Source organism: Electrona antarctica, assembly GCF_951216825.1.
Source record: "Electrona antarctica genome assembly, chromosome: 9".
NCBI classification, from domain to species: domain Eukaryota; kingdom Metazoa; phylum Chordata; class Actinopteri; order Myctophiformes; family Myctophidae; genus Electrona; species Electrona antarctica.
This window is the reverse complement of record NC_136790.1, coordinates 30,113,968-30,184,807: the sequence shown is the minus strand read 5'-3', so window position 1 is coordinate 30,184,807 and position 70,840 is coordinate 30,113,968. Positions and strand designations below refer to the sequence as shown.

Genomic DNA, 70,840 nt, shown 5'->3' with positions numbered 1-70,840 from the left:
TCTTCACCTCCTGAGGGAGTTCACGTAGCACAACCTTCGACCGCCATGGTCGTTATTATCACTCCCTTTTGGACGAATGCATGCAGACAAAGCAGTCTTAACAGCGTTCCTTTATAAAGGGAAAGCGTTGGTAATCTGTTAATGCCTCAGTCATTTGAGTATCAGAAGCGGGGGGGTAAAAATATATAGGAAATGCAAATCAAACAAATCTTTCAACCAAGGCAGGGAACAGGTCAAATACCCATGAGGTCTTGCATACACACAGAGATGATTGTATACATGAAGATGCAGATGAACAACAATAATGCTGCCGTCCCTATTTTAGGCCTGTCATTATAGATGAAAATCGTCAGAATATTTTACAATTTTTCAAGATAAAATAAAAATCTATTATAGGCCTATTGTTTTAATAGCAGCTCTACAGGCTCACAATGTGCACATTGCAATGCAGTGTGAGCTTGTAGATGAGCTATTTTTGAATAGCCAAAGTAAGAAATAGGGCTTAGGCACCATGATGCCTAACCACATACACAGTGTGTAACAGCACCACACATAGATGATTGTATAAATGAAGGTGCAGATTACGCATTCCACATCAACTTGGACATGAGGAACTACTCTTTAGTGAGGATGGTTCTCTGACTTGGAAATGGAATCAGAACAGCGACTCTGAGTAAGAACAGCTTTATCTCTTGGTCTTCTGACATTCACAGAGACAAACAAGTGCACTTAACAGATACCCTCAGGTAAGAGAGGGTTGTATTTTAGATAAATGACCTGTGTCTTAAATTCTTATTTTGATAATGTTAGGTTAGTTGGACCAGTGTTTCCACCTGTGGATTAGCATTCCTGCTGTATTTTATAAAATAATGATATGTAATTATACACACACGTACGCACGCAACAAGTGATAATTAATCTTGTGCCTTACTATTTCTACAGTCAACATCAGGGATGTTTTTTTCCTTCCCTGGACCAAACAGTGACTTTTTAACATGGAGTAATAACATTGAGGTAGTTGCATATGCGTACAGTGCAATTGGACACAGGTTGAGAGCAACCAAAGCTTATGAGAACAATATGCTAGCCATGGACTGGCATGGCTTAAATAACTTCAAAGACTTTCTAAAGATTGTGATTGTTTTTTCAATGCTAACAGTTGAATATCACCAAAGGCACAGAAGGATGTACATGTATAAACAACTTCACTTTTCACTAACATTCTCTAAATCTAAATTGATCCCTGTTCAAAAATGTTGTCTTTGAAGTGCTGGCTGTTTGCATGTTTTACACAAAACTGACGGTGCTACGAAAACCTTTAAAATAATTTTGGTATTTCTTAATTCCTGTGCATTGTGGTGCTTTGAAGACAGACAAAAAAAACAACGTACAAAATGTCAATGCAATGGCTGCATATTGCCATTGACCAATAGTGAGTTATTGTATTTCCACACCTCATGTGACAGTCTGTCGCTGTTGTTTAGTTGAACATTAATTTCTTATTAATGAGTTTTATCAGAGGAACATTCATGACGAGTTGACCTTATGTCTTTTTATCTTAAATCATTTTGTATACTTTCTGTATTTTGTTCTCGACAATTAACCCTGTAAATGCTGTAGTTAAAGACCAACCCATGTGCCTTAAATGATTATGCTGACCAACCTGTGTGAAGGTAGCCTTAGTAAACTGGATCTTAATGAAAACTACTAACAGGCCAAGTCAAGTTACAAAGACACGTACACATCTCATTCTCCATGACTGGTCTGTTAGTCTTTCTGTACAGTGTACATAACTTTGTTTCATGTCATCCTTTTGTCTTTTCTACTATTTTTGTCTTAAAACAAATTTTCCTTAATAAAGGGAAATTATATTCACCTAATTGGTGTACAGTACTACATTCGTTACGTTCATTTCATAAGTGAGAATTACATTTGTGTGTATTAATTTCTCTGTGTGTATCGCGCACTTCATAATTGCTACTGAATGCAAAGTCTGACATTATCGAGATATCGCACTCAAAAAAAAATCATCAAAACATTTTATTATCCACAGGAGCTGACATAATGAAAATAATGAAAAGCAGATGTCACAATACAAAAGAAACGCGATCAACCAGCAATTAGACTATTTATGGATAAGATGTTTTTTTCCCTATGCTGTAGCGGTAACCACTTCATGAGAATTTTGGCTCAATTTACAAAGAATGTTCTACGGTTTTAAATGCATTTTCCATTCACTGAGAACATGTCACAGCATAAACTTTGCAAAGGTCAAAACAATGCTGGATGAAATAGGCCTACTCAACATAGATTATTAATCAGCCTTTCTTGAATTCTAAAGTACCATTTTCTATATTCACTAACAGCAGAACTGAACTCGATTCACTTACCGCAATACAATGTTTGATGTCTTAGAAATCTATAATCTATAACTTCATTCAATGGTATCCTAGGAATAAAAACACAAAGTGGAATAGTGGGTGGTCTGACATCAGTGGCTTATCATTCACACAGAAATCTCCCCTTGAATATTTTCCATGATGTAAAGCCGAATGTGATGCATAATGCAAATTCACACCACACAGAGTCACGTTAAATAGAAAATACAGAGGAAGCTGTACTACAGTACAAAAGCAGAAACTTTTTCATCATGTTTCTCACGCTCTTCCCTTTTACCCACAAAATGGGGATGGGGTGGGGTTAAGAGCCGGGAGCGATTAGCTTATTAGCATCTTAGCTGTAAACATTCATTGGCTGTGACCACCCATCAATCGCTGTGCCATTATCATTATTCATCATAATGTTCCTCTGGCAGGGAGTCATCGTCCCATTTGAAATGGTTGCTATCACGGTATTAATTATCCGAGGAATCCCAACCAACAGATATTTGGTTTCATTGTCTCCTCAGACCGGCTGTTGGCTCTTCTTGTGTTTTTTTCATACTTGGAAATGTTCATACTTGGGAATATTCAAAAGACTGAAAATTGTTGCAGTTGAGCTGCGAAGATGCACCTCGACGTCTGTCCTTTAAAAAGCACATTTAGTCCAGTCCACTTGGAGACAAAAGAGAAGACGAGACATTCTTAGATGAAAAGGGGATCTCTGTTGAGGCATTTTGGGTCAGTCAGGAACATATTTCTGTATCAGGGAGACACAGAATGGTTCTTTTGTCAGTTTTCTAGGAAAAGGAGAAGCATAGAGACAAAACGGTTAACAGCAAATCCTGGCTCTCTCAATGAAGACACATTTCACATTTAATACAAATATTTTAATGTGTATGTTTAAAAATACAGTATTTCAAGTCAAGTTTTTACCCCATATATAATATAGTAGGCCTACTACATGAAGAACATAAAAGTGTTTGTGTCACTGGCACAGCAGTCTTTTGTGTAATGCAAGTAGAAAAACACACACAACTCCTTAACTTCTGCTTCCTCTCTTGTTTTAACAAGTAAACATTTCATCTGGAGCATTCTGAATTGTCCCTAATTACAGTTTGCCTTTCCATGCTGACAGAGAGAGAGAGAGAGAGGGAGAGAGACACTTCTATATAGAAGTGAAGTGTCTATTTGTACGTCTCTAAATGTTTTGATGAATTGAACAAGGTGGAACCTCTTGTAAACAAGTGTAATGCTTAATTGGGTTGTCCACTCACAGTTAACAGTCTTTGTATTGAGTTTGTGCTTGAAATGTGCTGTAATTCTGCAAACTGTTAATAAATATTTCAATCAATCAATCAAAAGAGAGAGAGAGAGAGAGAGAGAGAGACATTTCTAGTAGACGGGAGTCAAGAAAGTCTTGGACAGTGTCATACCATCTAACGAATGCCCTCACATCTTGCTCAAGTAAAGAATGACAAATCTTTCCACCCTCCTGATAACACAAAATGATTTGAACTGTGAGTTGTAAACCCTAACATTGCTTTAACGTGATAATACGCATAATAATCTCTCGAATGCATTCATTTTGTGCTCATTTGACCTTTCGTATGGCCTGTTACTTATTTGACATGGTGTAACTAGTGATCGATTGAACACTGATGACATTAAGCTAGGGGATTGTGAAAGATAAGGACATCATTATTTGCACCATATTTTATACAGGGACGCATCCGAGTCCAAACGCTGTTTTAATCATCCAGCGCTTCCTGTTTCAATTCTCCTGCCTACGTGTCAAACCAGAAATTATTCTTCCGTGGCTCTCTATCACTCCAGCTGTGTAACACACACACACACATGCGCGGCCGTGCACACACACACACACACACACACACACACGCACGCACGCATGCACGCACACACGCAGTGCCACGCACGCATGCACGCGGCTCGCACACACACACACACACACACACACACACGCACGCACGCACACCACCTGCATTTGCTGCAGATTAAAGTTTGACCGTCTAAAAATAAAGATGAGTTTCAGAAGCCCACTACTTCTGGAAAGGGCCTATTTCATGCAAGGCGTTTAAACTATAGATTGGCCACAAAGGACCTTACATCTGGTCCTAGATCAGGCCAAAATTAAAGCTGGAAGTTTAATATGCAGAGCAGAGCATCCAACAGCTGGTCGGTCAAAACTACCACACACACACACACACAAACACACGCGCACACACGCACGCACGCTCACACACACACACACACACACACACACACACACACACACACACACACACACACACACACACACACACACACACGCGTGCGCGCACACACACGCACACACACACACACACACGCACACACACACACACACACACACACACACACACACACGCGCGTGCGCGCACACACACACACGCACACACACACACACACACACACACACACACACACACACACACACACACACACACACACACATCAGAGCCTTAGGTTTGCAGCAGAGAAAAGAGCGGCAGTGACAGGCATTTTGATTGGAGGATAAACAGAATAGAGTGTATTGTTATTGCCAGCTAAAACAGAGCAGCAGCCTCTCTCACGCTATAAATTGAAGTGCACACTGAGCCAAACACCCACACACCCTAAATACTGGCTGAACTAAACACACGTGTGCATTTGTGTTCTATCCATACATACTGTACATATACATGTACATATACTTGATTGTGCTCTATAGCTATCTTTCCACAAACAGCATCAAATCAGAAATCACAAGCACAAGCGCAAACACACACACACACACACACACGCGTGCACACAAACGCAAACATACCCGCACATGCATGCACACACACACACCCGTACACACACACACGCACACACACACACACACACACACACACACACACACGCACACACACACACACACACACACACACGCACACACACACACACACACACACACACACACACACACACACACACACACACACACACACACACACACACACGCAAGGATGCTTCCCCTCCACATGTAAAGGGAGAGCGAGGGCCTTGGGTTTCTATTCACAGCACTGGAATCTTCAAAGTCTACAGCAAAAGGCGGCGTGGCTTTAATAGTACTGTAACACCTGGACGGTGCACATGGCAGGCTGCTGCTGCATGTGTGTGTCTGGAGACTGCAGTAAATATCAGCGCTGGACCAAGTGGTGGACTTTGACTCACTACTTGAGTCAAAGTATCGATAATCCTGGTCAAATTTGACTCGACAACAAGTGGAAGATGCTCTGTCAAATGTGTACTTGAGTTAAAGAACTGGAGTATATTTGCTGGGGTATTCAAAGGTACATGCATTTAAAAAGTAAAGATTCTAACGTACATTTTCTACTTAATATCAATGCATTGCTGTATTGACATTTAGAAATGTTCACAAGAACATTTAAAAGATTTTCCAGGAATAAAAAAACAATATCAAAAATAGTGAAAATAGCATATCTACTAGCTCACAATGCAAAGCACCGTTACACGTTGTGAGCTTATAGATCTGCTATTTTCACAACTTTTGAAATAGAGCTTAAAGGACAACTTTAGTTTTTTTCAACCAAGGTTGTTATTAGAGAAACAAAAAGATGAGTGTTAATTTTCTTTCATTTGATGCTTTCTTTCGTTTTAGGGATTTTAGCAGTTTTTGACAGGGGGCGGGGCATTCGAGCATGGGGCTAAATATGTATTGTTTTACAAAATGTTATGGCGATTTCTTTTTTTATTACTTACTATAGTCCTACTTGATCCCAAGAAATTACATCTGGCCACAAAAGATCACAGGATCTATTGAATGTGACAAACTGACATATTGAGCCTATACACATATAAGCCTTCCCCCAGTAGGCTACCTTCACATTCAGTAGATCCTGTGATCTTCTGTCGCCAGATGTAATTTCCTGGGGTTTATTAGGACTATGGTAAATAATAAAAAAAAAATCACCATCAAATTTTGTAAAAAAGTACATATTTAGCCACATGCTCGAATGCCCCCGCCCCCCTGTCAAAAAGAGCTAAAATCCCTAAAACGAAAGAAAGCAGCAAATAAAAAAAAATCTCATCTTTTACTTTCTCTAATAACAACCTAAAACATGAACCTTGGTTGAAAAAAACTAAAGTTGTCCTTTAAGGGGTTCATTCATAAGGTACTTTTTCCGTTCCTTGAAATGTAGTGGAGTGAAAATAGTACAATATGTCTTTGAAATAGTGAAATGCAAGTCATAACTAACAAAAACTACAAATACTCAAAGTACAACTATCCAAAAAAACGTTCTTAAGTACAGTACTCAAGTAAATGTGTCCACATGCACGTACTTTATGTGTGAATGTGTAGTTGACTAGTTGTGAATGTGTAGTTGACTAGTTGTGAATGTGTAGTTGACTAGTTGTGAATGTGTAGTTGACTAGTTGTGAATGTGTAGTTGACTAGTTGTGAATGTGTAGTTGACTAGTTATGAATGTGTAGTTGACTAATTCTGAATGTGTAGTTGATTATAATCTTATGTTACATACTCTACCTGCACATGCTTCTGTAATCTTTGATTCATCTTGGTTCACAGCTGCACACACAGTGTGTAGTTATGTGTGCACAAGCATATGGCATTTGCCCTCAAGTCTATGTGTATGTATATGCTTACAGTCGTGTGTGCGTGCGTGCATGCGTGTGCGTGCATGCGTGCATGCGTGCATGCGTGCGTGCGTGCGTGCATGCGTGTGTGTGTGTGTGGTGCTGTGTGCGCGCGTGCATGTGTGTGTGTGCTTACTAGTTTGCAGATGTCTGAATGTGTGTCAGTGTCCATTCATGTTTGCAGGTGTTCGTGGTGATATTTCATCTAAAGCTCTGCATTTCCTCTTCTCCCCAGACATGCAGATTCACCTTAGACCTGAACACTCCTCCTCCACTCTCTGTAGTAACGCTTCATACTTGTCCTTTATATTACTACCTTTTGCTCTCCATCCTATCTACTGTCTTTGACTGGATTTCACCAGTCTTCTTTTTTTAATTGATCTTTCTAAGTTCCAGTTTTATCTGTGCTCCAAGGCGTTACGAGCCACCATGGGCATTCAAGAATGTATGTTTTGAAAAACCGAGTCCAGGATATGAACGCGTGAGATACTATCTTTGAAAACGACATCTGCACGTGCATTCCCTTTTACTTATATGTACACGTGTAAACACACACACATGGACACACATGCATCCACGTGAACATGCCTATGCGCACGCAGGTACACACGAGTACTGGTGTGTGCGCATGTACACTAACACACACACACACACACACACACACACACACACACACACACACACACACAAATATAAACACACTTGCACACACACATATGCTGACATACGTGGTCACAACCCCCATGCCCCCCTGGCACACACACACACACACACACACACACACACACACACACACACGTATGTGCGTGTGCACACACACACACGCGCACACACACACACACACACACACACACACACACACACACACACACACACACACACACACACACACACACACACACACATACACACACACACACACACACACACACACACACACACACACACACACACACACACACACACACACACACACACACACATACACACACACACACCTTCCTAATGCCTCACAACTGTTTCCAATCTAAAGGTTCCTGCTTGTCTGGGCCCTGCCGGGGCCTGATTGCACGACACTGGATACAAGAGATCCTGAGGAGAAAGGGCAAGGCTGCAGGGGAGGGAGAGAGGGAGAGAGGGAGAGAGAGAGAGAGAGAGAGAGAGAGAGAGAGAGAGAGAGAGAGAGATGCTTTTCCTTTTCCCTTGGTTTCCCTCTGCTGTTTTTTATACCTGTCCAAGACACTGTGTGTGTTTATGTGTTTGTTGAGATAATAGGCCCTACCCAACATCCATCACGTTAAAAAACAAGTGGTTGTCTTTTAATGGCATCCAGTCGTACATAATATGTCTGCCAAGCACCGAGGTTAACTTGGCTGGCATAATGTTGAATGTGTTGTTCATTCACTTTAGACAACGATGTGGAACTGCTACTTTATATCGCTATAACGTGTTTAAAAAGCAACCAAATATGCTCTTTAATTAATTTGGTTGATTCAATATTTTAACCAAAATGAATCGTACGACAAATGGGTAGTTTTTGTTGTTGTTGTTGTTTTTCAATGTTTTTTATTGGGGTTCTGACAGTTCACATTTTTTGTTTTATTTGTAACTTTTTAAGTTACGCGTTGAAATTTGCACTAAAAGCACCAAAGTCAAATCAATATACAAAACCACTTTTTAAACTAAAATGTTTCAGAAGAGTTTTTCGTGGATAAAGTATGCCTACTTTGTATAATCTATTAGTTTGTACATAAATGCAAAACTAAAAAGAATGTCCCAATTCGTTGAGGATTGTAACTATAAAACCAATAATTTAGTCGTTGTGGTGCCAACGAACCAGGGGGGACTGTGTTATAATCAAACACTTTATAACATACAGAATACTTATCTCTCGAAGCACACAATGTTTGGATTTAAAAACAAAATTGTATAAACATTAATCATAAATTCCCTGCATATACAAGTTGCCGCATCCTTGCTAACGTTTGAGGCCATTATATTACATTACTACTATTAGCAACAATGCACAAATCTTTATGATATTTGTTATTTACTCTTTTTTAACGTATATTGTATATTGTTTTATTTTCGCTGTGGTTTGTATATTATATTAATACTTTCTTTTGTTTTTACAAGCTGAAATAATAATAATGTGTAACATAACACGCTACTGTACATAGTGACTGTATGCACTGACAAGTGCCTATAGGTAACACACTCACAGTGACAAGTGCATGGGTAAAACAGAGGTGTGTGCACAGTTGCACACGTGTATGAGTGAGTGTGTTTGTCATGTTTATACGGCGTGTTGGTGTGCCCATACCTGAGGGAATGCACAGGACCAGCTTGTTGCATTGGGCTAAATTGTACGGCAAGAAATAAAGAGAATGATGTAGAGATGGAGGGGAACAAGGGTAAAGGGTGAACAGGTATAGCTGCAGAAATAGTTCCACTGATGTTGATAATGAACACTATTATCATAGAATGGAGAATGGGTAGCATATACACAGAGCGAGAGGAGCCATGCATGGCAAGGCTTGAGATGTAAGTGTTAAAGCTGGAAAGCGAGAGGATCTAAATGTGTGTTTACGAGTTGTGAAATAGGTCTATAGGTAGAGACAGTGGGTTTAGAGGAATGAGGACAGCAGGGGGTTAGAGGAGAGAGGTTAACAGGGACCCTAGTGGCTGGCGGACATTGCCCAGGCACCCTCCATCCTCCAGACGGAGAAGGCATAGCTCAGTCTTTCATGGGCTAGGTAGTTGCAGCTGGCCAGCTTGGCATCCATCTCGTCACTCTGCAGCACCTGGTAGAGGAAGTCAATGTAGCGCGATGCCAGTTTGAGGATCTGGATCTTGCTTAGCTTGTCCGAAGGCAGTGTGGGGATGATCTTACGTAGGGAGGCAAACGCGTCATTCAAAGACTGAGTACGTTGACGCTCCCTCACGTTGGCAATGACGCGCTGAGTGTGCAGGTCCTCGAAGGGCTGTTCCGGCCCAGGGCCTAGCGTCGAGACCACTGTCGAGACCACTGTCGTGGGGCTTTTCTTCACCCTCTTTGGCCCAGATGGAAGCAGACTGTTGGGGCTTGCAGCTCCTGTCTCCTCTGGCCGACTGAGGCCGTCCTTCTTGGGATACGGAACCCGCTTTCGATTCCCCCCTTGGCCTTGGAGGTTCTTCTTAGACCCCCTGTCCATTTCTTCTTCACTGGCTCCAAGACCTCCTTCGGGAGAGTTGGTGCAGGACACCTCCTCTCGCATTGCAGCGCCCTACTGAAGTCCTACTGCCTTTCCCTACAAAGACAGTATGCTATTACTCCTTGATTTCGTCCCTTTCGCTTGTGCGCTGACACTTCCAGTGAAGATGGTGTTCACAAGCTAGACTAAAAATTTTTTCTCTTCCTCCTAAGCAAAAAAAAAAAGAACGGTCTTTCTCAAGTTACGGCCGTTGAAACTCCATTAGACTGGATTTCCTTGTTGAAAGGTGTCACCTTCACATTCCCATCTCAATCTGGCAGTCAGAACATCAACAAACCTTCTGACGGGCTGGTCCACCTCCTCCCATTTTATACTAGTCCAGTAACGCAAGGGCCTGCGTGCTGCTTCCATTGGCTGAACGCAGTTCCGTTGGGTGTGACTTGGTCAGAGCCAGACAGGGAAGCAGGAAGTGTGCGCTAGCTAGTGGATGGTGGAGGAAGGGGGTAAGTGGCCCGCTCCGCCAATGAGGAGAGCTGTGTCTAATTCTCCAGGAGATGTCTGAGGCTTTATGGGTTCCAGATTTCTGCTGGAGCTTGCTTGGCGTTAGTCCGCACCCGGTTGCCTGTCCTTTCCCTCATCAAAGTCAGGGGCAATTATTAAACTTTTTTTCCCCTCCCGACATAAACCTTGAATGCTATATTGAAAATTGTTTAATATTCATCTGAGCAAACATATTCATGACAGACTGCGGAATAAAAAGTGTAAAATGAAGCATGTAAAGTATAAATCATGCTGTTATCAAATGACAAAGAATACGTGTGCCATAATAATCCAACATGTTACTATATACATGTTATATAAGGTTATATATTTTATAGTGTAGAAATAAATACATATTTATTATTATTATGATTTGTGTTTATAAAACAAATATTCTCCATCTCCTGTTATCCTCAATTTCAGTCACTGAAATAACTATTAATAGCATGCAGTTGGATTGTCAGGTTATACAATAAACCGATTTTACCATGGTAATTCACAAAGCCAAAGAGATTTAGTTAGTTTAGTAACTTTCAATAGCTTGAACATAGAGTAGATATAAAACCATGTTTATAAAGAATCAGGTGTTGATAATGATATATCAACATTTCAAACTAAATAATAACATTCTTGATACATATTTCAGCGTAGTTATGCCATATAGTCCAAGAACACTTTATAAATAAACAACTCCAGCAGTACTGGTTACATCAGCCCTCCTATTCATCCATTCCTAGAATAGCGGTGGACAGTACCGGTACATTTACTTGAATACTGTAAGTACTTTAGTTTATAGTATCTTTACTTTACTTCAGTATTTTTATTTTATTTTATTTTATGTATTATTATTTCCACTCCAAAACATTATCAAGACAGATATTGTACTTTGGACTCCACTGTCTACATTTCTAGGAAGGGGAAAAGGTACATTATGAATACGTCCTGTTTCAAATATAGTGAAAACAGATCTACATCCTCACAACGCACCATGATGCGATGCGTTGTGAGCTTGTAGATCGACCTTCTTTGTTGTTTTTAGAAATGTCTGAAAAATATTTGAATTTCTTTGGAAAATGTATACATTTTAACAGCAATGCCTTGACAATAAAAATACATGTATTTTACAAAAGAAATGTACTTTTGAATATCAAAGCATGTTCTTTGCACTCCAGTACTAACTCGAGTGCAACTTTGAGTGCTTTCACTTGTAGTAGAGTCATATTTGACCAGAAGTCTAGACTTTGATTGAAGCATTGGGGCCGAGTGCTTTGTCCGCTGCTCGATCTATCTCCACGTTAACAGCCACAAAGGCCAGACAGTACCCAGAATAACCCTTGACCTCAATGCCCTGGTGACCTCAACCCTGATAAGGTGAGAGAGCCCTGCTAATTGTGCCTTCCATGTCCTCTGGGGCAGCCAACACATGTTGTTGCTCTACACTCTGGACCCTGGGGAAGGTGGGAGCATGTGGACCTGCTGAAGCCACGCAGCACCACTAGCACGCACACACTGACATGCTTTCTATCCTTTTCATTTCAAGAACGCCCAGTTTGATATTCATCTGGCTACATCAGTCAGACCTCCATTTGGTATTAGTATTTTTGTAATCTCTGGGAACCCAAACTCCACTGTAAAAACCTTAGTGTCAATTTAACTCTGACAGTGTGTACTGTACATGGAACCAGAATCAGAATAAGCTGTATTGTCACGTCACAGGTTCACAGCTGTAAAACAGTGGGTGAATTCATTTTTTGTGCAAGCTCCATCATTTGATTGTTTCCTGAAAGAGAAAGAAAATGAAGAAGAGGGGGGGGGAAAGAAGGAATCAAAAAAGAGACAAGGTATCTACATATTATTTACACATGGATGGATTACGCATATCCATCCAAACATTATGTGCACGAGGTTTAGAAATAAGATGCATGAGCATAGCAGCATGTATGTATACTGTTCATAGCAGATATTAGTGCAAGAAGAGCATCAGTGCGTTGTACATGAGATTAAGGTGCAGACTAGAGTATCAGTAAGTATCAAGTTCAACCACATAGTCCACAACAGGACGTTGCTTTTCTGGTATAATCCACGGTTATGTCCATGTTCCAAAAGTCCCAGCCGGGTGACAGGCGGTGCCGTGGTCATGCCTTGTTCAACAGTCTGCTGGTAGGCGGTCAGAAGATGTTCATAAATCTAGTCCTTGATACGACGTTAGGCTGTAACCAAACGGACCCGTCGGCATTACAGATCCATAACCAGAGACGTGCAGAGGGAATTTGAGGGGCAGGGGCTGGAATTCCTTTAATTTTCTTTTACATTTCTTTTTTTTTAATAATATTTATTTTATTTGGAAAAAGCAGTACAATAACAGCATTTCTATGTATACATAGGACACAAGTGAAGTTCCCAGGATTTTTTTCACCCCTCTTCCCTCCCTCCCCCTCCAAGTGACTCCATCTCCAGTGTTTCTGTAACATCCTTGCTTTCTTCAGGACTACATATGGCATCAAGTCTTCTTTTACATTTCTACCCATATTTAGAAGAATCTCATTTTAAACACTATGAATCTAGGATTATACTGAGAGAAAAAAAATCCACAAATTGAATACTATTCATACAAAAGTTACAATTGTGTACTGGTCAAGATTACACTGGTCAAGAATACACCGTCTGGACGTCTTCTTGAATGGTATTCAAAACAGAGTAGCCCTGTATAATTAAACTCTGTTCAGTTGTGTTTGGAGGAACATGAGCTATGTAATTCACACCTGAAAACACTTTATTTATATTTATTCATAAGGGCTTGTCTATATCATCATCACGCAGTGTTTTCTTTCCCATTAGGTCTTTTAGGGACACGTGTACTGCACACAACACCTCATGCAAGGAGAACATATTTCACTGCGGTAATGTGTGTGACTAATCGTACGACTTTGACTTGGACCCCCAGATTGATGTATCTGGCCAGACCAGTAGCTGAAAAGACGTAGAATGAAGTAAGATTTGTGTTGATTTCCTTTTCATCAAAGTGTAAGTAATGTGACACATTGCATGTGAGCTTGTAGATCAGCAATTTTTTGTGATTTGTGATTGGCCAGAATGAGATGATGTATGATGACGTATGCTCCTCACTTCACACAGGTGTGATTTTTTTTGAAGTCCAATAACCCCTACTTTGAGAGGTTACCATTGCACTAGAAACTAAAATACGACTGGACAGGACAGAGGACCTTTTAGTTTAAGATCTTCAAAAATACCAACATAGCACCATAGCACGTCTCATAACATGCTAATTAAGAGCTTGTATATCTGCTATTTTCTTAAGTCCAATAACCCCCACTTCGAGAACCAACCACTCCTCTAGAAACTAAAACACCTCTATGACTGGACCTGCCAGAGAACATGCCACATCAACTCAAGGAAAGACGTAAGGTGTTCAAAAGACACACACAACCCAGTTTTATAGTGTCTTGAGCTCGTTAGCCAACCTAGTTCATCTGGTCCTCACAGGTGATAACGCTCAGGCTCATCAAGGCTTCAGGGAGAGGAGAGTGGAGATAAGAGAGGCAGAGCGAGAGAGAGAGGACACAGAATAATAAAGGCCTCGACAGAGTTGACAACTGGAGGGGAATATGTTCAGGGGTCATCAATATGCCTCTACCATAGCAGTGGATTTGGTTCCTAATCCTAACTATCATTTAGCTGGGGACCCCCTGAAAACGGGGTGCGCACGCTTATCCGACACACCAAAGGTCTGACATGCGGGTCTCTCACTATAATCACTGGACCAGGGCTATGGTCTAACTAACACATTGTCATGTCAAGGACCCCTACATTTATATATATTTAGTCGCAGACCCCAATCTGAAAAGGTTTTGTAGAGAAGATTTGTGTAAATAAAATGTAAAAATTACATTATTCAACTTAAAAAAGCAATTGGCTATTCTTTTTAAATAAGTATAAAACAGGGTTAAGTGCTTAAAGGTATATTCAGTGATTTCACTTAATTCAAATATCTTTTTATTTTATTTTATAATCCTCCCTACTATATAGTGTGCTGACCTGTCCCCAGTTAACCCCTGGGGTAAAAAATCCTTAGGTTTCGTTTTTGGCTAGGGTTAGCCAGCCTTCATCCAATCAGGATGAGAGGCGGCCTTCCTCCAATCACGATTGAGGAATAGTTTTACATCTAAAGCACTATTTCAATATGCGATGTGCTGCTATTTTTGCTATTTTATTCTTTATTTTTGTCCATGACATGCACTAAATAGGGACGCCAAGTTGCACGTGATTAATTTCACTATAATTTCACCAGTTAATGTACTTTTTAAGAATGACAATTCTCTCTCTACCAGCAGTAGCTAAAGACAGTTGCAGAATTCTGTACTTAACCTAATCTAACAACTAAGATCTTGTCTTATGGGGGTCCCTGGCACCAAATCTTTTCAAATGGGTGTCCACAGATTAATACGTATCAAGTTAGGGGTCCTTGACATGAAGTGCATGCCCACAAAGTCTTCCTCAAACACCTGTTTGACAATGCTGAGTCCCACTTCCTGTTTGTAAGGCAAAGGCAAAAGGAAGTGACATCACATCGTACCATCACCAACCAATAGACGATTGATGCATTTCATCATCAGAATCATGTCAGGCTGTACAGATTTTGGTTTTGGTTACTCTTTAAGATTAACGGACCAAATATGTGGCTATATGGTGTCAAGTGTCAACACAAAATATGAGAGTGGAACACAAGCATGCAAGTCAAAAGTCCAAAAGCATTCTCTCATAACAACACTGCCATTGTGAAGTGATAAAACATTATAAAACATAAAGGATTGGGTGGCTGGTCGCTCAGCCAGTGCTCAGACCATTATGCTCCGAATGCGAGGACTGGGGTTCAAATCCGACCCCAGCCTTGACTCACATGTCTCCTCTCGCTCTGTCTCTCCACTGGTCTATCTGAGGTAAAGTATAAAAGCCTAAAATAAATCTTGGGGAACAAACAACAACAACACACACGTACACTCAAAACATGAAAAACATTACCTACAGATGTACAGAATCCTGTTAAAGCCAGAAGAGTTGGTTGTGGCCAAAGCTACCTGTCACATAGCTTTTCAACAAAGTTACACTCCAGCCTCACTCTGCATCACGCATCATCACCATGAAGTGATCTGGTTGGGGATTTCCGCTCCGGAGTTTCTGAAAATATGTACTTTTTGATGACATCATAATTAATAATTGCTTCCATATCTAAAAACGGCACCATTACATCCACCACTGTTCAGTAGACTAAATCAAATTTAGTCATGTTTAAGGAAACTCTAAAAACACATAAAAGTCTAGGTTTTATTTTGAAAAAGTGGTAGGCCTGTTCAATAAAAGGTTCATGGAATGTAAGTGAACCGTATGTCATTTATGACACAGTGTTGTGACAGCACTCTAGCCAACAATCTGGGTGTGATTGCCTGTGCGTTCAACGGACATAAAAGTGAGCTCTGTGAAGAGAGCGGCTCAGAAGATTTTGATGAGCCCCATGATTGCACTGGTATAGATTTCATTCAGAGAAGGACGCTCAATGGAAAGTAGCTTGAACCCGGTCAGGTTCAATCAACTCAGAGCTAAAAACTCATCTGGCCATCAAAGTGGTGCTGGGGAAGGAGATACTGAATTATTATATAGATGTCCCTATTTGCATAACAGGCCTTTTTGGAGGGACAGGAAGTTGTAGTCAAATCCAGGATTAACTGAAAGTAGAATGGTGTTTGTTGGCAGTGCACTGCCGGCAGATACAATGGATCTATGCAGGAGGACAGGAAAGCCATTGTTGCTGGGGCGAACCTTGGGGGCTGTTGCTTACCTTAGTGAAGCATGCCTTCATGCCATAATCATGGAAAAAATGAGTAAACTAACCGAGTGGGCTAACAGGAATTGCCAATTGCGTGGTGCACCCTTTTACGCAGAAGAACAGAGGGGGGAGCGGGAGAGAATGGAAGAAGATTAAGAAAGGGAAAAGAAAAGAGAAAGAAGGGAGAGAGAAGGGGAAAAAAGTGAGGCTGACCAAACAGAACCAGATGCAGGAGTGTGGAGGCTCGTTTGATCTCTGTCCTCATAGGCTGATTGATGTTGCACATTTCATTTCCTTGTCAGAGTCTTGACATGATGTTTCACTAAACACTCCGGCCCTGTTCTCTTCTTCTTTGTATTTCTGAGGGGGTCATAATTAACCCTTCCCGGAGCTGAAAACAGACAGCAACAACAGCAAGGGAAATAAATATACAGTAATATATATTATATAGCAAGCGGGGGCTTGGATATCAAAGGAGTTAAGACCATTGTATCGTCCAGCTCTGTCCCTCCGACATATGGTACCGGCTGACGTGATTCGCGCTGAAATGCTTCCATGGAGGAGCGGCCATGTTGACAGAGAAGAGCCGTTTGAAGTTCCCCAGATATAGGAAAACAATTTCTTTAAGTCAGTAATGCAGTCAACTCAATTACAGTCAGGCTCCCAAAGGTTTTCCTTTTTAGACTGCACTGACTGATCAGTGACTCACTGGGTTGGTACGATGATGGAACCAATCAATCGCTGTACCTGACCTGGTGGGAAAGTGATCCTGGCTGGACAAATAAATGTCTCTCCACCTTTACACCCAAGGAGGTTCCTCTGCCCTTCTGGCTGCTGTCATGGGCGTCTGCACCCCTCCCCTACCCATCTCTCTGTGGCTCCATACCTCCTGAGGAGCCTAGTGGGACAAAGGCTGACATCTGGGACCCATTTCCCCCCTGGAGAAACCCTTCCTGTGGGGTATCCACTTATAGGGGTTTGTGGGGGTGGCGGATGGAAGGTGGTGGGGGGTGGGCGAAGGCGTGCGGCTGGAGGAGGGTGGGTGGGAGGTGTTTCAAGGTGCTTTTTTCTTCTTTACGGTGTATGGGGTGGGTGTGGTGTTGGGGTGGGGGGGCAGTAGGATAGAGAGACCAGGGTGGACGTTAGGCTCAGAATACGAGAGGCATCGTGGTCAGTGAGAAGAGCTGGAGAGCACCTTTAGTGACAGAGAAGTATGGAAGGGGAGTTTTTATTGTCTGTCTGGAATCTGACACTTCTCTGGATGAGAGTTAATCACTTAAACCCTTGAATTGCAACCGTAGGCCTACTTGGTACGCTCTTTTTTCACTTTACACCAAATCTCTTGCTGAGGTTCAAGTGGCAAATGGGATCAAGTTAGCTCTTTCTTGTGGCACGTCCGATTGATTGACATTTACAAGGCATCAGACATTGCTACCTTGCTATACTGTATACTGCACATCACACATACTGTAAACACATGTATATGCATTTACACATTAGGCTACTGTACACACGTGTGTGAACACATAAACTTCCCGATCTGTTGTTTGACCCCTAGGTGTTGGTGCTAGAGGGTAGGCTGCACTAAAAACGCAACTAGACATTTTTTATTTTCGTATTCCTTTCGAGGCAGATTGCTTCAAAAGACTTTTGCCTCTCGTCTGCGTGCTAACCTGTGTTATTCTTGTTTGGCTGTGACTTATCTTTCTATATTAGGCTGTAATTTATCATAATATTTAGTGCTCAAGCTTCCCCCAAACGTCCCTGCTTTCATGTGTAATTTAGCCAATATCCTGCACTGGCTCTGATTACTGTGTTTAAGTCCTGGGGTCCATCCATGGCACATTACAAACAGTCCCAGTGGAGTTCACAGCTAAGCAGGGGAGGGGATACATTATGTTGTACTGCCTGAGACAGAGAAAAGTTTATGCAACAGGTTAGGTTGGTCTGTATTCTGTAATAAATCACTCTCTAGTGGTGGACAGTAAGTACAGTAAGTACATTTACTTGAGTACTGTACTTCTGTATCTTTGGATACATTTCAATCAAATATTGTATTTTTGACTCCACTACATTTCTAGGAAGAGACAAAGAACATGAATTAACCACTTAAGCCCTATTTCAAAAAGTGTAAATACTGTAGCTGATCTACAAGCTCACCACTTGTCGTGAAGCAACGAGTAGTGAGCTTGTAGATTGTCAATTTTACATTATGGGCGGGAACAACTTTTTGTAACTATACCTTTCAAGACGGGAACCCATTTTGGTACAGTATAGTATGTACAGTATATCTACATATATTTTATTTTTGAATAAACATTTGAAGGTTTTCAGAAAACGTCAGGATCAGGATTTAGGTGTTTTAGAATCGGCCATAGTCCTAAATGGGTTAATGATAGATTGTGAACATTTATGGAAGATCTTAGAATTGTTTCATGGAAAATATCAAATTTCAATACAGTAATGCATTGATATTAAAAAGAAAATGAATTACAAATGTTTACTTTTTAGTACTTTAGTATTTTCAAAAGCATTACATATTATAAAAGCAAGTAGCCTATTCCAGTACTTTAACTCAAGTACAAATTTGACTGAGTAACATTCACTTGCAGTTGAGTAATATTTGACCATGAGCATCAACAGTACGTATGCTCAAGAAGAGTGTAGTACTTTGTCCACCACTGGGTCACAGCTAAGCAGGGGATACAATATGAGAGAGAAAGAGCCTAGGTTTAGGCAACAGGTTAGGTTGGTCTGTAATAAAGGGGCCGGCCCCACATTCATTATGATAGCTCATTGTGATGTATTCTTATTTTACTATTTATTCTATTGTGCTTACATGATATTTATCCTGTCTTGGTACCATAAATAGAGACTTCTTATTGATACTGTGTAAGATGATAAGGGTTGACACCTGTGTTCAATTACTGTTGATTGTATCTCATACCCATGCATAAATACCACACTTCCTGTTGTCTTGTCACAAACGCTGAGGAAGGCCATACAGGCCGAAACGCGTCCGTTTTTCAGTCTCAGAGGTAAATAAAATCATGTAAAAGGACATACAATGAGTGCTGGCATTTTCTTCATCTGGTCTGTAATAAACCAATCTTGCAGAGAGGTTTTGCATGTTAACTTCAAGTAATCATTCACGCAGTAGAATGTCAAATAGTCAAATCAACACTCTGAATGTTCTCCACAGAAGACAAAGAACATACATACTGATGAAAAACAGCAACACACTAATTTCTGCATTTGTGTCTAAGATCTTTTATTATTATTAATATATTCAAGTAGAGAGTTATAGGAAGTTACAGAGTTACTGTCAGTGACACTTCTTGTTTGTTTTTTTCCATGTCACAAACATACATAGACAGGGCAAACACATGCCCTTCTATTTGGTTAGGCAGAGTAAGTAACCAAGAGTGATCAGTTTGACGACTAGTGGATCAAATGCCCAGCCCACTGTCCCATCCTCCCTCCCATGGGTCCTAGCGGACATAAAACAGTAGGTTCAATCCAAGAAAAGGAAAGGATATATAGAGAAAAAAAAGTTATTCTGCTCATGTGATTTCCACATCCTTATTTTATTTTTTTATTTAATCTTTATTTAACCGGTAAAAAAACATTGAGACTACATCTCTTTTACATCTTTTATTTACATAAATAAAATTGCACTTCAATGCTACATCGACATCGTACATTTAAGATGATCCTTTTTTAAACTTTCAAAGCCAATTTTAGTCTGGACTGCAGGTCGTTCCATGACCAGGGACCAAAGAAGGCCAGACATTTTTTACCCCCCTCGGATTTGAATGCTGGTACTACACACCGTAGCCAAGCATTTGATCTGAGGTTTAGACCATGTTTTACCAAATCGAATTTGCGTACGTCTGTAATCCACATAACTCGAGAACAGTTTGCCCCACCGACTTCTAATTTGACACACACGTTCCACACCACCACAGTGAGTGCAGTGCCCGGTGTCCAGTCCGTTATCTAGAACCAGCACAAAAGCCCCTGCCCGGGCTCTGGACCTGATCACCCCTATATCTCCATATATGGAGCTGGCCTGTTATTCTGACATCACAATGATGTTCTGTCATCACAATGTGTTCTGACATCTGCATAGACTCCATCTTTCGGCATGCCTGACAAAGAACTCCATATATGGGCAGAAAAGGGACACAGTCATAATAACTGAGTGGGGCATGCATTTCCAAATTGCATCGTTCCAAGTAGGCCAGTGCCCAACGGGCACCGCTGTAGTCTTCTATCTTATCTTCTTCTATCTATCTATAAATGCACCACGTCTCTGTGTGTACGTCTGTACGTACGTCTGTAATCCACGTAACGGTCTTCGGTCTAACGACTTCAAATTTGACACAGGCATTCCAAGTCACCACAGGGTGTGCAGTGCCCGGTGTGCAACGGGTATTACATAGCCAGGTGGGGCATGGATCTCCATCTTCCATCGTTACCGACTTGGTGCACTACTACAGACTCAGTGCTCTACAGCCGGGCACCGGTCTAGTAAGCAGAATACGCAGAATCTTTATCAGGTCAGACATGATGAAGACCCACGGTGGTTGAAACTTTGTACTTTTAATCCATTTTCTACATATAGTATTACTTGCCGCGACAATCACTGACATGTATTTCAACACAGTGAACCCTTAGCCAGCATAACTGTTCACATCATCACACAGAACTCTTGGTTTCACAACTGACTCAGCATTCTTAAATGTGCAAGGTTCACTTTCTCCAACAGCACCATTAGCATGCTCAGTGAGTCAGCAGATACATTGACCATGTGCAGGCCACAAGGGTTGGAAAATACTGAATCAGTGTGAACCCCAGAATTAGCAAAGCAAACCACGGGACACCAGGTTTCAGGAATCCCTTTAATTGAATGTATATAGTATATAGTATGTATAAACTGTCAATTCATAAATAAAATAGTTGCACAGTCAAACCTTGATGGGGGATATTATAACTATTGCCAATGTTTCAATATAGTGCATCTCCTCATCAGGACAAATCATAGATATGGATGGATGCATGTCATCCAGTGCTGCTGATTCCTGCTATTTTCACTCATGCGCCTACAGTAGCCTACCTACAGTAGTACCGCAATGTCTGTATATTAAAAAAATCATTCCTCATCAAAGCCAACTTGGCCAATAAGCAGACTCTAATTTCATACAAAAAAAATGAGTTGCTTGTGTTGAACAAAGATCAAAGTGATAACCACCATCATCATCAGTGTTGTAAAAACTAACATTTCCGATCCCAATCTACCATAATCAACCAAATCCTCTCTTGGTAAGTAAAGGTTTCCACTGTCATCTTTATTTATCTATAGTTCACTGTCATCTAATACAGATTCTCCAAAGTCCAGATATTAGGCTAATTACAGAAATCCCAGATGTCTTGGAATAAAGTGAGTTATACGGTCCAATATTTGACCCTCACTGAAAAATCATTTTATAGACATAAACCACACATCAAGGTAGTGATGTAGGCACACTTATGGTGACAATTTCCTTGGATCAACACAGCTATTAAGGTATAGTGAAATTTACCACTCACACACTTCAAACGTTGGTTGTGAGAAGGTATCATAAACCTGGGATCAGTGTGCAATCCACTGTCAGAACCAATGACATGTATCAGTCTCAGGCGTTGGCACACTGTGTCAGGTACTGTCAAAGTACAGTGAAGCGCAGTCTGCAGAGGTAGTGGAATGCCGTGTTCTTAGAACTGAGCTATTGCATTAGAAACATCAACAGAATTCTGCAGCCAGCTTCAAAGTGGTGTGCTTTCACATTGAATCAATCCCTTCTTCCATTAGATTAGATGACCTTACCAAAGCTACATTGCACTAACGTTTCTTTATGGTTTCTCTAATCCTTCGCTCTGGTTTTGGTTCCCCCTGTGAAGCCACTTCAAACAGCTGCTGCCATGGCATATCCCTTTGTGCTCTAAAACGGCAAATATGTGTCTCTCCCTAAAATGTTTCAGATGCGAATGTTCCTGCAGTCCCAGGGGCAGAGCAACACACCAACAACACAGAAGAGAGATAGAGAGAGAGAGAGAGAGAGAGAGAGAGAGCGAGAGAGAGAGAGAGAGTGAGAGAGAGAGACAGAGAGAGAGAGAGAGAGAGAGAGAGAGAGAGAGTGTATCAGGGGGACAAAAGAGTCAATGGAGGTCGGACATCTACTGTACTGCTGTCACCCGAAGGAGTTAACAAGGAGGTCTGATTCGGCCTGCCTGAGGGAGAGAGGACTTCTGGCAGGGCCTGACTTTGAATGAGTGACGAAGGTTGAAGGAGATGACAGTGAGAGAGAGAGAGAGAGAGAGAGAGAGAGAGAGAGATAGAGATAGAGACTGAGTGAGAGATGCTACAGCAGTAAATCAGTGTGGTAATAATGAGAAATTTGAGGGGGAGGGGATCACAAAGGTTTAGAAACATGTGTTTCAGTTTGTAAATAAAACAGTAAATTGCTATGGATATTGCTTGAATATCTGTGGGCTTTGTACTTCTCTTTGCGGAAGTTCCTCCGAAATCATTCCGAAACAGCCTTCTGAAAATGCCAGAGTATCTTTTTAATGTCAGATAGACCATCTGGTTCTCTACTAATTCAAGATGGTAGCTTTTCATTCTTTCTTTTTCTACTTTTTTTTTGCCACTCTAGTCTGAAAGCTTTATATTTGCATAATTAAAGCGAATGCCGATTGTTTATATGTTTTATTCTGAGCCGTCTAATTTCAGAGACATACGGCAAAGTTGTGAATCCAAAGGAGCAATATTGCTCATGTTCACCCATTTTTAACTTATGACAAATATTGTATACAGTAAATATATCTATACTAACACTTCAAAGTAAATGTTCCCATGTGTCATATATATATAGGTAACCTTCAAAGGAAAAGAATAAAAACAGCTATTAATGCTTCTATTTATATGGCATGTAAGTTTGATGAAAGGCAGGTGAACTGTAGAAAAGTACTTGAACATCAGAATGTAATATATTTGAAACATAATATAATCTGCATATAATTGATATTTTGATAGTTCCGACCTCTGTCAATGAACATTTGACAAAACATTTTTTTCACTCTAAAGTGGTTGAATAAATATATATTTATTTCCTTGTAATGTGAAGAAAATGTTGCATTTCAGTGTTTACATCAATTTATTTGTATTCTTTAATATTTGATCCCTCCCTTCCAGTGTCAACCTGTCTGCCAGACTGTCAGTTAGGAGGTAGATTACTTCCTTCCTTGATTTGGGTAGAAAAGAGTCACATAATTCAATAAAACAGGACCCCTCCCCCTCTTTACATACCACACAAAAACACACACGTTTTACAGCCTAGTGTATAAAGTTAATAGGACGCATTTGGTTCCAAAGCCCACAGCTTGCTCAGTGGAAACTAACTTGGATTGTTTTTCAGTTTCTTAATGTTAAGGTTTATAATGGCTTGATAAAAAATGTTACTATGGTGATTTAACCACAACATTGTAATTACCTTGATGCAATGCAACTCCGAGGGCTTGCAAACAAGCCCGTGTAATGTCATTAAGATATAAGTACCACAAAAAATGTCCTTTAAAAAAGAAAAAGGTTATAAGATGAGGGAAAGCAAGAGAGGGAAAAAAATAATGATAGTGGTTTATAAAGGATCAAAGTTAATGTTACCTCTACTAAATAATGAATTCTGGAAGAGTGCCAGCCCTACTTTCCATAGTCTACCAATGTACGTTATAGTTTTCCTTAACATCAGAATGTTTTTTAAAAACTGACGCAATATTGGGGGTATAAAATACCCACAGTGTCTTCTAACGGAATCTCTCAAACGAAAAACGAGTTCTAATGCAACAAATATTCATATATGCGGACATAATTCAGCCACATATTTTTCGCATCAACTTCAAAGTCCTTCCATCAGGCAGCTGCCTTAACAAAATCATACACCAAAACTCCCTGCACCCCCACATTCTCTTTGAGGGACAGAATAAAAATGTGGACGGATTGAATAATTGACAAACTTCAAAGTGCAGGTTATTGCCCAGCATTTACTGTTATGACTGCTATGCTATGGGGTGTTTTTCCTTTAAAAACGTATGCCGGGTGGCTGGGAAAGGGGCTTCTTTCCCTCCCAGTGCAAATCCCTCTCTAATGCCCAACACTGACCCTCTTCACCCAGGCTTAGTAGGAATGAAAATGTATAACACCTTCAAAACACTATCTGTTCCCTTGGTAGTTTCTCATGATATGGCAAAGTAGTAGGCATTAGAATGGAAATAGTCATTTATAGTCTGGGATTGATGTGGGACCATCAGCAACATCATAAATTAGTCCATACATGCATTTAAAGTTTTTAACCAAGGCGATATGGCTCTAAAACAGATAATTTTCTTTCCAGAAAACGTTATCACCCTTTATGTTGTCTGTTTTTAGACTGTGTTACATTACAATAATATGCAACCAATACACAGGCTCGTCATAAAAGATATTTTATTATCATGGCTCTCAGACACATACCTATACAAACACATACATTCATACATTCACTCAAGTATTTATGGGGATATACACAGTGCTGTACGTCATCATTTTATATGATAGATATGGTAGCGCAAAGAAAAACAAACATTTAAAAAGAACACTATTAAATTAATCTCCTTAGGCAACATTGTAATTAACACAAATGGTTTGGATCAGGAGAAAACGACGAGAAAAGGTCATGATTCCTTTAACATGCACATCATTAGAAGCACTGCTGTTGTGTAACCAAGATACACTTGATGGACACAAACAAGGGTTGGTTTTCACATCACATCACATCAATGCCCACCATTTTCTTCAACAACTGATGTAAAAAAAATAATAATACAAGAACATGTACTGGTAAAATGCCCATTCAAAAGAGTATGTACTGTAAAAAGTGCAGGTGGATTTGATTTGGATCTGTAGCTCAAAACTCTTTCAGACTGAGGTTAAACAATCTTGAGTGACCTTCCCTCTTCACATAGTTTACTCAATGATCAAGAAAATGAGTGGTGTTGGAAACATAAGTGTAGGAAACATACATTATTGTAGTAGGGTAATTATCACCTTGTTTCAATTTGTATTGGCATATTTACCTTGGTGAAATATAGCTCAAGTGATTGAAAAAGAAAATTGTATGTGTCATATGAAAGTAAATGAAATAATAGTGTTAGTAGTACTCATGTTAATTGATACAACAGAAACATCAACTCTTTTTAAAGCATCAAGTCATTAGAAATACTGCACCAGATCATTGGTAAAGGGACACCATCTTGTGACCACAGTGTGAAACTGCAGTATCCATCTTGTATACCCTTAAACACTGGAAAATGCCCTCAACACAAAGTGGAATACTATCAAGTATGTAAAGAAATCGTAAGGGTATAGTAGTTATGCCTGAATGACAACACATCAAACTCAAGAATCCCTAAAATGTATATGATTACATGAGACGAAATCCATAAAAGATTAAAAACAGGGCTGAACTTGTCTGTAAATTGTCCTGACAAGCAGAAGATAAACCCTGCACACACTAAAACAAATCCTGGGCAGGAAGGAAGGCAAGTGCATGCCTGAGGTCGGGATACAAACCATTGCACCCTTTCTTTGTGCCTCACCTGCTACTGCCATTTTATTTTGTTCACGTCCACCCACAATTTAGATCATCATTGGCCCTAAAGAACACGCACAGAAACCCTCAGGAACCCTGTTCAATGAGTCGTCTGTAGTAGACCTGGCCCAGTGGAAGAATGGTATACTATCATCATGCCTTTAGAAGTCGCTGAGGATGCTGATGTCGGCAAACTCTTTGCGATAGCGGTGTGAGTAAAGAGCCAGAATGAAGGACCACTTCAGGCTCATGAAGCTCCACACACTGGATAGATATAGGCTCCGAGGGTCTGTCAGGCCTGCGGGGTGGGGCAGACATAAGATTACACCTGTCACTTGTCAGCAAACCATCTTCACTAATGTCGACTATGTAAGACAGATCCCGGACCATAGCCGGGATTTTAGAAGGTACACATTTTGAGAGCAATAGTCCAACACTTGGGACAGTTGTCTTGCCTGGCAGCTCCAGCTTCAGCATCCTTCTCTCCCAATGTTGTAACCCTCATCCCTCCTCTATACGTCAACCTCTATCACCAAACCTTCTAACCTGGGCCTCTAAATTGACGCTAGGTATTAAACCCTTTCATCTCCGCCACCTCTACTCACTACTACTTATTTCACTGTCCTCTCTTTTGTTCAGACACTATTCCGAGTCCTCCTTACTTTCATTCCTAGTCTAAAGCAGGGGTTCTCAACCCGTGGGTCGCGACCCCTCGGGGGGTCGCCAAATTATTTTGGGGGGTCCCCAAATTATTAAAAAAAACAAAAAAAACATATTTTTTTTTGCAACTGAATGGCTGGAAAATGGAAATGAAGAGTTTACATAGTACACATAGTACATGCATACACCTTCCCTAATGATTATACCTGGTTTCAGTATTGTATTGTCTATTGTCTCTATTATTAGGGTCGGGAGGGGGCGGGGCGGGGGTCCCGAGACATTGCCAAAGCATTTCCGGGGGTCCCCGGCCAAAAACGTTGAGAACCTCTGGTCTAAAGCATGCCCCGATGATTTAGAGACCAGACTCTCTTCCAGAGTTAACTTAGCACAGCAAAACAGGTTTGCACCACAACTAAGCCTGTCACAATTATAACATAATCACCTAATCGCAATTATAATTATAATCGTCATAATCTTTTCCAACAGTTTAAAAAAAATAACAGATCTACAAGCTAACAAAGCTTGTATATCAGCTAGTTCCGCTCATTTTACATTTTAGTAAAGTAAGTATAATAGTAAATGTCTGAGTTATTTCTTTGTATATTTACGTTTTTAGCTGCCTTGTGCATTTGTGATTATGAAGCCTAAAAACCAAACAGAAATAAAATTTGTATTCCCATGTTCCAATGCCAAAAACACAATTCAATTGTTAATTGCAATTATTTGTGGGACAATTAATCGTCAACTTAGATTTGTAATCATGACAGCTCTAACCACAAACTTCTTTCTTTCTCAGTCAGTACATGTTGTACTGCTGTGAACTCCACTGGGTTTGTTTATAATGTGCCATGGAAGGACCCCAGGACCTAATCAGAGCCAGTGCAGGATATTGGCTAAATTACACATGAAAGCAGGTACTATGGGGCATTGGGGGGGTACTGCTAACATTTCACTACATACTGTACATTGCTGTTTTTATAGGACAATTCGCCTGGTGGAGATTTGCCTCTACTGCACTCACATTTCTAGTACTCTCTTGTCTGTCACCTTCTCTCTAGTCCATCTTCTCCTACTGAAGGTTCCATTTCTAAAGTGAGCTGTGTTTAAATATAAATTTCCTTATAAATGGCAGCAGCTTCCTTCTAAATGACAGGAGGGTAGAGCAGAGCTGCCATCTTGGAAGCTGGAGGATCCAGGTTTGATCCCCGGCTCCTCCTAGCTAAGTGTCCTTGACTCTGAACCCCAACAGGTTGCGGTTGCAGTTTTCTCCGCCATCAGTGTGAATGTGTGTGAATTTGCAGTACATTGTAAATGGCTTCGGACTAAGGGCATAGCAGTGGCGGCCGTTTTCTGGTTCCATCATTAAAAAAATAATAATAATATTTAATTATGATATACTATATTTAATAAATACCCTTTGTTTTGCGGTTTTCTCAGTCACGGTGTGACGTGCTGCACACCATACTTTTCCAAACAATTCAATTATGCACAATGCACATCTTCAGAGTCAAACAAACTTTGACCCTAGTGAAGATGCACCATGCATCCAACCAAACATATTGCAATACACAAAACTATACAAAAAGTGATTGGTATAATTTACTACATCAGTACTTATGTGCGTATTCATAGAAAAGACAAATACTACAGTCCATGTACTATATTGTTTTACCACTTTCAACATGGCGTACTTATTTTGGGCATGTCATAAGCAGAAGTTTACCCCCCCACACACACCATTTTTAAATAGCAGATCTACAAGCTTGTAGTTGTGAACTTGTAGATTAGCCATTTTAACTGAATGAGGCAAATCTACCCTGTACATACAATGGATAACAAAGTACATGGCCATAAGGCCTGTGATTGGTACTCACTCTCCTTGTTGGAAATGGCAATGGACAGGAAGGTGATGAATGCTACGACCGCCAACAGTGAGAAGGAAATCCCAATGAAGAGGAAGAACTTGAGGCCCTTCAGCCAAGTCCTCCAGTAGTCCTGCAGGTACATGATGTGGGTGATCAAAGTCCAGAGTGCCAAGACACCTGAGGAGCACACACACACACACACACACACACACACACACACACACACACACACACACACACACACACACACACACACACACACACACACACACACACACACACACACACACACACACACACACACACACACACACACACACACACACACACACACACACACACACACACACACACACACACACACACACACAAGATCGATTACAAACCCATGCTGCGTGCAGGATAATTAAATGTTTCATTGCTAGTGCATTTCAAGTGCTTAAGCAGAATTAGGCTTTCTGTCACTTTCAATACACTCACAGTATATATTGGTCTATCCTGCACACAGGCAGACATAATGTGTGTGTGTGTGTGTGTGTGTGTGTGTGTTGCAAGGCTGCACAAAAAGTCTGACAAAGCATGTTGTCAACTTGTCAAGTGCTGAGTCAATGGCTCAAGTTGTTTGCCACAAGTTCTACTTTTGTGGTATGACACGGTGAAAATTAACCGTTCATTTCAACACCTCGTATTCCTTCCTGCCACAGAAGCCACGTACATTGCAGGATGACTGCCCACCGTTCTCAGAACATAAACAAACTTCAATTTAAAAAACTACAAGGGATGTCATAACATATTAAACATAAGGTTAGTCATACAGCAAGATGTCAGGGACCAGGGTGTTAAAAAAAAAACAACTGTACTTCCTCCTTATGTCCATTAATCACCTGATGCTGACCTTGCCACAGTAATACCCCCTTCTTTACCAAATCAAATGCAGAGTCATTCCCGCATAGAGGTCATTCTTGAGGAAATAACAATAACCAGCTGTCAGTACTGGAACCCCCAGACATACATGAACATTAGTTCTGGTCCATAGCTCTAATGCCTCTAATGCAAAGGCATTAGATTAGAGCTATGGACCAGAGCTACATGAACATCAGTTTCCTGAACACCCTTAGACACCTGATGAAACTTCAGCCTGGCAACAAACACATTCATCCTGGAGCAATTGTTTAGAAATTATAAGTAATGTTATTTGGCTACATAATAGCCAAATAACATTTAATGATCGACAATACATTGGGCAAAATATGTGCCCCAATGCTCAGTGTATGTAGTTGTAGATCATTCAAATTACTGCTTTCCAGTTTTGAATTCACAGATTGGCTGTTAATTACATGTTAAGGTGTTATAAGCTAACATTATAGTAGAATCTGACCAATATCGTAAAAGAGTAGAGGTTGCAAAATAAAATAAACTCGCTAACCTCAAGTATAGTCAGTGGTTCAAAGTTCACGTACATAAATGAATTAGGCCTACTTTAGAACTATTGCATAACTGCAGGGTAGGTACACTGAAGTCACACAAGGACAATTAACATCTGGATGATTTTCAGTACCCGTTATATTCCACCTAGTTTCGGTCCCAGCCTTAGTATTCCACCATATTCATAGTCATAGATCATAGTGTTAAATTCACCGCAGCTAGGTAGTCTAGGAGGGTTCATCTGCGGTAACCTTTTGTGCAATGAAAATCAGTCCTCTGAATATGCAAGTTACAACTAAAAGTTTCGGTTTGCATTATATCATGACCTGGGTTGCCACCTCGTGAATTGATATGTTGATCTCGTCAGATCAATACGAATGTATTTCTTTAAAGGACACTGTGTTACTAGTGTTGCATTGTTTACTTCACCTGATAGTCCTCCCATCGCTGCGGTCCATGGCTGGTTGTAGGCGACGTTCCAGACCAAAAAGGCAGAGAACCCCATGAGGATGCCGAACGACGCATAACCGATACTAATGTAGGTTTTATTCACCCCCATTGTCACACCTGGAACAAGTGTTGACTAGACAAGACGATGTAGCTTATACCGTTATTATAGCGGTTCTATCAGCAGCGCAACCCAACCACTGTTGTTGTTGAACTCAAATGGCCCTCGACGGGCGACCACGGAGGCTGGAGCTTATTGTTCTTCGAGGCGAGATAGATGTTGAAAAACGGAAAATATATTTACAGCGGTTATGTGCTGCTGTACATGACAGAGCATTCCTAACGTCTCAAACAAACAAAAAATAACATTGCTCCACCACCACCAAGAGTCTTGGTCTTATCGAATGACAGCCAAAGAAATCGTCCTGATTAGCGTACACGCTGTGACCACAGCGACTACTACAGGGGAGGGGTGTATATAGCCCCAGTGGTGGACATGATTGATTGATTGATTGATTTTGATTGATTGAAATATTTATTAACAGTTTGCAGAATTACTGTACATTTCAAGCACAAACTCAATACAAAGGCTGTTAACTGTGAGTGGACGACCCAATTAAGCATTACACTTGTTTACAAGAGGGTCCACCATGCAAGGCTACAGTATATTATCAGTCAGTATGGTATCAGTATTTTAATTGAGTTACGGTTGGTATTTGTAATCCCAAATTTTGGGATACTTCTTGCTTTCTCTCTACTACATTTACAAGACAAATATTGTATTTTGACTCACAATTCTAGGAAAGCCTACATCATTTATGCATTATCAGTACACACACAGTATTTCAAGTGACACGTTCTCACGTGTCATGGTGCTTTTGCAAGTTGTGAAAAAGAAAACCAGAACAAATATGTTTGGATATTTTTGGGGAAATCTTTGAATTCTTTGGAGAAATGTTAATAAAGCAATGCTTTAATATTAAAAAGAAAGGGCTCTGTAATTTGAACACTGTACTTTTAAAAGCATATGCTTTTGTTTTGAATATTTTTAAAGCAAATGGCCTACTCCAGTACTTTAACTCAAGTCCAAGAGAAACCTTAATTCACTTGAGCTGTTGAGTGTTGAGTAATTTGACCAAGTAGGCCTACTGAATAGCCTCCTTTCCTTTTTCCACCACTGGTTATTCCCAAGCTTTAATTTCAAGGACCCTCACCAATTTGAATGATCCCCATTTGATATGATTTGTATGAAATTAAATTAAATTAAATGATTACTTTATTTACCCAGGGTATCTGGGCTAAGCTCAAGAACTTGTTTCCAGCCAGGCCCTGCTCATAGAACATTTCATCGTAGTGGTTCAATGCCTTGTTCAAGGGACCGCTGATTCGAACTGGCGACCTTCCGGTATCAAGACCGCTCCGCAATCCGTTCGGCCACCGCTGCCACTATCCCTGGGACCAAATCTATACCATAAAAAAATCAAGGGTCCATACATGGCAGGTTAAGATATGGTCGAGAACCAGCGAGTGTGGTACAGGTACAGGACCCTTTCACAATTCTAAAACTCGGCAGACCCGTTCAAAAATATAATTTAATATTTTATCATGACACACAGAGTAACATTTGGGTTTATTTTAAAAGCTTTCTTTCAACATCATTGGCTGACTATTCACGATTATAAATACTCCATAAAAATGTATCTGAAAGGCTCACTGGCAGACGGCAGTACTGTTGCTTTGGCTTGGGTCAATGTTTTTTTATAATTAAAATGTGATCTTCTTACCACTCTTCTCTTACCTGTCCTTGTTTCATGCTTACTGCTGTTGATATGACATACAGGGATCAATAAAGGTCCGTCTGTGTGTCTAGTTTAGAGCATAATAGCACACAGAATTATAAATCTTATGTACAAGAAATAAAGGAAATCTTTATTAAATTATTATTACATTTGTCCTCTATTAAAACATGCACCTCAAGGCACGGAATACCTTACTCAAGTCAATCAAATAAATGTATTAAAGTTGCACTCAAGTTGCCAATTGAAAAAACAAAAAAGTAAACTCCTAATGGAGAACTACATACTAGTACTAGCAGACTCAAAAGTCACTAACATTTTGACATGAGACAGAATTAAAACTTGGCAAGTAATGATGAAAAAAGAAGTCGTCTAATTTTAGTTTCATGATCTTGAAAACTGACTTGTTTCGGTAGATACGCTGGACCAGGATGTCATCCTCTGCGTACACAACCATATCACACCACTCAGTGCCTGTCACCATCATCTCCCCCTGCATCTGATAGTAGTGAGCATGGTTCTTCTTCAACTCCAAGATGCCATACTGGAAGTCCAGGAAATTGCATTCCACAAAACTTCGGACTTTGGGGCATTTGATAAACACAAGGCCGTAACTTGGGGTCTCGGTGGGGTCGTAGATCATCCCATCTGGGATCGCCGCCAGCCACGGAGCGTCTGGGTGGACGACCAAACCACAGGGAGACCAGTTGACAAACATTTGTCTGCAGTATTCCCGGAGAGCTTCAGGCCTGACTTTCGCATCTCTCTTCAACACTGTTGACTCGCGAGCTCCTTTCTGTATCTTAGAAGCCAAGTGTCTTGCATGACTCTTTCCCCCTTTCAATTGGCAGATCTCCATGAAACGGCTAGTCAAACGAAACTTCCTCAGCTCCTCCACTGTCCCCGTCAGTCCCCGAGTGGAAAGCTCCAAATTGTGTGCCCCATCCCAGGTGGTTTCCAGGGACTTCATGTGCTCTTGGCTCTGGTTACTGAGGACAGGGGGGGACAATGCTGGCCCCAGTTTGTGCAACGCCAATGGAAGAGATGGTGGAGGGGGGGCATTATCATGAGGACTGTAATCTCTGCTTGATGGCAGAGGATAATGGTAGGATAGAGGGCAGCCTCGAGGGACTTTTCCAAAAGCACTGTCCACTAATGGCACATCATCCCTCAACCCCATTTTGGCTATAAGAGGTTTATTCTCATCAGGGATGTCCTTGAAGGCTTCAACGAGCCTTGAAAAAAAAGTCTTGTCGTGAAACACTACACCATCAGGAGGTTTCAATGTGGTCCTGTAGGAAAGCAATACACATTACAAATTAAAATATATATTTATTTAGCTTTTTGCCTTCATTGATAGTTTAATTCGAATCCACCACCATTTAAATGTCAAATGTTGGTTTTCTAGTCCTACCTTGGAAGCTGTAGGATGGTTTTCTGCACAGGTTTCCTTTCTTTTTTCTTTGTTCTTGGTTTCAACCTTCCACCCTATGAAGAAAAACAAATTTGAATACTTATACATGTGTAGCACAGGCTGATTGTATAAATAAAACATCCCATTCCAAGGTTGTACAGATCACTGGCCAACTGCTTGTCCGCCTGTCACGATAGTCAATATGTACCAAAAACAAACTACCACATAAATCATAACTCGTGGCCGTAGGTTGCGCTCAATATCGAGCTAGACAAGATAAAGATTTAATCAGAGTTCTAGAACCACGTTACAAAGTGCCAAGCAAATCGTATTGGAGCACAAGTGTGTTACCTGCGGTATGCATAAGAAATAAAGGCAAGAGAAGTTAGTGAAGGGCTGTACTCTGGCAAGCCGTTTTAACATTTAATCGAACCACCCTATCATAGCAGAGGCAAGACTAGATAAAGTGCCCCTCGGGGCACAGGTCTCCACCAGGCCAGGTCAGGTTGTGGCCTCCTGGTGGCGCTATAATAGCCGGCCAATGTGAAAAGGGTGCAATTTCTTCTTACGCCTTGGATGGCAATTGGATGATTTGAGGCATTTTGTTCCAAAAATGTGTTTGAAAAAATCCACCTGTTGGTGGCGCTATAACAGGCCAATGTGAAAAGGGTGGGATATACTCCTCAGCCTAGTAGGAAAGTCAGTGAAAGATTTCACAAATTGCACGCTGCGTTCATGATTTGAGGCTTTTTGTTCAAAACGGGCCAATCCTACAGACTTTGAAAGCCAATGTTAGCCAATTAGGATGGAATATGAAATATCGGACAGATCCGTCTTGAACACATGACTATAGAGATACTGTGTACGCTGTGTATACGATTTGCGGGATTTTTGGACAGAATCTGGAGGAGTAATATTAAAAAATGTGTCGGTATCCAGGGAGTGTGCGTGCAAAATTTGGTATCGACCGGGTTAACGGTGCCGGAGATTAGCTGGTAACAGACAGACGGACAGATGGACGCACGGAGTGCAAAACATACTCTCTCCCCATGCCTTCGGCCTGGTGGAGACAATAACAACCAGGTGCTCAATGGAGACGTGCAGGTAGATAAAAGATGTAAAAATAGTAAAAATGTGCTCCTGGATCAATCGGCATAAGACATCAATTGAAAAAAATATTTAAAAGAGAAGAATCTTTATTAAACCAACCAATGTTTCGACTTTCGACCTATACCGGTCTTCATCAGGGCTAGAACCTCCTATCATATCTGGAATAGGCTACATATCTAGTCTATTAAATATTAAAACGGCTTGTCAACGTTGCCATACTGTCCCATGTAGAATTGATTTCCTTAACTGTTGAATGGTAATGCCAATTTAGCCAAACTGGTCTGACTGAGTATTTCAGAAACTGCTCTATGGGATTCACAACCATCTCTAGGTTTTACAGAGGATGCATCAGATTAGGCAATGTTTTTCCAATCTTTTTATTGTCCAATTTTGGTGAGCCTGTGCAAATTGTACCCTCAGTTTCCTGTTCGTAGCAGAGTGGCCTTCTGCTGCTGTCCGTTTCAAGGTTCGACATGTTGTGCATTCAGAGATGCTCTTCTGCATTCCTTGGTTGTAACGAGTAGTTATTCAGGTTACTTTCTGTTGTCTTTCTGACAGGTCGAACCAGTCAGGCCATTATCCTCTGACCTCTGGCCATCATATTTTCTCTTTTTGTGGACAATTCTCTGTAAACCCTAGAGCTGGTTGTGTGAAAATCCCAGTAAATCAGCAATTTCTGAAACACTGTTTGGCATCGCCAGCCATACCAGATTCAGTTCCCCATTCTGATGCTCAAGTTTGAACTGCAGAAGATCGTCTTGAGACTCTTGACCATGTCTACATGCATAAATGCACCAAGTTGCTTCCATGTGATTTGCTGATTATAAATGTGCGTTAAGGTATATTCAGTGATTTCACTTAATTCAAATATCACTTTTTTTTAATAATCCTCCCTACTATAGAGTGTGCTGACCCTGGGGTAAAAAAACGTAGGTTTGATTTTTTGGCTAGGTGGCCCAGCCGGCCAGCCGTCATCCAATCAGGATAGAGGGGCCTTCCGCCAATCATGATCGAGCGGGGGAGGGCCTTGGTGTGCGTGCTGTTGGCCTGTTGCGTGCCCCCCCCCCCCCCCCCCCCCCCCCCACTGTAGTGCGTGCATGTGCACGTCTTGTTACCAGGCGGTCCTTTAAGGAGCAGTTGGACAAATTCACCTAATAAAGTGGCCAGTGTGGTACAATATTGCCAAAGCATTAAATTAGGTAATAAAAGAGAAAGGTTACACTGCCTGTTCATAAATCAATCATTTCTCTGGCACTTTCACATTGATGTCTCCACCAGGCCGAAGGCATGGGGAGAGTATGTTTTGTACTCCGTCCGTATGTGCGCGCATGCATGCATGCGTGCGTGCGTCCGTCTGTTACCAGCTAATCTCCGGCTCTGTTAACCCGGTCGATGCCAAATTTTGCACACACTCCCTGGATGCCAACGATGAACCTCTGCCCCCGTTTTCCAGAACGGCCTGTTATAGCACCACCAGGAGGCCGACTTTTGTAAAACATTTTTTGATATTACTCCTCCAGGTTCTGTCCAAAAATCCCGCAAATCGTTACACAGTATCTCTAGTCATGTGTTCAAGACGGATCTGTCCGATATTTCATATATTCCATCCTAATTGGCTAACATTGGCTTTCAAAGTTTGCAGGATTGGCCCGTTTTGAACAAAAAGCCTCAAATCATGAACGCAGCATGAAATTTACGTGAAATCGTTCACTGACTTTCCTACTAGGCTGAGGAATATATCCCACCCTTTTCACATTGGCCTGTTATAGCGGCACCAACAGGTGGATTTTTGCAAAACACATTTTTGGAACAAAATGCCTCAAATCATCCAATTGCCATCCAAGGCGTAAGAAGAAATGGCACCCTTTTCATTGGCCTATTATAGCGCCACCAGGAGGCCACAACCTGACCTGGCCTGGTGGAGACCTGGGCCCAGAGGGGCACTTTATCTAGTTTTCAATATACTTTGCTCAGTCAATCAAATCATCGCTATGGGGTCATCAGCCAATGTTCTGTTTATAGAAACCCTCAAAGCTGGTAATAGGAGGGGCTAAACGATTGTATACTTGGCAAGTAAATAGGCTAAATCAACAGCCAAGATTTAACTGAACTTGAACTTAAATTAACTTTGCAAATTTGTCAAACTAACAAGATTATACTACGAACATACCTTTTTCTTCAAGCTCTGTCCACATTCCTTACACTGAGAACATTTTTTTATTCCGTGCTGTGGGTGATCATCGGCGTCACCATCATCACACTCCATGTCTGACATTGTGGATATGGACCCATCATTCTTACACAACTCCACCTTTAGAACAGGTAAGGAATCACCATCCTCCACCTTTGGTGGATCTATGAGGGAGGTTGTGGCAGCTTCATCCTCAATCTTTAGTATGATGGAGGTTGTGGCAGAGTCATCCTCAACCTTCGGTGGCTGTATGATGGAGGTTGCAGCAGTGTCACCTTCAACCTTTAGTATGATAGGTGTTGTGGCTTCTCTATCACTGATCTCATGTGTTTCCGGTTCCTCTTTTACATGACAAGTCTCTGGTAGCACCTGGCCCACACTGGCACGCTCAAGGGTGGGTGTGGTTGATGCCCCCGAATCTTGGTCTATTGATAAACACAGAAGTATTAGACAGAATACTCATACATAAAAAAGAATAATAATAATAATATATATAAAAGTCAAGAGTCTGAATTTAGACTTTGCCTGACAAATTGTGACAATGTTATCATCACAATGTAATTATGATCAACATAGCTGATGCTGTTCCTTCACTGGTCTGTGATCCAGGTGCAGATTCTACCTTGTTCAGAGCTGAGGGCCTTTTCAACCTGCAGTTTGTTCCTGTCTGAGACCAGCAGTGCAGAGTCATCTGCGAACAGGAACACAGTGTTTAGCAAGAGAGTGAAAGATAGAGTGGTTGAAGACTGAGACAGCTATTTATTCAACATTATTGTTACACTATAGCTGAATATTGGACGTTAAAAAAAAGAATAAAACGTTTATTTTGACATTTTAATAATATTGATCTGTGACCATTTAGTCTCTCTAGAAACTAAAGAGACACGACAGTAAACAATACAGTATATTTCTCCATTTCCATTGGGAAATGTGTTGGAGAATAGTTAGTATAGAAAAGAATAGAACATTTACATTTCAAATCTATAACGGTGATCTCAGCCTCAGGATCCCACATGGGAACGGGCCACGGCTATGTGGATCTCAGACTTCTTTTAAACAACATTTTTTATACAACTTGTGAATGAGTTTCAGCAAGCCCCATAACTTCCATCCACTATCAAAGTACCAAGTATAAAACATTGAAAATTAGTAGCAGGAGTACGTATATCCATATGCCATGCCAATGCGTACACCCACACCACACCACACCACACACACACACACACACACACACACACACCTGAAACATGACTGTCAGTCATGGCGCAACTGCAGCCTGTTTTACGCAATCGCTACATTTACAGTCCAAACGTGTATATAAACATTCCGATTTCAAATATAAAGTCCTCGCCATATGTGCCACGGGTGTTAGAAATGTGATGGTACAGCGATTAGCTGTATTCCGCTGTATTCTGCATTCCGCGTTGTTTAATAAAAAGCATTTTTATCCGAGTTACTTCTCTCAAACGGTGTTCGTTTGGGAAATTCAGTTGCACACCGGGAGCGCACTCGCCTGGCAGTGACGTCAGCGTGCCTATATCGAACACACGTAGTGCCACACTCCTCCCGACCAATAGGGGCGCGTAGTTGAACGCCAATGGCAAAAAAAACAGCTCGGATAAAAATGCTTTTTATTAAACAACGCGGGATGCAGCAATGCTAATCGATGTCCCAGCAAATTTCTAACACCCGTGGCACATGTGCCGAGTACTTTATATTTGGAATCTGAATGTTTATGTACACGTTTACAATGTAAATGTAGCGATCGCGTAAAACAGGCGGAAGTGTGAACCATGGCTAACACTAGTGTAGTGTAGAGACTAGCCTTTGATTGATTGATATATTTATTAACAGTTTGCAGAATGACAGTACATTTCAAGCACAAACTCAATACAAAGACTGTTAACTGTGAGTGGACGACCCAATTAAGCATTACACTTGTTTACAAGAGGGTCCACCAGCCTCCTGCTAGCTCTGGTTCTGAATACATAATGCGCGAGGATGTCACTTTTTGTTGGTAAAAAAGGACACCATCGTACTGCGGAGGTTAGGTTTTTACGGTACAGGTACAAACCTATGCGACATAGTCTGATCTCGGGATTTGGATGCATGAACACAGCGCGCAGCGTCTCCTTCAAACGTTTGTTTTCTTCGCGGTACTCTTCAACAATGTTTTCAACTTGTGCAAACAGCTCTATTGCAGTTGCTGTCATTCGTTCTGTAAAAAGGCTCTTAAGCGTTTCAAGGTTGCTGTTCTCCATTTTGATGTTTGTTAATTTGCTTAGTTTGCTTGCGTTGCAAGATGCTTTGAGTTTGAGGGTCTTCTCTTCTTGCGTAAAGCGTAAAAGCGCGCGGTCTCTACTGTAGAATGAAAAAGAACCTGCGTAAACATCACGTGACGTTGGTAAACTTCGTCTTCCTGGTGTGATTTCCGGAAAACTGGATACATTGCTGCCTCCTACAGGTCTGGAGTGTTAGTTTGTGACTGACATGTATCAACCATACTAATTGGTATCAACATAATGAATTAAAGCACTGCTTTCACTGTCCTTGGCTGGTTTTCAGTGGGATGACTCCTTTAAAACCACTCTCAAAGGGCACCTACGGACGGCTGCAATTTGAAACTGGCCCCCATGAATTCTGAATCCCCCACCCACCCACCCCCCTTCCCCCTCACTATATGTTTTTTTTTCCTCTTTTTACCTCTTTGATGATTTCCTGTTTTGGCTATATAGAAGTATATATTTGTATGTCTCTAAAATGATTTGATGAATTGAAAACGGTGGACCCTGTTGTAAACAAGTGTAATGCTTAATCATGGATCGTCCACAAAGTAACAGTTTTTGTATTGACTTGTGCTTTCGTTTGAAATGCATGCATACTGTGAAATAAAAAATTGGAGTGCAGCCTGCACTCCACAAGGACATCACAGTTTGGTATTACTGTGTCAGAGTCCATCTGGATGGTTTCCATATTTTTGCCTAGTCCCTTGCCAGTCTGCGGTGCCCCATGCAGTCTAGTCTAGTCAGAGTCACTGTGTGCCACCCTGCTGCTATACTTTTGCACTCATATCATATGCTCCTATGGTTACGACTCACGTTCCCTTCCACCACCACGAGCTGGTTCCCTTCCTGCCTTCTCAATTCTATATGGACCAACAGCTTCACCACCAGATATGACCAGGGACCAGGTTCCCAGCTTTCCTTTCTTCAGGGTCATCAGCACAGATGCAGAGTCTCGGTCTGAGCATACTGTATATCTCCCTGGCTTCACCTCCTCCACCCACTGCTCTGTTGTGAAGACACCCCCACAGATTGTTGGGTCAGTGACATACACCAAAACACATTTTGTTTTTAGATTTTTTTTATTGGAATCAGAGTTTACTCAGCATGTTGTTGTATTTGTGCCTAAAACCATATGGTGACATGAAAATAATTGTTTATAAAATAAGTTACTCACTTTATCAAAGTCCTTTATCATAACTAACCTGTGATCCACTATAGTTTTGTGAAAATTAATTAAATGTGTGTATTCTTTTCAAAATCAACACTCATGTTGTCTGTCTTTCAACATATTTTATATTTATTGTGACAAAACTTTCTATAAAATGACACAAATATTTGTGACTCTTCCTGATACTATTTATGTAATCCATAAACATTTGTGGGTTTCATCATTAATAAAGAATATTAAAGATATGCTTTTTCATTATTTGGAACGTCACACCAAATGATTTAGTGTCACACCGTATGATCATACAGATGTCAAAGCAAACTATGTAAAGATTTTAACCTACCTATTGGTGAGACTGGACTTGGACCTGATACTGGACTTAGATCTGGGGCTGGACCAAGGTCTATCTCTCCATCATATATTGATGGAGTCAAGTTCAGTAATTGTTTTAAATTCCTCCTTTTTGTTCTGTACTTTAGTTGGGCATTTCTCCATGACTCCCTCAGCTTTTCTCTCTGTGATGGCGGAAGACTCTTTATTCTGAATTGTGAGATTTCTCCCTTATGTTTCTTTTCTTGGTATCTGTTCAAAGGCAAAGAGAATAGTGTGAATATTTTAACAGTGGTGAGCCAATCATGCCAGCAAGTGTTCATTGCTGGCCTGAACATAAGCAGAAAATACATTTCATTTCAATTAATGTTTATTAATCAATACATAATTATTCCCCACCCATAGTTTATTCTCTTCATTTCATAACTACCGGTATGTTCCTCTTAGGGTGTAAGCACACTTGGGCGTCAATGCGTGGCAAAAAGCCGCTCGTGGCAGTTTCCTGGTTGTTAGACAGCTGGTGGATGGAAATTGCTCCACCTACGTGTCAGAATGCCGCGTCGACCAGATTCCCGGAAACGCTTGCCCCCGCGGCATTCGGTGGAGCTTAATTTCCATCCACCAGCGGTCTAAAAACCCGGAAGAGACGCCTGCCGCTCACGGCTTTTGGCATCTTCTTGACGCTAAAGTGTGCCTGCAGTGTCTGTAGCACTGCCTACAGAGATCGAGTCCAATGACTAGAACTCTCAGTAAATCTGCCCCAAGGCCTTTTGAATCAACAATGAAAAACACTCCCTCAGATTCCTCAGATCGTTTCAGTGAATGGAAACAGATAGTTCTTGTTTACAGTACTTTTCCTTTCTGCGCCTCAGCAACTCCTCTCTCTTTGCTCGATCTGAGTTCAGTCTCTCCCTGTATCTCCTTGTCCTCTCTGCACTTGTCATCTTTCTATGTCTCAAGCTGACAAAAGAAAATGGAATGTATAGTTTAAGACAAAGACAAAAAATGGTTTAGACTGAAACAGTATTCTAAGGTTTCTGTGAAGGGGTTTCCGGTCTGTCCGATGAATTTGAAATATCTATCACTGAATAAAACTAATTTAAACAAAAAATATTTTGGATAATACAGAGTTTATGTGAAAATGTTTAAAACAAATGTTTAAATGGACAAAAGAAACATGGGACTTTGTTATTTATTGTTATATCTGTAGGAAAATACAGTTTGTATCATATGGTGTGACAATCAAGTCATATGGCACCATATTATGTTTTCTGCACTTAGCATAACCTTGAGGCTACTAGCTACACATTAGCATGCTAACATGCTAGCTATAAAGCAACATATATTTACATGTAATTATGACCACACTTTTAATGAAAAAGGTGTCACACCAACAGACATCTGAAAGAGGCACTTTGGTCAGAGTTCCAACAAGATCGTATTTCATGAAAATGTTAAAATGATAACTCACTCAGACACCTGTCATGCTCTTGTATTGCAAGTACTAAACAGCCTTACTGAAGAAGGACCTCTCTATCCCAATGGGTGTCCAAACAATTTCCTGTTGAAATTTCCCAAAATAGTGTCACACAATATGATTTTGATTTGGGGGACAAATCTTTTTGATGGTAATTTTTTCTTCACAAATAGACATCTTGTCACATCTATATTATATTTATGGATTTTTCTAATATATAATTTTAGCATTTCTTTCTTAGTTTTATTCAAGTTCCTACTTTGAGAAACAAGGCTGAGACAGTCACACCATATGAGTTTAGCTATGTTTGGTTGAAAAATCTGAAGAATGAGGAATTAAATGTTTTAATCTTGAGTAAATTCACATAAAGCATATGTCACATGTCCTGCACAATATTCAGAAGGTTTTTGACAAATACATTTTTTACCGAGGACAGCAAAACTGCTATGTCGCCCACAGGAGTGAACACACCAAACAAGCCCTGGCTTAATAAGGCATGTGTTATCCTTTTTAATCGTACCACTTTACTATTTGCAAATTGTTCATAAAATATGCAATCAATGATCAATCGATCAATAACCTCTCCCCTCCCCCAATCCCCCTTCTCCTTACCTTATCTGGCTTCTCGGCTGGTCAGAGCCATAGTTAATTGGCAGTGCGCATGCGCTGTACCCCAAGGCACGGGTGTGTGTCGTTCCCTTTGAGTGACAGACAGCTGTGAGTGTGTCTTTTCTAGGCTCTGGTCTGTGTCAGAGAGTGTTGTCGCTGTGACTGTGTAGTGACTGTCTGTGAGGTTGTCGACTCGTCAGTCAACCGAACGGACGGAGCCCAGCAACAGACACAAATAGAGCACTGATCTATCGCTGGCAGCTTGCGGGTTGTTGGAGCATTTAGCAGCTCACTACCAACTACTAGGATCAAACATTAGTAATAATAGTATGTGTGGTGCTGCTGTAGACACGAGTACTGTTGCTTCTAACACTTTTAGCTAGCTGGCTGGCTAGCGAACGTTACTTAGCAAACTAGCTAGAAATTAGCTAGTTAGTGTTTACAGCCACAACGATTCGTTTTGTTTTCTTTGTTTCTTGGGCGACAACGTTTTTAAAGTCCCTTGGCTTATCAGGTACTTTAAAAGAATAAAATAATGGACGACATAACCCCATCGACATCCCATACATTTGAATCGGAGGTAAGTCATTATTTGGTAACTACTACCTTTCTCACGGTGCAGCAGCTAACTGTTGCTGTTGTGCTGGTTCATATGTTGACAATGGTTATTATACGTGGCGCACAAGAAACTGATTGTGAACTAACGTCTGCATCGGTCGTTATACTATAGTTAATTTAGTTGGAAGAGGTTTACTGTACTGCTGCTAATGCTAATGCTCGGTAAAGCTAGCTTCGTGTTAAAGAAAACAATCCACCATCGTCGTGTGGCTAACAAGCTAACAGCTAGCCAGATTTAAATGTCACATCGATGGCGTTTGGTTTACTAAGCATTATTGGTGTTTGTGTGCTCTAATTTGCTCATAAAACACCCAGAAATGTTTTTTTGTTGAACTTAACCAATAATAAACAGTGTTAGCCATAGTTGCATCAACATATTAGCCCTGGACGGTACAGTTACAGTAGACGGTACAGCATAGATGGTTATCGTCCTGGGAAAGACAACAACCTACACGGTTTATTTCATTGCTTGTCTCCTTTCAGCTAATTTCTTATTTTCTTGGAAGGGGGTTTATTCACAAGCGATTCCTAATTCTGTATCCGTAAATGCTAATCATTTTTTTAAAGGTTTCCAGGTTTGGGTGGTTGAATAATATTTATGGTCAACCGACGCTACTGTTTTACACTTACTTTTACACTTAGTGTAGCTTTTGCTAAACAGCTGGCAACGGCTGTTAATCTCGGAGGGTGCTTTTAAAAAATATATATATATTTATCGTTACATCAAACCCGAAGGCATGTTGGATTTGTTTGGTGTATGAACATATATGCTTTTGTGATCATTGTTGCAGGGATTTGGTCCTCCATACAGGAGAAGGACAGTAGAAGACTTTAACAAGTTCTGCACATTTGTCCTGGCCTATGCTGGCTACATCCCTTATCCTCAAGAGGTGAGTGAATGTTGATGGCGAACTGCACCAATCTTGATCATGTCTGTAAGCAGCCATTTATTCATTCACTCTACTGTATACTTGCATGTAAAAAAACGCTGTAGTACTGTATAAGCCCTCCTCCTGTGTGTGTGTGTGTGTGTGTGTGTGTGTGTGTGTGTGTGTGTGTGTGTGTGTGTGTGTGTGTGTGTGTGAAATTAAATGTCCACATGGCTTGTAAAAACATCACACTATGTCCAATGAATCAAATAAAGTATTGAGCCAAATGGAAACTAAAATAAATGTGTATTTCACATTTAAGTCAAATTAAGGTGTCATAGATTATTTTGACAGACAAAAGCTACCGGTAAGTCTGCATTTCAAATGATTGACTTGTGAGTTGTATTGACCATATGAATGTACTGTTCTAATCAAGACCCTCATCTACAGGTGCAGTGTCATAGTTGTTTTGCTGTGTTTGTTTAACTAATCACTTTTTTCTCATTCTTTTGTACCTTCAGTGAATTGTTCAGACTCAGCAAAGTGGGTTTGCCACTGTTGTAGTCATTGCAATATCTGTGGATTTCATTTATTCTTTGGGGGGTTAACACATAAGATAGATAGGCAAACACTGAGGTTATCTGAAAAACAGGTTATTGTGCTCTGTCCAGTTCCACAATGTATTTGTTGGGATGTTCTAGTCCCTTTATTTTCCCTTCATTTTTACACAGACTTTAGTGATAATCCACAAGATGGTCAACATACTGTTACATCTTTGTACACATGATGATGACCATGCAATTGGTTGTGGGTGTAACACTGAGCACTGCATGGCCTCTAGTCTGGTGTGTTGTGATGTCATGATGGTCTGTTTAATCCACAGAGCTTGGGCAGCCTGCTACGCCTTCGCTAGCCCACAGGCTGCTGTGTGTCCCTCCTGGAGGGACTTTCCCCCTAACCCAGCCCTCTATCCTAGGGTAAGAGGGCCTAGCCCCACTCTCTATTCATCACTGCACTTGTCTCTTCCGTTTGGGCCCTCAAGTACCTTCCTGCTTTACTATGATAATCACTCTAGAGCAGGTTTACATGAGCCCTGATATTATGAGACAAGTGAGCAATGAGTTGGTAGGGGCGGAAAATGGAGTAAGACCCTACCTGTGCGGTCTAACAACACATTCCAGTGCCAATATCAGCCTTTGGCCAGGAGCCTTCATGCAGTCCTCACCCCTTTCAGTCAGAGGTGTACAACTGTACATGTCCTGTGGTCTCTGCTAGTCATCTGTGGGTGTGGGTTCTCTTACCTACCATGCCCACCGAACTACCATATTTCATAAGTATTTTATAGGGCAGTGCAGTGTAACCTAAATTATTATATAATAAGGGAGTTATGGGCCTATTGTTGCTGTTTATTTGATAGGGTAAAACCCGTGAGGCGTGAACTAGAATTTTTACAGGTATTTTGGATGGAGAGACCTGTTGATCAACACCATTTAAATTCCATATAGACAGTGTCTAATAACCACATGTGTATCTCCAGGACTCTCCGCTTCGGAGCAGCTCGAGTCCCCCCAACAGTACAGGCAGCACAGCAGACAGTGATGGCTGGACTCCAGGACCACCACCCCCCTCCTGCTCCCCACGGCCTCCTAAAGCCCTCCAGGACAGAAGCAGGAAACGTCCACAGCCAGGAGCCATGTTATCAGGGCACACTAAAAAAGATGTGAGTTGATGTGACTTGTAATTAAACCATCCAGTCTGCATTAGATCAAAAAGTTATGTCTTTGTCTGTTGCAGGTGGTACTGTGGCCAGGGTAGTGTTTTGGTAACTCGCAATCGCAGTGCATGCCATCCGTGCCAACCCGCTTCAATATATAAATAAATTCTGGGACCCGAATTAAAACCACTTTATTATGCCAGTTTAATAAAACATTTTTATCGGCTCACACGTCACCCAAAAGCAATCAAACAAACGTCCAATGAGTTGAACTACATCTGAATTGGGTTTTGGTACTTGATGATCCGCATTTTTGCCATGATTTAACCAGATCCGGCTAGGCTACTCGATGCATGCAATATTTCAGTAGACTTTAGGGGAATTATAGCCTCGCAGCCTAATAATGCACAAACTAGTATGTATAAACACCATCCTATGTGCACAAAAACTGAATTAAATGATTCATGCGGAGGCACAAATTCCACCTAGCCAACACCAACTCTGGACTCCTGAATCTCTGGCCTCCACACCCTCCTGTCTAGCATCAGGATCTTGAGCTCTGCAGTGTTGAACATGGGACAGAGTCAATCTCTGAGGGAAAGGGTCAGTTTCTCTAGGGACAGGGCAGATTGGGGGCAATGACTTACTGTTCTCTACGAAAGAGCATGAATAATGATGCACAGTGGTTTAGGTTGCTGTTACCCTGTTGATGGTCTCAGCTGAGCTCCATATCATTACCCTTTCATCTGGGTATATTTAGCTCTGTGATTCTTGGGAGATACTGACGCCGGCACAGCTAAGTTTTTTTTAATTATATTTAAAGGTGAGACTTGTGCATTCCTTTTCCTCAGCAGCACAGTCATGCAATCAGCAGCCTTCACTCGGACGAACGCAGGAAAGCCGAAAAGCTGAAGAAGAAGAAGAGGAGGAAGGAGCGAGAAAACGAAGCACTGCAGGCGTGCTCGACAGTCACGGAGCATCAGTATCCACTCTCTGTTAGCACCCGGCCAATCAAAGAAGAGCCCGACGATGACATCGTCATTCCCCTCCCACCCACGCCTGCTCAGCGTCTGCCTAGCCCTGCGCCCTGCAAGGAGGAGCCAACGGACCAGTTTCCACGCTACGACGGCCAGGACCTAGAAGAAGGGGCGGTGAAGGTGGAGAAGGTAGAAGGCTTATCGGGGAACCGGCTGGTGTACCGGCAGGGCAAACAGGTTGTGTTCCGGGACGAAGACGGATCCGGAGAGGACGAGGACATTATGGTAGACTCTGGTAAGGCTGATTATATCTATTTTCAATTCATGGTAGAGCATGAAATGTCAGCAAGTTTCTTGTGGAAATTCTGTACAGTACAAGAAACTCTTTCGGCGTGACATTTGTTAACAATGTTTGGTGCGCTTGACAAAGTGTAGCGTGATCGCCAACTGAAACCAAATGAAAATGGCAAAAAGGAGGCTCCAACTATAGGTGTGGAAGCACTCTTAAATATGGATGTAACAAATAATCAATTGTAAATAAATTTGTCAATTTGAAATTTAAATAATAGAAAATGTAATGTCTAATGTGTTTACAACAAAATGAAAAGTGATGTTTGACTGCTGGGGAGCATAGATAATTTAATAATCCAAAACATAGAAAATTAGTTTCATTCCTAATCTCTGTCTGCTGTCTCTCCTCCTCAGACGACGACTCGTGGGACCTGGTGACGTGTTTCTGCATGAAGCCTTTCGCAGGCCGGGCCATGATTGAGTGTGACAAGTGTCACATCTGGATCCACCTGTCATGTGCCAAGATCCGCAAGAGCCACGTCCCGGAGACATACGTGTGCCAGAGCTGCAGAGAGATGCACGGACCCCCAGACGCCCGGCGCTCACACCGGTCACGCTTTGGTCCTCGCAAGCATCTGCTAGACAGCTAGACTGACCCCAGCTCGAACCCCTGAACACTGACCCCCTCCCTCCGCTCCGCTTTCTCCCCCACCTGTTGGACTGACATCCCCCGTAACACGTCTTGTGTGCCCTGCCCTGTGGCCTCCACGGCTGTGCCCTGGACCATTGTGATGGCCATGGACATTTTCTATAAACACTTTATTGGACCTGTCCCTTGTTTGCAACCAATTTGAGTGCTATTTCAAGGCTTATTTATATGCTGTCACTCAACCCTCTGTATATGTAATGACAAATTTATACTAGAGCAATTACATATTTTCAACTGAAAAAAGTGTTGTGACACGTTCACACCCTTTTCCGGTTGAAAATGCATAATTATTCTTAATTATAGTATAAATTAGCTACTCGATATGCAGACGTTTTGTTTCGGCTTCCCTTCAGACTCTGCGTCAGGCAATCACTGAATGGACGGCTATCCAGGTGGCAGTAGCACATCTGCTTAATCCCTGTCTGTGCCCAAGTATCTCCTTTGAACACTGGAAACATTTTAACTGCCAGAGACAGTACTCTGACAACTGCCAGCCCACTATAGACAGTGCATGCTGGGGTTTGTCGGCAAGGTGTTTTTTTTATTTTTTATTCTGACATTTTTATCCTGGGCATGTGTCTTTGTAGGCTGGATTTTTTTTTTTTATTCTTTTACACATTTACAACCAAGTTACAATAAGCTCTCTCCTCTGTGTTTCTGACGGTGCATTAGTGTTACGCCCATAGAACAAAAGCATATAAGTGATTATCCTAACCTGATTCATCTACATCGTTCTGTTTTTGTTATCTACAACATTGTAACACAATATCACTAGCTGTAAATCGATACAACTGTATTGAGATCTTTTATTTCACTACTAGGTGTCTTGTCTTCCTGCCACTCCTTTGAATCAAGTTGCCGTTCACTCAGCAGCGAAACTGCCCTTATTGTATTTGCAATGGATTCCTTTTTGTAAAAATTGTTGTTTTCACAATCAAGGAGCTGGTTATTCCACAATAGAAAAGAGGCCAGATTCAGACCAGAGTTTGTTTTTAAATGGTTCTCAGAAAGGGGGATTTTCAGTACTCCGGTCCAGTTTTTCCTGGAACATGTCACAAAGGAGGCATTGCATTGTTATTGAATTGATGCTGTTGTAGTCGGATATAACTTTTTTCTACAAAACATGAATCACAATTGTCTCATCTGTTCACGTTCAAGGCTCAAGCCAATGTTTGTATTAAAAGAGATCTGTACTTGCAGAGGATAATATATTGTTTGGACATCCTGTTTAAGCACCAAATTTAAATTCTATTCAAAAGGTTGTTGCATCCAGTTACCTGGAAGTGTTTGAACATATTCTGAACAGGACTGGGTTAGTGTGTGTGGGGCACATGTCAATGCATGACATGTGCTGCTGCTATTGTCCATCCTTCCCTGGTCTATGGTTTCTCAGGAGTCTTGAACGTTTGAGGCAAGGACAGAGACAAAGTAGCAGACTCAAAATGATATTGCTAGTCTCTGTATTACATGGAAGAACAGATCTAGCCTTAATCATTTTGTTCAACTTTTCATATGTAAGTATTCACTCATTCAGTGTGTTCATTTAAAGTTGTCATGTTTCAGGGCACTTTTTTTCTTAAACGTGTTGAAATGTGGAGTACTTTTTTAAGCTTCCCGTTATTCATGTTCAGCCTGCTGTTAAGCCTGTTTGTGTAGGCTACACATTGTTCTGGGTTTATTTTTTCCTATTGATATAAAAGCCATAGATCACACATGTGACACCACCACCATATGCTTGTCTGGGATTGGATTTTTCCAAGGCAGGATCAATGACTTGACCTGGCAATAACTATTTGCTCATACACGAATAAATGGTCCCTCAAAATTCTTAAATTGTAAAGCTGATCTCAGCACTGCTGTCTTTGGTATTTTTGAAATGCCGGTTCATATACCAAGCCATCTTGAGGTGGAAAGTCTTTGAGGAATTTCAATGCACTTGTAGAAGACATGACTGAAGTTACAGTAGGTTTTGATGTCTGAAAATGTCTTCAACACAAACTCAATTTGAGGCATGTGTCAAGTTTTGAGGCATTAATGTAACATTTTAATACAAGATTGTATCTACATTCTGGTCCTGGATTGTCCCATCCTCTTGAGAAAGCGTTGTCTATACTGTGGTGCAAACTGTTTCTGTGAAACTATTGTAAATAAAGAGCTACAATTTTAACCCGTATCTCTTTGGGTATTTTCTTCTAAGCATCAAAGTTCATCCTGTTTAGAATGCCATTCAAATGAAATTACATCTTACTGATTGGCTCAGGTGTATTGTCATATCTTTAACAATGGGAGAGAGAGAGACCACAGGCTGCTTGACTTGCTTACAGCTCATGTTTATTGTCATCTTTACAGGACGCGAGAGGGAGTCTCCTTGTGTGTTGCTTACATCAGTTGGCTGAACTTGGCTCAGTGCAGGAATGTAACAATAGGTAACAGTTGGTTTAATTTTCTCAGTGCCACCAGAACAGGGTTAACCAAAGGACTACAGTCAATGGTCAAAACTAGAGCAAACTACTAGCCAAATCCCACAAACTGGATCAGTTCAGGAGGGAAAGACAGGTCAGGTGGCCACAAATACCAAAGAAGAGGGCATTGTAAAACTCAACAGCTCTCACAACTTAAACGAAGCCTGGGAGTTCTGACACGACTTCAGAACCAATTTAACAGAAAAAAAAAGTGCAAAAGAGAGTACATTTCATAATTAGCTCCAATATTAGCCTACATCTGCCATTACCTCAAAAAGTGCTTCATAAAATGATGCTCAGTTGTCTCAATGATCCAGATTAAGATCCGAATCTGATCTAATAGTAGGACTTTGACTATGGCTCAACCATAAGTGAGTAGACAGCTAAATGTAGATGATCTGTTAAAACGTTTAAAGTTGGCAGCTATACAGTAGGCTGCTATAAGAAAACTCATGTGCCATACGCAATTTAGATTTCACAATTACAAATAATAAAATAAACAGGGAACAACAAAAGTAAAGGCATGGCAGTTTAAGTGATTCAACGACAAAATAAATTCTTACAAATACTATGTATGTACAGTATGTATGTATGTATCAGTAAAATGCTCTTATTAAGTCTCATGTCCGTTCCATCGATTCGAGAGGCTACCACCAGTCAGTGATACAGCACTTCAACAGCAACATAAGCCTTCAGGTTTCAATCCTTCACTATAGCTTATCAAGCTTACATTCTTTCCTGAACATACTGTACACATTGCCAGTGTTGAGTCTTGCACACTGGCACCCATATGAGCAGCAGACATGTCACTTCAAGGCAGCATAAATTAGGTTGAGACAAACTAAAAACATGAGATGAGGTAGTGTAGGCCAGTGGTTCTCAAACCTTTCCATGTCAAGGACCCCCAAATTAATTTGGATTTGGCCACAGGCCCCCATCTGAAACTATTCTGTGCCAGGGAGCCCATGCAATTTTGTTTTAGTGTAAATGTTTCAAAAATATAACTTTTTTTTTTATCCCTGCAATTTTTGAAGATCTTTTGAAATTGCTGATCTACAACATACGTGTTGCATCGCCATGCGTTGTGAGCTCGTAAATCGGCTCGTAAATAGCCATTCCAATTAATTTATATTTCGCTGGGGACCCCCCTTAAGGACCCCTGTGAGTCAACAGACCCCAGTTTGAGAACCACTGGTGTAGGTACAATGCTTCATTTTATCATGCAATCTGGCAAGGAGATGCTGGCTCTCAATGATTAGCATGTTCAAGGCATTAACTGTAATAGTATGCTAGTTGCCACAGTACCTTTCTAACACAACTGGCTGATACAGGATAAACATTGCACTTTTCATGTGAGAAGACTATTTCAGAAATAATTTGTTCATACAAAACATGTCTTAACTTACTGGTAATGTAACACTTTTAACTTATTTTCAGTGGGAAGAGTCATCACGTCAGGCTGTAAAGACATTTATATGACAGACATCAGGACAGCCATGTTGGCTGTAGCGGAATTGGGGCCACCGTAGGTCAAACTTTCTAGAAAGGCCGGGCCGGGGCTGACTCCTGTATTGACTGACCCCTGGGAGGCGGCACACAGGAAAGAGAGGAGTAGAGGATCTCAAAACGGATTCACGAAGACCAGGTGGGGAAAAAGTCAAGAGGAGAGGAAGCGCACTTTGGCCGTTTCCCCCTCCATTCCTAACCTTGTGTCCTTCAGTATACTGACTGTTGTCCTCTGGCGTTCCAACATCGATGGGGCTCCTACGACTCCGAGTCAATTCTGTGAGCTGAGGGAGAGTGAGAGACGGACAAAGATGAAAATTCCAGACCAGATAGAAGGAATGGAGGCAGAAGTAATTCTAGAACTGAGAACAAATGCGACCAGAGTGCTCTTAGATTTCAAAGAGGTGCTCACAAAATCAAAACATAATCATAACATTAATTATTATACAACTAGACTGCAGTTACTTAAACATGGTGATCTGATGACACGATGTGTAATTGGATTTACAGTGGCTTCATACTGACATTGTTTGGGTATCCGTAAGGGCTCGAGATCTGCAGAGATGACCTGGTGCATGACGCCTCTGAACTGGTACAGTAACTTGAGACTCTTTTCCTCTCCTACACACGGGTCATAGAAACCTGGCAACCTCGCCTACAAACAGAGATATAAACCTCAGTTAACGCAGCCACAGGTTAATGTGACACACACACACACACACACACACACACACACACACACACACACACACACACACACACACACACACACACACACACACACACACACACACACACACACACACACACACACACACACACACACACACACACACACACACACACACACACACACACACACACACACACACACACACACACACACACACACACACACACACACACACACACCTTGGATGCTTCAGCGAGGAAGAGTTTGGAGTCCTTGACCAAGCACTGCAGAGGAACCGTGACATCAATGACCTGGGCTTTCTCCTGCTTCTGACTGGTGTCTGTCACAAACTTACCATACCAGGCATTCAGGATAATCAGTCCTAAAAAGGCATAAAGTTACATATTCACAGACAGATCTTGATAGCATATGATGCGCAAGCATGTGTGTGTGTGTGTGTGTGTGTGGGGGGGGGGGGGGTCATGCTACTGTAACCCTTCAACACTATGTCAAAGCGATACGTTGTGACTTGTGAGATTGTAGATTGGCTACTTTTGCTACAATGAGATCATTTTTCGTTCTGTTTCAGATTCAGCCGGCTGATGGCTGCTCAGATGTCATGAAGAGTGCTTGCTTTGGGGGAGCTGTTAAGATGTCTTGCTTAAGGCTACTGTAAGAGCCATTTGAGCCTCCTTATCTTCTCTGTGATGTCACTACAGGCCAATGCCAGTTTTTCAATCAAGGCCTAGGTTGCCATAGTTACAGGGAGGGTATTTAACCCTGTCCCTAATGAATTGCAGGTGTTGCTGATAGGAGGCAAACTGTTTTCTGACTGTGCAGATAGGGACTGTTGCATTCACCACGTTTGACTGTTTGTTATTTATGTTATTTGCATTCAAAGTATAGGATTTTGTAAGGTAAATAAATATAATTGAATATCCACTCAACGAACATTCTGGACCTCAGTTCTTCACAGCACACGTCTAAACTGCATCCTCAACCGTCGGCAGCCAGTAGCACCTAATATAGGGATTTAGGCGCTACATTTACCTGCAATTCATTAGGGACAGGGTTAAATACCCTCCCTGTAACTATGGCAACCTAGGCCTTGATTGATAAACTGGCAAGGGAAACCAACGGGGTCGTTTGGATTGGACTGGACAGTGGACACAGTACACACAGAGAGGGCGTGTGTGTGTGTTTGGCGTGGAGTGGACGGATCTGCGGTGGAGAGCCAGCAGCGAGTGATCGTCTACAAGCAGCTGCTGTTTGGGAGGTGGTCGATTTTAACCCGGAGCTACAGGGGCGCTCACCGGGGGACGTCGGCAGCACCACCGCAGCAGCAGCAGCCAGCCCAGCACCAGCACCAGCAGTGGTGATCGGGACCGGACCGCACGGAGCTCGCTTCTCTCCAACACTGATTCAAGTGTGTGGTCGTATGATTCAGTGGCACAGGGCCGCCGCCCACCGTTACAAACTTAAGTGACAAGTCCAATGCATTGAACAAACTTTAACAGACTTTGCGTGTTTTGGACAAGAGTCACAAGACTGTAACATGGATGACTGGTTGGATGATGAACCTCCAGTACCTATTCAGAAGATAATTGACTACCATAGACAAAGGTATTTTGAAGCCAAACGGGACGGGTGGTTGTATGGTCCGAATTTCCATGATGATGATGATGTCGTCATCGTCATATTTGATAGTGAGAATTGTGTTGCTTCTCATGACTGTGACAAAGACAATGGGGCTGAGGCTCTGAGTCCAAGGACACATGTGGAGGAGGAGCTTGCTCACCAGGCTGGGGCTCAGAGGCCACAGGAGATGCAGGCAGAGCAAGATGCCATGATCAGCAGCAGCTTGGCTGAAGAATCAGCTGTCAAAAAAGTGGTGAAAGGGCCACTTAGTGCAGAAAGGCCATCCTCCTCTCCAGCTCCAGCAGAAAGGCCATCCTTCTCTCCAGCTCCAGCAGAAAGGCCATCCTTCTCTCCAGCTCCAGCCAAGGCCAAGAAGGCAGCAGCTCCACAACCCAAGAAGACTGGCCCCAGCAGCGCTGAGCTTGCAGTCAAGAGCCTGGTAGCAAAAGACACTCTGCTCCAGACCGCGGCTAAAGGGCCCAAGAAGATGAAAGCCAAGAAGCCTGTTGCCAAGAAGATGGCAGCTACAGGCTCAAAGGAGAAAAAGAGAGGAAAATGGCAGAGCCAAAGAAAGAGAAAGAAAAGATGGCAGAGCTCAAGAAAGGGGAGAAAAAGAAGATGGGAGAGCTCAAGAAAGAAAACGGATAAAAGCAGAACATGCCTGAGTTTAAGCAGATCTCTGACATTCATTCACCCCCTCTCTAAAAATCTGCTTGAGTTTGAGTTTTGAAATTAATGATTTATTGCTTAAAATGTTGTATTTTGGTTTGTTCATGGCATTTTGGGTTTTAATGGCTCTTTGTATTTTTTGTTTTTTAAAATTGCTCTGTTTTTCACACCAGTAGCAACTGGGGGCTGGTGTAAGAGCCATTTGAGCCTCCTTATCTTCTCTGTGATGTCACTACAGGCCAATGCCAGTTTATCAATCAAGGCCTAGGTTGCCATAGTTACAGGGAGGGTATTTAACCCTGTCCCTAATGAATTGCAGGTGTTGCTGATAGGAGGCAAACTGTTTTCTGACTGTGCAGATAGGGACTGTTGCATTCACCACGTTTGACTGTTTGTTATTTATGTTATTTGCATTCAAAGTATAGGATTTTGTACGGTAAATATAATTGAATATCCACTCAACGAACATTCTGGACCTCAGTTCTTCACAGCACACGTCTAAACTGCATCCTCAACCGTCGGCAGCCAGTAGCACCTAATATAGGGATTTAGGCGCTACAGCTACTACACAACTTTTCAATTAAATTTCAATTCAATGGAGCTTTATTGGCATGATAAAACATACATTGCCAAAGCAAGTGTCAAAATATAATAACTGTTGAAAATGGGGAAAGTAAATACAGTTGGGGGTACAGCATTTTGTAAACTAGCTCTACACACTGCAAGATATTTCCTCTGATTATGCTGTCAGTGACCTTTTTGTTGCACGGCTTGCACGCTGACAGAACCGTGAAGATCTGGCCACGATTCTAGGGCTTGCCGATGCCTCCCTGAGCGTTTCTAGATATCTAGCACGTTTAATATTTATTTGGCTTGCCTGCAACAAAAAATGTATTGCAATTTTAAAATATCTCCATTGAGATCTAAAAACATTACAAAATAGAATGAGAGAGTGAGCAAAAGTGCGGTTTATTTAAAATTTCTTGAATCAGCAGAATGGAAATATATGTTACAGTAAAATCGAGACCAGTAAAATTGAGAAAAACAGAACGGGGGTGCCCGTTTTTCAGGCACGGGAGGCCATGCCTGGGTCCCTTTGAGGCCGCCCCCCCCAAGGGAGACTGAATGCCTACCTGGCCCCCGCCAAAATGCATCGTCTGGGGCCGGGGCGGCGATTGCCGGCCGGCTATGTGTCCCGTTAACCATAGTTTTTTTTGTCCCGGCCTCGTCCCCTTTCCATTCATCCCTTCCCATTGTCGGCGATCAACCATATAGTATGAAAAACACTATTATGGCGATGATTATTTCAAAAAAGAGTGTGAAATGCTTAACGATCTGATGACTCCCAGACGAACTGGCGACCTTCTGCTTACCAAATCTGTTCTAAGACTTCTAAGTTCTAAGTTCTTCTAAGTTTGGTGGCAAAATGGCAACAGTTCTGTTCCCAAACCTGGTGTGAGTCACTCACCCATCTTTGACTCTTCCCCCTCTATGACTCTCCTCACAGACTCCTGCATCAGTAGAACCTGACAAACAGCAAAGGAGATGGGAAAGGCTTTTGAGATAAGATGAGAAGTGTGTGTGTGTGTGTGTGTGTGTGTGTGTGTGTGTGTGTGTGTGTGTGTGTGTGTGTGTGTGTGTGTGAGAGAGAGAACTCACAGCTGATTCAGCTTCCTGTTTCTTCTTGGCGATATCTGTGGCTGAATTAATTCGCTGTAGCTCCAACTCCCTGAAAAATACAGACACAGCCAAAGGAGATATTATATAAATACTGTTACAACCTTGTATCTTCTGGTATGCTTTGCTTTGTCTTATCTTCTGTTTTATTTTGGAGTGGTTGATGTGTTGTAGACACAAGGACAGTAATGTTTGGATTACATTGGGTGTTTTGATTTGAATTGAATAGACTCTGGGTTAGACTATATAATCCTGACTACTGTGTAAACGTGGCTACAGACAGTAGTCATGTTATGCTTATACTTACAGTATATAGTAGTACTTTGCCTGGGGTTCATCTCCGTTTGCATTACACTGAACTTGACTTATACTTTCAAATCACTTAATCACATTGCAAATTGAATAATTGAGTTCTTTCAAACTGATTTTAAAAATCCTTCGTTTTTGGACAGCGCTGCAACCCAGTTACGATCTGGATTTTGAAGAAGGGTTGTTCTGTTTTGGTATCAGTTGTAAAAACTCTGTCTACATCAACAATGAGTTTGATTGATTGATTGATTGAAGAATTTATTAACAGTTTGCAGAATTACAGTACATTTCAAGCACAAACTCAATACAAAGGCTGTTAACTGTGAGTGGACGACCCAATTAAGCATTACACTTGTTTCCAACAGGGTCCACCATGTTCAAATCATCAAAACATTTAGAGACGTACAAATAGACACTTCTATAGACAGAACAGGAATAGTTATGGCCTGTCCTTTCGTAACATTAATAGCAGCCATTAACAGCTATCTCATTGCTATATTAAAGGTTATTACATTTACTGAATGTTGTTTCTGTGTGTGTGTGTGTGTGTGTGTGTGTGTGTGTGTGTGTGTGTGTGTGTGTGTGTGTGTGTGATAAAGCTTATGAGATGTACTGACTGTTTTTTCTGTGCATGTGTGTATGGGATGATGACCAGTCTGTGGACAGCCATGTAGAGCAGCAGGGGGCCCACAGTGGCATAGAACACTGCACTGGGCAGCAGCTGATCCGTCAGGTGGATTGGGAACAGGTATGTTTGGCTGGCTCGTGCCAACCTGTAGTGTCACACACACACACACACACACACACACACACACACACACACACATTAGGGGAACACACTCTACAGATACAGACCACGATGATGAAATACTGACTCCATGTTCTGCGTTGTTGAATACCTGATCTTAAGGGTCACTCCCTGAGGGACGCCTATGCTGACAGTGGCTGACAGAACGCTGTGGCGACTGATCTTCCGCTCGGCACCGTATTCCACCACCGTACCGAACCAGCCTGTCCTATGAACCCACGGCAAGAGGGAGACCATTAACACTGCCAGGGAACAAGGCATTACATTACAGAACAAAATGGAGAGAATGAACATGAAATACAGTACAGCTTCATTTAAAGCGTTTTTTTTTGTTGCTGCATTGCTGGTTCATCTATACAGAAAACAATGAAGAAGTTCAGATATCATTGAAAATTCTATTTGGATTAATTAGGCATGGTCCTGTTGTACTTCTGTCATAAAAGAGAGAATCAGCTGACACAGACATACTTGACAGATCCTTTGACCTTGGTCTGGTCATCATCCTGGAACTTGTACTGGTAGCTCATCATCAAGTAGGAATGAGGAACCCCTAGCTGGAAGGAGGCAGGACAAAAGAAAAGGCAAAATGCAATGTAATGTACATCATTACAAAAGTAAATGTACTTTGTCACCGTCCTCCACTGTTTAGATGTCAACGGAACGGACGCATTGATAGGTGGAGAGCTCTAAACGTCCAGCAAAGCAATGAAAGCAGAGGAAGTGTGTGCTTTTCCGTGGTTGGGATCTGGACTCAGATCCAACAAGGTTTTTGTAAAAAATTTTGGTTACCAAATGCATAAAAAGACAGAGATATAGTTTTGCTCACTGTCATCTAACAATTTACCCAAAGGCGACATCGGATATATGGCGGATAGCCATAGCATAGCCTGGAACTCCATGTGGCAGTGATGGGTATAGATTTTGTACAGCACTGAAGCAGCGGCAACATAATACTTATTATGTGTGTGTGTGTGGCGGCAGCAGCAGTGGCTGAGGGGTAGAGTGGCCGCTTGGAGCTCCCCCAGAGTTAGTGTCGAAGAGTCCTTGAGCAAGACACTGAACCCCTAATTGCTCCCGAAGAGCAGGTTGGTACCTGCAGGGCCAGGGTGAAGTGACTGGTCTTGGTGTCTCGGACCACACTGGTCGTCATGGCGCTGTTGGGTCCCCAGCGATACTGCAGATAGCCCATGGTGTTCTGGTCTAGGTGGCGAGCTGTCATCAGGGAACAGCTAGGACGTAAACCACGAGGCGAGAACTGCATGCCACACTGTGCTGTCAGAAAACTACACAACATGACAGAGAGCAGTGGGAGGAAGAGAGGAGAAAGAGAATTAGATGAAAGACAGAGAAGAGTGAACAAAGTGGCAGACTAGATTACAGTTCTATACCAAGTGTTTGATGATACAAAGTGGTAATACAGTCTGATGTTTCTCATATAAAAGAACTGGGTCTTACCACCGAGGCGTTATGTTGCGAAATACCTTCAACCCAAACAACGGTCCTAGTATGTCTCCTGCACCAAACTCCAGCTGCACACACACACACACACACACACACACACACACACACACACACACACACACACACACACACACACACACACACACACACACACACACACACACACACACACACACACACACACACACACACACACACACACACACACACACACACACACACACACACACACACACACACACACACAAGCTGTATGTACTTATGTATTTACACTTACACAACATAAATAAAAGAAAGACCTCCATGTATATTTTGATAATTTTATAGGTAATGATGTTGTTAGCCTGATGTATGCTCTTTGACTAATGAGTGCAGCATGCCAGCATTATGGAACACAAGATGACGTCGTTTATACAATACCTAGAGCTGATTTTCTCTATTCGTCAGTCTAGTGTGTGTGTGTGTGTGTGTGTGTGTGTGTGTGTGTGTGTGTGTGTGTGTGCGTGCGTGCGTGCGTGCGTGCGTGAATATACCTCTCCCCAGCCCTTGGCTGATGTGACCCTGCGTACAGTCATGTTGATGTTGCCTCCTCCATTCCCATTGTGAGTGGAAAGAGAACCCGACAGCACCGATGTGTCTGTGTTTGTCAACGGAGCCTGAAGGAACACAGGAGCTCAGCTCTAGTACCTTTTAAAAGTCTCTGGGTGCAGGACACATGCAGGTCAAAACACTAAATGCACACACAAGGGTCTGTTTTGTGTTAGTGTGCATGTGTACCTCTATGGACTGGGAGATGTGCATCTTGTTGATCTCAATATGAGGGAAGCCTCCTCCTGGCATCTCCTCAAAGTCCTCTTCATAACGATCAAACAGGTCGGTCGCATCAATGCCCACACTTATGGTTCCCTGAACGCAGGGTGGAGGGTTTAGTGATTAGTGTGACAAATCAAAATTATCAAATGAGTGGAAAACTATAAGAATTATGACATTATGGGCATTATCTTGCGCCACCCCTTAACCCTTATGCCTAAACTAATTTGCCATTTTTTACTATTTTAAAAAACCTTTTAAAATAGTTCAAATAGCCGATCTACAAGCTCACAATGTCTCGATGTAGATCGGCTAGTTGAACTATTTTAAAATGTTTTTCAAAATAGTAAAAAATGGCAAATACGTTTAGGAAGAAGGGATAAGGGTGGCGCAAGATGGAGCCCTATATCTTCAAAGCAGTAACACTGCTGTGCTACTGTAGTTACAAAGCATCTTATTTCATAATTTGTCTTTTCTCATGCCACTGGAATATGGTGAGTTATGGAGGAAGGAATTGGACAGAATAGGACTTCATAGTCATCTACCGTGGTATCGCCATCAGCGAAGATAACCACTGACAAACACATAACAGCACAAGGAAGCTACATCATCTTCGACATCGATGGACTGAGTGTGTGTGTGTGTGTGTGTGTGTGTAACCTTAGGATTAGTTCTTTGCTGTAATCTCCTCTCTTCTCGTTCTCTCTCCAGTCTTTCGTACTCCTCACGAATCTCAGACGGTGTTCTCTTCCTCTCAACCACCTACGGTATACAGTGAACAATTTACAATTACAACTCTTTGTGCAAAATCGGTAAGTTGCATGAAGGCTAGTCAACAAACGACAGGGTAAGTGGTCCAGTAGCATCTTAGCATCTGTGGACAATCAAACAGTATATGTCTATCTAAATAACACACTGTACATAAACATGTAACCAACATACATCCGCACAGTATAACTGGTGTCTATCAAAATAGGCAACAAGCAGTAATACAATAACTGTAGCTTGGGCGCCAGGAGGGAGAATAGTCTACTGTACTGTTAGGGGGATGGGAACAGCATCACAGGGGATTGGGTTTGGGATGAAGTGACTGCTCGACGTACCTCCCAGCCCTCCACCTCCAGCCCTTTCTTCCCGAAGAGGTCATAGATGGCCCTGGACTGAGGATCAGTCAATACTAGAAGGAAGAAATAGAAAGGTATCTCTAATGTATGAACTCATTTTTATGCATGCATGTGTATGTAAATATAGTACATATATTATGTATCTACTGTATGTGGGAACGTATGTTTGTGTGTATATACTGCATATATTCCGATATCACACGTGTAAGTTGCTCTGGATAAGAGCGTCTGCTAAATGCCTAAATTGTAATTGTAAATTGTATATGTATGAAAGAATGTGTCTGTGTGTCTGTCTGTGTGTGTGTCCTACATTAAAGAAAACTGTCCATTAGTCAGACGGAAAGAACATCTGTCCCGCATGCTTCTCCTGAGTGGCTTGAGCAATTGATATGAGATGACTTGCCTCACAGCTGCGCAGAAAAACATCTCTCTCTCTGTCAATGACAATGAGTGGAGCTGCACCGTGTGTGTGTGCATAGATTTTTTTATAATGGGATGAATCTAGAGAGACTGTATGCACTGTATGCAGACTGTATGCACTCAGCAAATGGCTCTCAACGGAATGCACAGAAGAATCATTCAATTTCATTGACAATTTTTTCTTTGACCGAAGGCACCTCCTTGTAGACGGAATACACCTAAACAAGCTGGGGGTTAAATTATTCTTCAGCAACTTGTTCCACAACATAGAGTCAAGAGATAGCGCAACAGATAATATTGTGGCGGCGGGTGCCAAGCTTCTCCCCCTCACCAAGGATGTTCTCAAAACAAGGAATATCACAGATAGTGAACCCACAGCTCCTCCTGGTGGAGAAGTCAAATCAAGTGAACACACAGCTCCTGCTGATGTGTTCTGGACTGATGCAGAAGAGTGGTCCTCCTCTGATGGAGAAGAGGAACCCACAGTGCATCCCCCCCTGGTATCTGTGCATCTGCTGTGACTTCATAGAGCGTGATGCATGGTCACCTGGTGTAAGTCACTCGTCGTAAGTCACTGAACGGCCCTGCATGCATCTGTTTCGCATTTGCACATAATGCAGGAGGCAGCAGCGCGACCCCTTAATAAAAACGAGCGCTTCCAAACTCCAACATTTCTTCTTCTTGACAGAAAGTAGCTCATAACATGTCTACGGGGGATTTTTATGAAAAACAAGCTCGGCAGATTGAAAGAGGATAATTCAAGCTTGGACTACAGCTGCAATGTTGGTGAGTTTAACGTCGTTTAAGACAAGCAGATCGTAAACGCAAATGGATGAGTGGGGAGTCAATGGAGGGTATTGCAACTCTAGATTCATCCCATTATAAAAAAATCTAGAGTTGCAAATTGCGGCTAACAGTCAGGTAAGTTCGGAAAATTACATCACTTCACTGTATGCAGCCTCTAAAACCAATGGGGTTTTTTTCAGCAGAAAGACGCTGTAGGCAGCGCTTTTCAGTCATATAAGGTGCCTGTGTGTGTATGCCATATCACAATATACAAATATCCAAAATCCCAGATGATATCTAGTCTCATATCACAATATCAATATAATATTGATATATTGCCCAGCCCTGTATGTACATATGTACTGCATGTGTCCATCCATACCTTCATAAGCCTGGTGCACCTGGTTGAAGAGCTGTTCTGCCTGTCCTTTAAGCTCCGGATCTCGATGTTTGTCAGGGTGGTAGAGCATGCAAAGCCTCCGGTAGGAAGCCTTCAGCTCCTCCTGAGTGGCCTGTCACATGAATAAGGAAGAAGCATTTATATAACTTTCACGTATACGAGAAGGGTACACCTGGTATAGTAGTGGTAGCTGCCCAGACTGTGCTTCAGCAACATAATCACAACATCCCCGATTTTATTGGCTGGTCATTCCCCTCTTTGTCATCTCTCAATTTCTTGTGTCTCTCTCTAGTCTACACTGTGTCTGCATAAAAGCATGGGGTAAAGGGAAATCAATGAACCATGACATGTGGACTAACTCTAACATTACTAGATCCTTGCTACAAGCTGTCTTTTATTGGTACAGCCATGCAACCTGCCCGGTTGCATCAGATCTAGGATTGCTCAAATGAGTCAATGCATTAAGGCTTGCTTAGTAGGTGTACAAGCAAACATAATGCATAGGATTAAACTAAACATGGGCTATAAGGTCCCTGCAATTTAGTATTTCAGCAGATGTGGATCATGCATAGTTAATATGAAGGGTGAAGGCTGTTCACCTCAAGGTAAGTAACTAGAATCAAAGGTCAGCTTGGTCAAGCACAACCAAAACCAGTGTAAATCATGTGAATCCTCCCAATATCAACTGAATCATCAACTGTCTGAATCACCGACGCTGATATGAACGAAGACTGGCTGTATGCTAGCTAGCTATAATAATCCCTTTAGTACTATGAACCACTCAGTCTCATCCCAATGGCAGGAGGAGATCATTATTCAACAGTGGAATGATGCGCCGGTGTCCCCGGCCCCGGCAACCGATTCGCCAACGCAATTCAATCTCAGCAAAGCCAACTGCAAGAGCTAAGGGTACCGTTACCAGTCAGATCCAATGCAAACAGAGAATAATCCATACCTCTCTTCTGACATTGAGCAGAGAATAGTAATCTTGATTATCCACCTCACAATCATCTTCTAAGGACGCCGCCATGTTTGCCTTCTAGCCGTGTTCCGCCCACTTCTCCGGGGATCTGTCCCGTTGGTTTGGCGCTTGTCCAATGGAAAGGGAAGATGCTGTGAATGGCTATCTATGGAATGTCACAGCCATTCTAGGGCTGGGAAAATGATATTGGAATATGACTCACAGTGGCCTTCAAATGTGTCTTTATTCATACAGTAGTAGTAGTAGTAGTAGTTAAAGCCCAAAATCAAAATGTATCCTGCCGCGTGAGGGATACAGGTCCAGTGGTGGGTGTCTGGGTGAGCACCTTGTGGGCACCGAAATTAAATAAGAATTATTACTCCATAATTACCATTAAAAGTAAATATAAGTAAATATATGCATCGAAATGATTGTATAGCATAAAAAATGGGAAAGCGTCAGGGTCATTAAATAGATTATTTAGAGCACTACATAAATAAAAAAGAAAGGAGGGGAAAATATAACATCATAAATGCATCTGTTTAAAACAAATGCATGTATTTCACACACAACACAAATGAAAGAAAGATACCCTCAAGTTAATTTTTATTTTTGTATTTATGTTTAAGGAAATAATAAATAATGACGTCGCAAGTCTTGCTATTACACAGTTTATAGGCTATGACTTCATTTGGCCAATGCTTTTTCTTCCTCTGACTAATTAGTGTAGCATGTAGAACACAAGGTGGCACTGTTTACACAGTATCTAGAGCTGGAAAGCCCACATGAACTAATCGGTCCTGCAGTGCAGACTCTGGTCCAATACATCAGACTGCTATGTAGAGTCAGAGTGAGTGAGTGAGTGTGCTACCATGTACCAGAGCCATAGAGTATAGACAGAGTTTTCTTTTCTTTTCCTATAATGATATGCCCAAAATTGGGGTGTCAGTGGTTTAGCTATAGTGCTATATACTAATACCTGTAGACTGGGACGGGACGTTATGGCAGTTCTGAGACATACAGGCATTAAATGTGACATGGTCCAAGTATATTCCATGTTTTCAATTTCAATAATGGGTCTTCAGTACAGACCTTTTACAGTCTATGGTAAAGACAGTGCTTCCATCATACATTGTTGCCAGAACAAAAGGGCTACTTGAGGGAAGAGATTAAGTTCTACCAGATAAATAGTGTTTTCTTGTTTGTCATATTTAATAGTTGTGGTTTCCATTAAGGTGAACAGGTACTGTATAGTCTATATTGTTGAGAAAGTCTAAGGTATGCAGATGGAACAATGTCAAAACAGATTATTTATTATACATGACGAGTGATTAATGTGTTGTGAGAGGCTAGATTAATCATACTATGATTAATACATACAGCAGGGGTGAAAGCTCAAGCCAAATCTTCCTTGTGGACAATCAAGTTTACCTTAATTGACCTTGAATGAAGGGAGTGGCAGGGGAAAAGCAATGCAGTCTCACAATAGTTTGATACAAAGGTGCCTAACTTTCAGTTGTGAGGATGAGCTCTTATGGTGAGGCTGTGGATCAAGGGTTTCCATGGATTCTGATTGTGTGGAGTGTCATTATTAATTTGGTTGTACATTTTGAAACACTTTCTCTCAACTGACAGAAATCAGCTTTACTTCTGACCAAGGTTTCCTCAAACTTACATACAGAGCCTCTCAAGGTGATTCTAATTCTTTCTAATTTAATAAAGTGGAGTACATCTCTAATCCAGTGAAGACAGGATGGGGGACTTCCAGCAGAGGACTTCCATTTCATCAAAATTAAACGCCTAGCTAAGAGAGTGGTAAAGGCCACCAAGTGAGTTTTGTGTTTCGGTGGTGACAGAGAAGGGGGAGAAATTCCCCAAATAGCCATCATTGCAGTTTTGTTTCAAATGGTATCTCAACACTCTCTGAGATAGTGTCAAAGATCTCAGTCCAATATCTACGCAAGGAAGCTTGGCATAACCAAAACATATGTATATGTAGGCCTAAGTAGCAGGGGCCGAGCAACACAGGGTCAACGTGCATATATTTTGGATAGCCTCAATTTTGTCAAATCTACACAAATAATACTAATAAAACTTTTTTTTATAGCACCTTTCATGACATAAAATGCAGCTCAAAGTGCTTTACAGAGCAATGGAGAAAGAAAGAAAAGAAAAGCAAGGCATTAAACATTAAAAATAATAGCAGTAATGCAATACAGTGAGCTGCTTCACTGTATTTTTTAGTTGCCATTCTTGCAAAGCGAGCATGAGGCCAGCAGTGGAAGACCTTAAGTGTGGTTTGGGACATAGAGTGTAGATAGGAAGGTGCGAGTCCATTGAGAGCTTTATAAAGAAGTAAAATCATTTTAAAATCAAACAACCGGAAGCCAATGCAGTGAAGCTAAAACTGGAGTAATATGTTCTCTCATCTTAGTTTTAGTTAAAACTCTGGCTGCCGCATTTTGGACAAGTTGTAATCTGTCAGTTGTTTTCTTAGGCAGTCCAGAAAAAAGTGCATTGCTGTAATCAAGCCGAGAAAAAACAAAGACGTGGATCAGCGTTTTTGCATCGTCCAATGACAAATAGGCTCTGATTCGTGCAATATTTCTAAGGTGAAAAAAAGGCAATCTTGGTAACATGATTAATGTGTGAATTAAAATTCAATTCAGAATCAATAATGACCCCCAAGTTCTTTACTGTACTGTTACTTTCTACAGTCAGGTTGCCAAGTCTGCTTATTATTGATTCTTTCTGCTCACTAGAACCGATTATGAGAACTTTTGTCTTATCCTCATTTAGCTTGAGAAAGTTCTCACTCATCCAGCATTTGTTGCTGGATGAGTTACAGTAATTGGAGTTAAATGGATAATTTAATTTTACATTGGATGTGCCTTGCACAAATAGAAGAAGTATGAACTTGATGCAGAATATCATCACACACATCGTCCGATATTTCAGAATATCAAATTCATGCAGGATACAGCAGAGGGGTGACCAAAGTTTACATTGTGAAAAGTATAATATGTGCAGAATGATGTACAGAGAGGGAAATGTTTTCCGGATCTCTCTGCATATCCTGCATATCTGCCAACTGAATGCAATGGAGAGGGGCCTGTTTTATACTTTGTTGTGTGATAGTGTCGCACAGCGAAAATAGCTGGCAGGACAGATTTTAAATTAGTAAGAGAGCTGCAGTCCAAGAGAGCTGCTGCTGCTCTGAGCCATATGGGGCACCCGGTGGGTCAGGGATTTGCGTCATCTCTTTTGAAATGAGTGTGAATGGCCGGCTCACTGTGATGATGTATTAATCCGCAGTGCATTGGTAACGGACAAACAGAAAGTGCTTCAAAGTGTGGGAGATTGACAGGGTTTTTAAAAGAGGTACAAAATGATTTGTTGCTGCACAGGTGTCTGGTGTGAGAACATAATGGTGGTAGTGGTGTGTTATGAAAAGTAATGAAGTTTAATTGGACTTTTGAAATAGGAATCAGTATAAAAACAGACTTTTACACTATACATGTAGGTATATAGTCTAAACTACAAGCCCTTTTTTGCAATTGATGTTTTTACACAGTTTGTACCATCCTAATGTTATGTAAGAGACCCCCCATATACTGCTCATTGTGCTGTGTTATAAAGGCTGTATGCTTCCAGTGCTGCAGCTTGGTGTCTAGGTGCCAATGTTCCTGCTTGTCCCTGGAAAGCAGTCCAAACAGCCGGAAGAACATGGGGAGGATGTTTTTTGCTTTAATTAATTGAACCTCGGTTCAGTTTAGGTCCCAAGCAGCGCCCACAGACATTTCAGTGAGTTGACATGCAGTACTTGGAAGCTTACATAACATCAACAACAGTGACTATTATACCCCCCCCCCCCCCCCCCCCCCCGCCCCATACAATAGGCGGGCCATTTGAAAGTCTAAGCTCCTTGTCAAAAAGAATACAATGAAATACAATAAAATTAAATAAATGAAATAAAAGAAAATACACAGTGAATGTCAGATATGTATTCAATCAATCAATCAATCAATCAATCAATCAATCAATCAATCAATCTTTATTTATATAGCACAATTCAGACAACGAGTGTAGTTCAAATTGCTTCACAGAAAGAGAACAAAAACAGCAACAAAAAAAACACAAGAATCAAAGTGCAAATACAACAATAAAGCAGCAACTACATGGTAATAGTAAAAAAGGAGCAACTAAAACAGAAAAGAAACGATCTAAGTAAAAGCAATGGTAACTAGAACTGCACTCTGTCGAGTGCCTACTTGCGCTTTGCACACAAGTAGGCCATAAATGGCTTAGTGCGCAAGCAGAGCACGCAAGTACTGTCGACCGCTACAAACTCCCAAATCTCAGCCTCTCTGTAAAACATTGAAATTATATGTACCAATGCCAGGGTATAACTGGCTCTCGATGGTGACGTAATAAAGGTAGGTTTCAGATTACATACATGTATACATAGAGGCATTACCTTTAATCCACCCGACACTGAAACATATCTTTATTACGTCACCATCGAGAGCCAGTTATACCCCGGCATTGATACATATCTTCATTACGTCACTCTCAAAATCAATATATGTACCACGGCATACGCGTCAAAGCCCCGGATAAACCACATTACTTGCGCGCTCTTCTTGCACAAGTAAAGGGGTGTGTGTTAACACTTGGTTAAAAATGTCAACAGATTCAGAGAACCGTTGATCCCTCGGCAAGCTGTTCCACAGCACATGAGGGGCATACAGGTAGTAGCTAAAGGCAGCTTCTCCATATTTTTTTGTGTTAGGGGTCTCTGGAATCTCTAAGAGACCAGCACTAGAGGTCTAAGGGTAAAGGGTCTGCCGGGCACATACTTAGGAAGCATTGCTGAGAAACAGGCAGGTGCATTCCCATTCAAGTAAAATTATTTTAAAATCTATTCTAGAATGTATAGGCAACCAATGCAGGGACTTTTTAATAACTGGACCTTTGAAACAGTATCTTAAGATCACAGTGGATTCACCATGGATGAGTACCAGAAGGCCAAGGCTACGATCAAGTGCGGCAAGAGCTGTGGGGAGGATGGATTGACACCAGAGGTTCTGAAATACGTGCCCATAGACGAGGTGGTGCTAGATTTCATCAACAAAGCACACATGTCTGGAGAGCAGCCGGAGCTATGGCGCACAATGAACATCGTTCCAGTACCAAAGTCAGGTGACCTCACCAAGACGGACAACTACCGTGGCATCAGCCTGAGCTCACAAGTTGCCAAGACCGCTAACAGGATGATCCTCAATCGTCTTAGACCAATCTTAGACCCTCTACTGAGAAACTCACAGAACGGCTTCCGCCCGGAACGAACAACAGTCGGGCAGATACTGGCACTCCATCCACCGGGGGAAACTCATGAGTATTCTACGTGCCTACGGAGTTCCAGATGATAGAGTCAAGCTACAGCCAGACTCGAGCCAAGGTCCAAACCTGCGACGGTGACACCAAAGAATTTGAGATTCTAGCAGGCGTCCTACAGGGTGACACTCTTGCCCCATTCCTGTTCGTCGTAGTGATGGATCATGCACTGAGACTTGCAATTAATGGCAGAGAGGAGGCACTGGGGTTCACTCTGGTCCCGAGGAAGTCAAGGCGAGTACACCCCATCATGGCCACTGACCTCGACTATGCAGACGACATCGCCCTAATCTCGGATACAGTCGAGAAAGGAAGGGAGCTACTACTGGCAGTAGAAAAGGAGTGCAGGTAGATCGGCCTCAATGCCAAGAAAACAAAGGTAATGACAGTCAACACCGAGGACAAAACCATTGCCACTGCAGACGGGACGGTGCTCGAGCAAGTCGAGGACTTCAAGTACCTCGGGGCCTGGACTGCCTCAACTGAACAGGATCTGAAGGTTCGGAGAGCACTTGCCTGGGATGAGGAAAGTGTGGAAATCAGACATGGGAGAAGACCTTAAGAGGCGGCTGTTCATAGCAACTGTGGAGTCAGTACTGCTGTATGGGGCCGAGACATGGACCCTCACAGTACAACAGGAAAAAGCCCTGGATGGAGTCTACACAAGAATGCTACGAATGGCACTAGGTGTCACATGGACGGACCGCATCAGAAATGTGGACCTCTATGGGGACCTACCACGCGTCACGGACAAAGTCAGAGAGAGAAGGATGAGGCTGGCAGGGCACTGCGTCAGGCACCCAGAACTTGAGGCAAGTAAATTGACCCTATGGGAGCCAACCCAGGGTAAAGCCAGGAGGGGGAAGAAGTGTACCACCTATGTAGACGTGCTGTGGCGCGACAGCTTGGCTAACAACACTGCAGAGCTCAAGAACCTGATGTTGGATAGGAATTTGTGGAGGGCAGCGATCCAGGAATCCCGAGTTGGTGTTGGCTAGACCTCACTCTCGCAGCAACTAACTAACTAAGATCACAGTACCTGCTGCTACTTACTTACCCAGCCTCATGACTGCACGTTTATGCACACAACATTTACACGCCTGCATATGATGCTAATGTTTGTGCTACGATGCGTATGTCCCGTAGCAGCATATGACGTGATGAAGATATGTACCAATGCCAGGGTATAATTGGCTTTCGATGGTGACGTAATAATGATATGTTTCAGTGTCGGGTGGATTAAAGGTAATGCCCCTATGTATACATGTATGTAATCTGACACGACTGCCATATCAAGCACAAATTAATCATTACGTCATACGCTGCCACGGGACATACGCATCAAACGACCCAAGTAACCACAGTATACCACTAATCAACTTACAAATTACATATACATACCGACACTGAAACATATATCTTTATTACATAGAGGCATTTCCTTTAATCCACCCGACACTGAAACATATCTTTATTACGTC

The 70,840-nt window shown here is 41.7% G+C and overlaps 6 protein-coding genes across 16 annotated transcripts in view; 2 read left to right on the top strand and 4 right to left on the bottom strand.

Annotated features, from left to right (window-relative positions):
- The window catches only part of LOC306928881 (histone deacetylase 7-like), a 65,909-nt gene extending 64,012 nt beyond the window's left edge, over positions 1-1,897 (top strand). For all 3 annotated transcript variants that reach the window (XM_079509157.1, XM_079509156.1, XM_079509158.1), the window contains exon 25: positions 1-1,897. This exon is cut by the window's left edge and continues 1,197 nt beyond it. The gene's annotated coding sequence lies outside the window, so the exon portion shown is untranslated.
- A 125-nt stretch (positions 1,898-2,022) lies between these two features.
- On the bottom strand, positions 2,023-10,571 carry LOC306928885 (twist-related protein 2-like). Of its 2 annotated transcripts, none has more exons than XM_079509165.1 (2): positions 9,383-10,571; positions 2,023-3,178 (listed from the first exon to the last, which is right to left on the bottom strand). In XM_079509165.1, the coding sequence occupies exon 1, from the start codon at positions 10,314-10,316 to the stop codon at positions 9,738-9,740; it is 579 nt and encodes a 192-aa protein (XP_079365291.1). In that variant the 5' UTR covers positions 10,317-10,571; the 3' UTR covers positions 2,023-3,178; positions 9,383-9,737. The 2 variants fall into 2 exon arrangements, with proteins under 2 accessions (XP_079365291.1, XP_079365292.1); XM_079509166.1 differs by having other exon boundaries at positions 2,023-3,138.
- Positions 10,572-25,142: 14,571 nt separating this feature from the next.
- On the bottom strand, positions 25,143-31,139 carry LOC306929357 (heme transporter hrg1-A-like). Its single transcript, XM_079509858.1, has 3 exons — positions 30,683-31,139; positions 28,838-29,005; positions 25,143-26,601 (listed from the first exon to the last, which is right to left on the bottom strand). Exons 1-3 carry the CDS (start codon positions 30,810-30,812, stop codon positions 26,465-26,467), a joined length of 435 nt encoding a protein of 144 aa, XP_079365984.1. The 5' UTR covers positions 30,813-31,139; the 3' UTR covers positions 25,143-26,464.
- Positions 31,140-32,278: 1,139 nt separating this feature from the next.
- Positions 32,279-42,536, bottom strand: LOC306929340 (uncharacterized protein). 3 transcript variants are annotated; one of them, XM_079509784.1, is made up of 8 exons: positions 42,466-42,536; positions 41,847-41,954; positions 41,008-41,246; positions 40,310-40,501; positions 37,834-37,902; positions 37,191-37,636; positions 33,911-33,984; positions 32,279-33,788 (listed from the first exon to the last, which is right to left on the bottom strand). In XM_079509784.1, exons 2-8 carry the CDS (start codon positions 41,936-41,938, stop codon positions 32,798-32,800), a joined length of 2,103 nt encoding a protein of 700 aa, XP_079365910.1. In that variant the 5' UTR covers positions 41,939-41,954; positions 42,466-42,536; the 3' UTR covers positions 32,279-32,797. The 3 variants fall into 3 exon arrangements, with proteins under 3 accessions (XP_079365910.1, XP_079365911.1, XP_079365912.1); XM_079509785.1 differs by lacking the exons at positions 40,310-40,501; positions 41,008-41,246; positions 41,847-41,954; positions 42,466-42,536 and adding an exon at positions 39,286-39,642; XM_079509786.1 differs by lacking the exons at positions 40,310-40,501; positions 41,008-41,246; positions 41,847-41,954; positions 42,466-42,536 and adding an exon at positions 38,452-38,631.
- A 623-nt stretch (positions 42,537-43,159) lies between these two features.
- On the top strand, positions 43,160-50,431 carry phf13 (PHD finger protein 13). 3 transcript variants are annotated; one of them, XM_079510155.1, is made up of 6 exons: positions 43,163-43,660; positions 44,490-44,588; positions 45,451-45,544; positions 46,105-46,287; positions 47,133-47,553; positions 47,964-50,431. In XM_079510155.1, the coding sequence occupies exons 2-6, from the start codon at positions 44,560-44,562 to the stop codon at positions 48,197-48,199; spliced, it is 963 nt and encodes a 320-aa protein (XP_079366281.1). In that variant the 5' UTR covers positions 43,163-43,660; positions 44,490-44,559; the 3' UTR covers positions 48,200-50,431. The 3 variants fall into 3 exon arrangements, with proteins under 3 accessions (XP_079366280.1, XP_079366281.1, XP_079366279.1); XM_079510154.1 differs by lacking the exon at positions 45,451-45,544 and having other exon boundaries at positions 43,160-43,660; positions 47,136-47,553; XM_079510153.1 differs by lacking the exon at positions 45,451-45,544 and having other exon boundaries at positions 43,164-43,660.
- Positions 50,432-50,567: 136 nt separating this feature from the next.
- On the bottom strand, positions 50,568-64,090 carry LOC306929570 (dnaJ homolog subfamily C member 11-like). Of its 4 annotated transcripts, XR_013790810.1 has the most exons (17): positions 63,957-64,090; positions 62,984-63,113; positions 61,375-61,448; positions 60,932-61,033; positions 60,239-60,367; positions 59,995-60,117; positions 59,456-59,529; positions 59,094-59,283; positions 58,469-58,554; positions 58,092-58,208; positions 57,810-57,965; positions 56,866-56,935; positions 56,675-56,732; positions 53,139-53,281; positions 52,752-52,881; positions 52,427-52,510; positions 50,568-52,302 (listed from the first exon to the last, which is right to left on the bottom strand). XR_013790810.1 is itself a non-coding variant. In XM_079510150.1 (16 exons), the coding sequence occupies exons 1-16, from the start codon at positions 64,029-64,031 to the stop codon at positions 52,485-52,487; spliced, it is 1,683 nt and encodes a 560-aa protein (XP_079366276.1). In that variant the 5' UTR covers positions 64,032-64,090; the 3' UTR covers positions 50,568-52,484. The 4 variants fall into 4 exon arrangements, 3 of the variants coding, with proteins under 3 accessions (XP_079366276.1, XP_079366277.1, XP_079366278.1); XM_079510150.1 differs by having other exon boundaries at positions 50,568-52,510; XM_079510151.1 differs by having other exon boundaries at positions 50,568-52,510; positions 64,002-64,090.
- Between the last annotated feature and the right edge of the window lie 6,750 nt (positions 64,091-70,840).

What these genes read in the sequence shown, in the direction of transcription:
- LOC306929340 (XM_079509784.1), bottom strand. Translation starts at nt 41,938, where the DNA reads ATGACAAGTGCAGAGAGGACAAGGAGATACAGGGAGAGACTGAACTCA. An exon ending in GGCCCTCAGCTCTGAACAAG is followed by an intron (nt 37,637 to 37,833) that starts GTAGAATCTGCA and finishes GTTTATCAATAG; the next exon opens with ACCAAGATTCGGGGGCATCA. An exon ending in GACAGAGCTTGAAGAAAAAG is followed by an intron (nt 33,985 to 37,190) that starts GTATGTTCGTAG and finishes TTTTCTTCATAG; the next exon opens with GGTGGAAGGTTGAAACCAAG.
- LOC306928885 (XM_079509165.1), bottom strand. Translation starts at nt 10,316, where the DNA reads ATGCGAGAGGAGGTGTCCTGCACCAACTCTCCCGAAGGAGGTCTTGGA.
- LOC306929570 (XM_079510150.1), bottom strand. Translation starts at nt 64,031, where the DNA reads ATGGCGGCGTCCTTAGAAGATGATTGTGAGGTGGATAATCAAGATTAC. An exon ending in GGTGCACCAGGCTTATGAAG is followed by an intron (nt 61,449 to 62,983) that starts GTATGGATGGAC and finishes TCTTCCTTCTAG; the next exon opens with TATTGACTGATCCTCAGTCC. An exon ending in TCCTCGCTGAAGCATCCAAG is followed by an intron (nt 52,882 to 53,138) that starts GTGTGTGTGTGT and finishes CTCTGTTTGTAG; the next exon opens with GCGAGGTTGCCAGGTTTCTA.
- phf13 (XM_079510153.1), top strand. Translation starts at nt 43,616, where the DNA reads ATGGACGACATAACCCCATCGACATCCCATACATTTGAATCGGAG. An exon ending in CCCATACATTTGAATCGGAG is followed by an intron (nt 43,661 to 44,489) that starts GTAAGTCATTAT and finishes TCATTGTTGCAG; the next exon opens with GGATTTGGTCCTCCATACAG. An exon ending in CAGGGCACACTAAAAAAGAT is followed by an intron (nt 46,288 to 47,132) that starts GTGAGTTGATGT and finishes CCTTTTCCTCAG; the next exon opens with CAGCACAGTCATGCAATCAG.
- LOC306929357 (XM_079509858.1), bottom strand. Translation starts at nt 30,812, where the DNA reads ATGGGGGTGAATAAAACCTACATTAGTATCGGTTATGCGTCGTTCGGC. An exon ending in AGCGATGGGAGGACTATCAG is followed by an intron (nt 29,006 to 30,682) that starts GTGAAGTAAACA and finishes TGTGCTCCTCAG; the next exon opens with GTGTCTTGGCACTCTGGACT. An exon ending in TGCCATTTCCAACAAGGAGA is followed by an intron (nt 26,602 to 28,837) that starts GTGAGTACCAAT and finishes CCCACCCCGCAG; the next exon opens with GCCTGACAGACCCTCGGAGC.